The sequence below is a fragment of the Colius striatus genome, chromosome 7, assembly GCF_028858725.1.
Source record: "Colius striatus isolate bColStr4 chromosome 7, bColStr4.1.hap1, whole genome shotgun sequence".
NCBI lineage: Eukaryota > Metazoa > Chordata > Aves > Coliiformes > Coliidae > Colius > Colius striatus.
The window spans coordinates 42,516,660-42,587,974 of record NC_084765.1 but is presented as its reverse complement, the minus strand read 5'-3'; positions in this window follow the sequence as shown (position 1 = coordinate 42,587,974).

Genomic DNA, 71,315 nt, shown 5'->3' with positions numbered 1-71,315 from the left:
ACCCCGGTGGTGACAGACCTGTCTGTGAGCAGCCAGGGCTGTGCTGAGACTGGAACTCGTCATACTGGCAGCCTGCTAATAACGGGCACTTGGCATTGTCACAAAGGGGGCAGGACAGTCAGGGACCAGCTTTGCACATTATTTGGACTAGGATGAGGACTCAGGAGCTGTGACACTCCTCAAAGACCCAGACTTTGGGACACCACCCATCTCCCCTCCTGGGCCAGGCTGGCCTTTGCACACCTGGTCCATGAGATGAAGATCTGGGGGCTCTGCTCAGAGCTGAGATTCGTTTCCATGGTGGGTAGAAACAGGCCCCAGATTTATACCTGTCTACTTTGGCATTGGGAATCTGGTCCCTGCTTTGAAGGAGTTTGAAGTCATCTCTGCTTCTAGGAGCTGCAGAGACTCCATGATACTGCAGATGAAGTTGTGTTTCTCTTGACACATCCTGAGTTCATAAACCAAAAAGGAGATATAGCCTTACCTTAGGTGAGTTACCTCTGGCAGACATAACACGGACAATGGTCTTAATTCAGTTTTGGTGATTGTCGTGGTTTGGCCCAGCTAGCACAACAGCACCACGACAGTTTCTCGCTCGATGCCCCCATTCACCCCCACCCTCGTTAAGATGGCGGAGGACCCAGCGAAATGGGAGTAAAAAGATAAGCAAGATTGTTGTGGATTGAGACAAGGGCAGGGAGGGCTCACTGCCAATTATGGTTCTGGGCAAAACAGACTCTAGTACTCGACTTAGAGAGGAAAGTAGGAAAGTTTATTCTACAAGAAACAGAACAGAATAAAAGCAAAAAGGGAGTAGGATGATGAGAAAATTACAACCAGCACTTTAAGATCTCCCTCCCCCATCCCTCCTTTCTTCCCGGGCCCAGCTCACTGCTCCCGATATCTCTACCTCCTCCCCCCGCAACAGCTCAGGGGGGCAGGGAGTGGGGGATGTGGTCAGTCTCTCACAGATGGGCTTTGCCGCTTCTGTCTTCTCAGATGAGGATGACTCCTGGCATTCTTCCCCTGCTCCAACACGGGGTTCCTCCCCCGGAACACAGTCCTTAACAAACTTCTCTGGTGTGGGTTGTTCCCAGCAGCTGCGGCTTCTGCCGATACAGGTTCCCTCTCTCGGGACACAGTCCTTGGTGAATATCTCTGACGTGGATTCTTCACCGCGGTTGCAGTTTCTGCAGTTGCAAGGTCCCTCTCTTGGGACAAGGCCTCTTCTGGGCATAAGTTTAATGAGCTGCTTTGTCGTGGGTTCCTCCCCACAGTTGCAGCTGTGGATATTGGGTCCCTTCCTCGGGACAGGGCCTGCTCCAGCCATAGTGATAAAGGGCCCCTCCTTCGGGACAAGGCCTCCTCCGGCCAAAATCACTGTCCCTGGCTCGGGGCCTTTAATGAAGTGAATCGCTGCCCCTGGTCCGGGGTCAGCTTTAGCAAAATGAGTTTCTGCCCCTGATGCGGGCTCATTATCAGAATGAGTCTGTACCGCTGATGCGGAGTCTTTAAAGAAATGAAAATAAATCTCAGCTTCACCAGGTCTCTCCATAGAATGCAGGGGAGTCTCTGCTACAGTACACCTCCTCCCTTTCATCACTGACCTTGGAGTCCGCATGGTTGTTTCTCTCACCGTTCCTACTCCTTGCACCACCACCAGCCAGAAGAAGAGAAGAAGGGGCAGAAGAAAAAAAAAGAAGATGGAGGAAGACACCTCCCCTTCCGGCTTCTTCTTAAAAAGTGATCGTGGAGGCGTCTAATTGGCTCAGCCCCAGAAGTGGGTCTGGCTCTGAGCTGGGGAGAGTTGTGAGCAACTTCTTGCAGGAGCCATCTTTGCAGCCCCTTCCCCCTTACCAGAAAAGGCTGTCATGTCAAACCATGACATTCCACCCCTCGCCTTCACGAATTGCTTTTTAAGGAGGTGTTAAAAATCCACCCCTCGTCCCTTCACCAAAGGTAGAACCACTTAAAACCTCAATAGTCAGCAGTACAGTTCATGTTTTGCCCGTTACCACTCCCAATTAGTATCCTTGTCTCAAATTTAATCTGTAATGCTCCAAGTCCCACAGACTCGGGGCCCCACGTTGGGCGCCAATAATGTCGTGGTTTGGCCCAGCTAGCACAACAGCACCACGACAGTTTCTCGCTCGATGCCCCCATTCACCCCCACCCTCGTTAAGATGGCGGAGGACCCAGCGAAATGGGAGTAAAAAGATAAGCAAGATTGTTGTGGATTGAGACAAGGGCAGGGAGGGCTCACTGCCAATTATGGTTCTGGGCAAAACAGACTCTAGTACTCGACTTAGAGAGGAAAGTAGGAAAGTTTATTCTACAAGAAACAGAACAGAATAAAAGCAAAAAGGGAGTAGGATGATGAGAAAATTACAACCAGCACTTTAAGATCTCCCTCCCCCATCCCTCCTTTCTTCCCGGGCCCAGCTCACTGCTCCCGATATCTCTACCTCCTCCCCCCGCAACAGCTCAGGGGGGCAGGGAGTGGGGGATGTGGTCAGTCTCTCACAGATGGGCTTTGCCGCTTCTGTCTTCTCAGATGAGGATGACTCCTGGCATTCTTCCCCTGCTCCAACACGGGGTTCCTCCCCCGGAACACAGTCCTTAACAAACTTCTCTGGTGTGGGTTGTTCCCAGCAGCTGCGGCTTCTGCCGATACAGGTTCCCTCTCTCGGGACACAGTCCTTGGTGAATATCTCTGACGTGGATTCTTCACCGCGGTTGCAGTTTCTGCAGTTGCAAGGTCCCTCTCTTGGGACAAGGCCTCTTCTGGGCATAAGTTTAATGAGCTGCTTTGTCGTGGGTTCCTCCCCACAGTTGCAGCTGTGGATATTGGGTCCCTTCCTCGGGACAGGGCCTGCTCCGGCCATAGTGATAAAGGGCCCCTCCTTCGGGACAAGGCCTCCTCCGGCCAAAATCACTGTCCCTGGCTCGGGGCCTTTAATGAAGTGAATCGCTGCCCCTGGTCCGGGGTCAGCTTTAGCAAAATGAGTTTCTGCCCCTGATGCGGGCTCATTATCAGAATGAGTCTGTACCGCTGATGCGGAGTCTTTAAAGAAATGAAAATAAATCTCAGCTTCACCAGGTCTCTCCATAGAATGCAGGGGAGTCTCTGCTACAGTACACCTCCTCCCTTTCATCACTGACCTTGGAGTCCGCATGGTTGTTTCTCTCACCGTTCCTACTCCTTGCACCACCACCAGCCAGAAGAAGAGAAGAAGGGGCAGAAGAAAAAAAAAGAAGATGGAGGAAGACACCTCCCCTTCCGGCTTCTTCTTAAAAAGTGATCGTGGAGGCGTCTAATTGGCTCAGCCCCAGAAGTGGGTCTGGCTCTGAGCTGGGGAGAGTTGTGAGCAACTTCTTGCAGGAGCCATCTTTGCAGCCCCTTCCCCCTTACCAGAAAAGGCTCTGGAGGACTTAATAGCCCAAGCCTAATTTAGTGTGAGCAGCTACTGAGCACAAGACACAGCTTGTTGGTGAATCCAAGTCATGCTGACCGGCTGCATCGGGCACGTAGGATCCGGGCATGAGTAACCGCCGCAGGAGCATCCAGCCTCCAGCTGCCACGGTGGGGGAACGGGAGGCAGGGGCAGGAGAACACCTCTCTTGCAGGATGTACAGGCCTGTACATGTGGCCACATTCACTGCTTTCCTCTACAGCCCTCTCTCTGCACGTAAAGCTCACGTGAGAGAAATGTTGAGTATCTAGAGGACATTGTGAGCTCAGCGGTGAACCCGCAGTGCTGCTGGAGCATCTCACCTTGTGCAGCACGTTCCCAGGGGCTGCTCCATCAGGACTTCCTGACTCCTCCCTCATTTACCTTGTCCCTAAAGTGTGGGGCCCATCCAAGCACGTGCTGGGGCTCTTTTGAGTAAAGAGCAAGTCTTCAAAGCAAGAGCCCAGCCATAAATTTTCCCTCTAGTGTCCAAATTTCTGTTTGGCCAGAGGCCCAAATGCCAAGGTGTGGCGTTACTAGTTTGGCTCTTCAGCAGCAAATTGCTACTGAGAAATCTCAGCAGGTTCACTTCGAGACAATCTTCCTGGGGCAAAAAGCAGAAGTGGTAGTTCTTTGAGCTGTGTGTTTTTACTGGAATACCATTATGTCAGACTTTACTGCTGCTCTTTGCTGCTTCTTGTAGCTCATTTGGCATGTGGCTTGAATTAGAGGCATCTCCATGGCTTAACAAAGGGGACTGGAGATGCACAGGCACAGGACAGGACCTGTCATTGAGCCACCTCTGTGCACCCATAGCAGGGGTGATGGTAGAGGGAATGTGTCTCTGTTTCCCCTGCTGAGTTTCAAGTTAAAGCCTGAGAGTTTTGGACACGGGTGTTGTGCCTCAGCAACGAGTCCAAGAAGCTGAAGCCAGAGCGGTTCAGGCTGTTACATTTGTGGTACCTATGGAGAATTGGAAGACTTTGCAGGCTTGATAGCAACACACTAGTACTTTCAAACAACAAAAAAGCCTATTTTTCCTATCCTTTAACAGAAATCCCCTGGAAACTGCAGAACTGCCTTATATCTTCTCCCCCCCCCTCCCTTGCACATTCCTGCAAAAAGTAGGATGAAACTCCCTCTGTTGTAGGCAAAATATTTTGCAATTTTCCAATGACCTTGCCAATAAGAAAATTGTTACCCATATATCATGGGAAATGCCTGCTTTCTCACAAGGCTGTAACGTTAAACTATCACCAGTAAAAGACTGCGCTGGCTGCACGTTTGGCAGGAACATGAAGATCTTCTGGTATGGTACATTGCATGAACTATTGACTTGAGAATGCCAAAAACTTCACCCCATTTTAAATGAGCTCCATTTTTAAAAATAAACCAGCAGATGAATCGAATGTGTTTATTCCAGAAAATGAAAGGATCAGCCTCTGCAGGAGTTTACATCATTGCCACTTTTATAAGAGGAATCAGGCTTGAGTTAACGGTTGAATGACTTAATCACCTCATCAAATGGTTTTGTTGTGTTGCACGGTCCAAGGGACTGTACAGTGACCATTTTGCAACTAAGTGTTAATATAGTCTTGACTAAAAGTGTCCCTTTCCCTGGCTAGTTAATGGCATGTGTGTGCCAGGAGCTATTCATTATGGATGAAGAATGGTTTTGTGGTTACAGTGCTGGACCGTGCTGTGGGAGATCTGAGTTCAATCCCAGATTCTTCTTCAATTTCCCTGTGTGACTATGAGCAAGTTGTTTAATCTTTCAGTGCCTCAATTCTCTCTTGGTAAAGTGGGAGTAATCCTATTTCCTTTCTTCCACCCTTCACTTTTAACAGCACTTGTTTTCACTGTCGCCTGCTCATCACATGTGTAGGACACAGAAAACAGCCCAGTAAGAGGAGTGTTAAAGCATTATAAACCGATGAATAATAACTTCACGTTTCACTTCTTTTTTCCATGCTCCTGTTTTAAATTGAGGAAGATAAGGAAAGCTGTCTGTTTATAAGCAATGACCTACTTGTCCCAGAAAGCAGCAGAGCCAAGAAATTGAAACAAGATCTCGTGAAGTGCCATTGCAAATAAATCTGCTCAACTTCCCTCTGTCACGGCATCTTGCACTAGGGAAGGCCACTGGGAGCCATTCCTTGTATAATGGATATGCTTGATTCTTTAAAAGGGCTATTTTCCCAAAGATTAAAGCAATTATGAGCAAAGTGGTTTGAAAAGGGGGAAAGAAACCCCACCACACCCTAAAGCAAACAGAGTGAATGAGAACTGGAAGTGGTTCGGGTAAAGCTTCAGCTGATGCTGTCAAAGTCACAGCCCTGCAGTTCTGGAAGAGAGCTTTGTCCACGTGAACCAAACGGCCCCTTCCCCTCCTTCAGCACAGCATCACAGGGAAATGCAAGCTCCCCTACAAATAGACATATGAGAAGATGCACTTTGATGTGTATGGATGGAAACAGAAGGAGAGTGGGAGGCTGATGATGGGGCTAGAAATTCTTGGTACTTAAAGCTTGCTGATGAAGGAAAATACTTGTTGGAACTTTCTGATGGATGTGGTAGAACTGGCCACAGCAACACAAAAAAGACAGGAGAGTTCCCTAATTAGCTGTTTGTACACTAAACCAGGAGTACTGAAATGGTTTCTACTCCTGCACCTATGAGACGCTGATAGCAAGTGCTACAGTTCCAGCGCTTCTGTCTGGAAGCTCTGCAAGGTTGGCTGAGGAGCTGCTGGAGCCAACGTGGGCAATTAAATAACCTTCAAGTATTGGGTAGGTCCCAGACACTCAGGAGGTAACACAAACCTTGGGTCAGCATTTGCAAAGGGTAAATAGGATGAGATCAGCAGCAGTGCCCTATTTAGTTGGGTATTAATCAGGATAAAATCACGTGAACTTATAAGTGAGATGGCAAATGTTAGAGGCCAGGAGCAGAATTAGTGTTTATCAACGGGGCTCTTAAGGAAGAAGATGTTATCAAAGAAACTTGATACAAAGAATCAAAGGTGCTTGATAGTGAATAGCTTGTTGAAACTCCAAAAGGTGATTTTTGCAAGCTGTAAGATTTCATCTAAAGCTCTGTTTTGCTTGTTGAATCTAAACTCTGTAACATCCAGGTAGTGCTAACTAGAGGTGATAAAACCCCCCTAACTGGTGTCTGTCAGCTTCTCAAAAATAGAGAAACATTATCCTGTAGGAAGAGTTCTCAAAAAGCTGGTGTTTTCCTGCTGCTTTTCCCAAGCTGCTTCTATTCAGCGTCTTGATTTTGTCCTACATCTGGTAGTGTTAACGGCAGATAGTGCTGAATAGAGCAACAGTGACACAGGATCAGTCTCACAAGGTGATGCATTTGAATCTCAGAGGAGTTAAATAAGGTGGATCACATGTGGTGGGCCTTTGTTTAGGCAAACAGATGCAAGTAATTGATCAATCACTTACCAGTCAATAATTACCAGCTGCAGGATTGTTTTGGGGACTTAATATAACTTTTGAAGAGGAGGGGATGCATGCCACTGGGTTTTCAGCACTGCAGGTGTAGAGAGCCACGCTGAAATGTAGCCCTCATGTTTGACCAGTTGTTACAAAGAATTGTCAGGCTGAGGTGAGTTTAATAAGAATGTGGTTTTTGTTCTGGGAAACTCCTCTCAGAGTGAGGAATCACAAAGGTTGAGGCTGTGTAATGTCTCAGACACACTGTGTGAGAGGGACGTGACTTGGTTGATGTAAGGGACACTGGTTGCTAGAAAGAAAAGGAAAGGAAACAATCTGGAGACTAGAAACTGGATGTACTCAGTCTAGCAGTATGGTGCTTTGTGTTTTATTTGGTATTGCTTTATCCCTGAACATATGTAGCCATCAAAACATCTTACAGAGATAGGTGGTTGATGCTTTGCTGCCAAATGCACTGCTTAAAGTTCAGCTTGTGCCTTGACAGAAACTCCTGGGCAGTTACAGAGCTAGAGGCTGGGGTCTAAATTTGCCAATTGCTTGAGGAAACTCTAATTTCTGTATGTGTGGGAGGTCACAGCAGACTATCACAATGACTCCTCTTACCTTAAAATCTGCCAGGCTGGGTGGTGGTCTGTCTGCTGTGTCAAGAGACATTGTAAGTGCTTGTAGATACCAAATGCTGTGCAAGAGCAACAAAAATCCCCTGTGAATGCTGTTCCTCACCAACCACCATAGAACTGACCCCTAACTTAGTAGGAGTCTGCCCTTCCCCAAGAGAAAACGTCCTCCTGCAGCTGAGGTTGTGACAGGGATGTGCTGGAGAGGCATTCCCTGACTTAACCAGGAAACTTCAGAGGTGGCAGCATTAATGCTGGGAGCTGCCTGTTTGGTCCAATGCATTTCCCTGCCTGGCCTGCTTAGGAAGCTTAAACCACAGCATCATTTCTGCCATGGTGACTGTGCTGGGAGAGCTGCTTGCTTCCAGGTTCAGTGCCTGGGTTTATAACTTAGGTAGTGTCTGAGCAACTGAGACTTTTAATTCCCATGCCACGATGCAAGAAGTCACACGCAGGCTCTAGTGCCAGCTTCCAGAGTGCAAAGAAGGCTCCCTCCTCCAGCCTTCATGGCTCACATGCCACCCTTCCCAGCCCTCTGGGATCAAAGGAGCCCCTGGGCTTGCTGTGTTATTTCTTATTATTTCCCCTTCTCTCCCCATCTGAAAGGTGATGGGAGTATGTGGGGTCATAACCTCAGGTAAATGCTGAACTGACTGCTCTGCTCAGGGAGTCCCTTCAGGTATTCATCAGTGTTAATCTTCCCAGGGCTGAATGGACCAGACCATCCTTCACTCAGCAGCTGAGCAACTGTTTCTCTCCTACTCAGGTAGCTCAATGCTGACTGCTATTTAGGTGCTTGTAAGTAGAAGGATTACTTTGTAAGAGCTCTTCCAAGTGAAGAGTGACACAAGGAAGCGATTTTCAAGCAAAAGTCTTTTGAGCTAGGAGCTTAACTTTTAATGACCAGCTCTTCTTTGCCTCCATCCAGTCTCCAGAAACCAGAGAAGAAGGGATTTGTAACTTGTGAGCTTGCATGGCCTCCTTGCCACTTAGTCAACGTTCTGACACTTGAAGAATGCTTTTAGCCAACCTGAAACTGTAACTTGACAGTCAACACAGACTCATAAGAGATATCAGATGAGCTTCAGCTAATACCAAAGTAGATCTCATTCTTGCCTGGAAAATGAATTAAAATCAAAAGAACATCATCACAGAATCTTAAGGGTTGGAAGGGACCTCAAAAGATCATCATCTCAGTTCAAGGGAAAAAATGAGCTTGGAAGTGCAGTGACAGTCGCCTGTGCCCGTGTGTGTTCCCCTGGACATCAGTTCAGTTTGAGAGTTTGCTTTTGTAAATCATTTCTTAATGTTCATTCATCTTAACTTCTCTTATTTAAGGCTGTGTCTTCTGAATCCTGTATCTGTGAATGGCACAGCCTGGGTTCCTGCCATAAAGGAGTGGATACTCCCTTTAGAAGCATAAGAGCACGAAATGCATTTTCTTGAAAGCAAGATCAAGTCCCCTGATAGTATAAGGATATAAAATGACTCTTAACCTGAAGAACCTGTGCCTCTGCACGTGATCTTGTGAGTTCTTTTTTTGAAAGACAGCACAGAAGTTATAATTAGCTTTTGCAAAATGTTTTGAAGGAGCAAAGTCTTTCATCCTGTCTGAATGCCTTGAGAGGCACGGCAGCGAAACTAGGGAGCTCGTGTGAGGAACCTGCAAAGCCAATCTGAGGGTATGTTTATGAAAGAAATCACTACAGCAGCTTAACAACTCTCACATTGTATCTGCACAGTTACATTTCTCTGGCCTAGGTCTGCTGTGTTGCTGAGAAGGGTGGTTCCATCCTCGCAGGCACTGCCTGCTCAGGCTGTTCATCCCAGTTCCTCTCTCGTGCTGACATTACCATTTTATTGGTTCAGTTATTTTTCAGCTGGATCATTTCTCTGATCTGGATCACAGCTCAGCTGCAGAGCTGTAGAGCTGGCGCAGGGCAGACAGCAAGAGCAAGCAGTCATGGAGGAGGATACAGTGCCAGCAGTGACTTATGCTGGGTTTAATGACCCCAGAATTGCATCGTGGTGTTTTCTCCACCCTGTTGTAAAAGTTGAAAACAGGCTGGAAGACAAGAAGTTAGAGAGCAAAAAGGTTGCCTACAGAATTTAGTCAGACCCAGTGATAATGGTTGATGCATAAATACTAACGTACTGTGGCCAGGTTAGGACTGGGGCTGCCCCAGTCATGCTTGAAGAGTTTTCCTTTCTTTTGTGCTTTTGTTTCTGCCTGTTGAATACAAAAAAGTAATAACTGTCATTACATTTTTGTCCTGTAGTCTTTTCATAACCCTCTAAACCCCAGCTGCAGCACTGCAGAGGTGGCAAACCACCTTTCAGTGCTGGTGTTGGTTCCTGTGTACCCTCTGCCATCCGAGGGACCCCCAGGGTACAGGCATGTTTTACACCTCCATGCAGAAGCCATCAAAGAAGGAGAAGAGTTCATCAATCGATAATTCATCAGTCTCAGCTGGCTGCTTCTTTTTCTCTGGCTTCCATGTACAAACCTCCACATCTCAAAGAAAGATGCTCTGTGCTTGTGTGTGCAGAAGCTGTGTGTTAGGGTGCTGCTGGATTTTGTTTCTTCTCAGAGCACTTGCAGCTGGGTGTGACTGTGCAAGTGAATGCTCAGCACACAGACACTCTCTTTTTGTTACACACCAACACGAGCCACCTTGAAAGGAGATGGTTCTTTTTCTGATTCTCTGAAGTGCTTGGATGTTCAGAAACGTCCCAGTTAACCTACAGCTGACCCTTTGGCACATGTATTGTGTTATCTGTCTTTAATGACAGGTTCCTGGGGTTTTTTATTCCTTTGTTTTAACCCTTTTCCTCTGAAGATGCTGAACCATTTGGTTAGGAAATAAATACTCAGTACCTAGCATGGAAAGCTGCAGCAGAGATGGTTCAAGTTTGGCAGGGTTCCAAGCAATAGGAGAGAGGGTTTCTTTTTGGCAATCTTGATAAAAAGAAGGGTTACAACTCCTGTGTGAGCCAATAGCTCCTACACAATTGTCCCTACCCAAATAAAAGCAAGGCTGACACCACTATTTCTTCAATAAACAGGGTACCTTTGATTAACCAGAGAAACAATTTGGCAGTACCATGATTTATGTAAAACCTTATTGAGAGTCCACCACCACTGAAATGATCAAGGACACATCATCACCACGCTGAGTATTTTTCTGTAGCCTAGTTTTGAAAACCATTAGCAGCAATAAACTTTCCTCCCATAAAAGCCTTGCCATTTTAATTTCCAATTAGAACTTGCAAAAGATATATCTGTGGCAGTAAAAGCAAAGAAATGAAGTCTCAGGCCACACTGCAGCCTGACACAGTGATGCCCCAGTGCTCGTAAATCAGTTGCTGTTTGTTGTGAACCTCTTAAATCCACACTGGTAAGAGGTGTAGAGGTATTTGTCTCCCATGAAAACATTCTCCCACACCCTTTGTAATTAAAAGTAATCTTAAATTTCATCTAGTTCCATGAGAAAGAGCTTTCATACAGTAATTTGAGTTGGACTCCAGAAGGATGGAATGCGAGTTGAAAGCTTAATGAATTTACTCTATAAATCTTTTTCTCTGTTTTTCTTGTCAGTTATATCAGGCCATTACACATATTTTTCCTTACATTGCTAGCTGGGGAATTTTTTTAAGAGAAGCTCAGTGCATGTTTTTCTGTGGAACTGGGTCTGCTGAAGTTCATTTTATTAACACTGCAGCTTTCTGGGCTCAGAGCTGAATGCCCTTCTCAGGAACAAGGCTGGGAAAGCTCCTCTTGGTTAAGTGATTTCATGAGCGTTGTTTCAGTGTATTGGCTCTGTAGCATGATAGCACAACAGAGCTTTGGTTCTGCTCTCAGCAGTGTTATTTATGCAGCGGGATTTTCTGAACTCAGGCCTTGAGCACTGCTCTTCCAGCTTCTGGAAGAAGCTTCAGGATGGAAACCAGCAAAGAAGTGGCTGTATATCCTTATTCTTTGTAGTGCCATCGCCCCTGGAAATCGTGGCCTGAACTCTGTTGACCTAATAAGTGAGATCTGTTCAGCACAGAAAGCACACTGAGCTACAAGCAGTGCTCCTTCAGTGCTCAGACTTGCCATCTCCTTTTCTTTGAGGTCTTCATTGCCGTGCTTTCAAGTTGCCACCGTGTGCGTTTCCTTCCAGGGGCACCGGAATGAACAAAGGAGCGACGGGAACGACGACAGAACGGAGTGGGGAAGGGGAGCAGAGGGGTGAGGAGGTTGCCAAAGGAGTTTGGCAGAGAGGGCTTTGGAGTGACCTCACTGTTCTCCCACGCAGAGCAATTTTCTGCAACTAGACAGATTTGTAAGGATTATGGGAAAGTTGATTTTGTGCTACCTGCTCATGTTGTTGTGTGTACATGCAGACACAGAGCTGAGGTGTCCTTACAAAACACGGTGAGGAATTTGTGTAAATAGAAGAAAATGATAAAAGAAAGGGAGATGAGCAGGGAAAGGTGAGGTACTCACTGATTTGGAGAGAGAGGAGGGGGCACTCTTCCCTGTTACCCCAGCAGTCTAACAGGGAGTACATCCAAAGTCAGATCCTCCTTCTCTTGAGGAGAAGGGGAAAGTGAATGAAGGATGAATCAGAGGTTTTCTGTTAGCAGAGCTTGTCCCTGTGCTGTGGTATCCGCAGGTGTGTGAAATCAGGGGAAGAACCCACCATTCTGTTCTGGCAGCAACATGAACCATTTGTGCCAACGCAGGTACCTAACAGTAAGTTAGAGAAGTTGAAGTGAGTTTTCCATAACCTCAAATGCTTCTGGGCATTGCTTTTATGACCAAAATATGAACCAAAGCACATTAAATTCTTACCTGCTGTTGGCTAAAGCAGGTAGAAATGCATCTCTTCTACTGACAGCTTACAGGAGTAACTCTGAGCTTTGCATTATGATCATAAGTGTTAAAAACCTCAAAACACATAATCATAAAAAGCAAACTGTGTGTTTGAAGAGAGGGATTCCCTGCTTTGTGTTGGCCTTTTGAACAAGCACTCACTCCTTTAGCTCTGTTGCTCTGTTGGACACGCAGCAGGGATTGACATCATGATTTTCTCGGTTCATCTTTCAGTGTGGTCTGTCACCTGTCAACGCTGTCTTTATTATTTTGGAGAATCCCAGGAGGAAAAAAGGTGCCTTGTGGTATTTCCATCTTGGTGGATGTTGCAGTGGGGTCTCTGTAGCCAAACCAATGCTGAAACATCACAGGGTTTGCTTGCCTCTACCTTCCGTAGTTCATCGTCAGGCACCTGCCTTTCAGATGGTTCACAACCAGGCAGCACAGGTCTGTCTGCCCCTTCAGACAACGGCCAGGATGAGCACTCTGTGCTGCAGATCCTGGCCCTGCCTCTGCCTGGCCCCACAGGCTCAGTGTAGCACTTGCCACAGGAGTGTTGTTTTGGTGATGGCTTTGCTTTGGGTCTAGGCTCTGCAGAGCTGGCCCACGCAAATAACGAGGCACAATCTTGGATTAGGCAGGTGCTCGAAAGGGAGCTCTTGGGAACAGTCCTGCTTTGGCAGAAAGGTCTTTGAGGTGTTTTGTTGTGGAACCTCCTTCCCAGGAGGTTTCCAAACTCACCTGGACACATTCCTGTGCACCCTGATCAAGGGGAACGTGCCTTAGCAGGGGAATGGGCTGGATGAGCTCTAGAGGTCCCTTTCAACCCCAACCTTCTGTGATTCTGTGTTCTCACCATGCCTAGTCTATCAGTGTTAGCTGAATCTGGTTATGTGGGAGCCCAGATTGCTGTCACTGGGAAAATTGAGATGTGCTTTTGCTTTGTAGACAGGAACTTTACCAGATAACCCGTTCTTTTGAACCTGAAGATCCTGAAACATATAAACCCAGAACTGAGACAAAACACAGTCCTTGAGATCAGCAGCCAGGAGAGCTGCTCCTCCCTGCAGCAGTGACCTGCCAGCCTTGCTTTTGCCAGGTGTTTTGCCCTGTCAAGCCAAATACTCCCCTGTTTTCATCCAAACAGGGTGGCAAATTGCATTCAGGTACTGGTGAGACTGGCCAATCCATTTAGCAGGTTAGAGTAAGCCCACTGACATAGCCAGCAGTTCAATCTATCAGGACACCCATAAATAACTTCAACAGCACTCAGTCCAAACCCAGTGCTCCAATTTCTTTGTGGAAAAGGAAAAAAAAGAGGCAAGTTGTGATGATTAATGTAGACATCACGTGGAAGGCAAAGGGATAAAGGCCTCTTCATTTTTGACAGGTGCATTGTGCATTCTGGGCTCCCAGCCAAGACACATTGTCATCAAATGTTAATCAAATCTGCAAATAATATACAAAGTATTAAATTGTGCTTATTCTTGAAGTAATTTGAGAAGCAAATTTATCAAACTGTGCTATACATTAAGGTTCCTTAAAATGGAAAGAAAACCCTCCAGAAATGTGAGGCAGATAAAAAGATTGGGACAACAAAGGGCATTCAGTGAGGCAGCACCCTGCTCTGGAGGAATTCAGCAGTTCAAGCCTCCTGCTATTTTTGTTCAGAAGTTGCTCTAATGTAAACAGTTAAATCCCCAAGTCAAGGGAAGCAGGCTGGGATGAGAACATGAGAGCTGCACACTTAAGAAAACAGTAGTTTTTCAGTCCTGTGCATGTGGCTGTGCCTTTCCTAAGGACTGAGGCTGCAGGCTGCCACCCCCAGCTGCTTCCCTCTGCGCCTCAGAAGAGCTCATGCATCCTAGCAGGCGGCTCAGTTTTGAGCAGGAGGGTTGTCTGCAGCTCTCCCTTTTGTGCATTTGGCTGCTCAACCCCCTCTCTGCTGGGATGCTTGTGGCAGCTCTGCTGCAGCCCTTTGGAATCCTCCCAATGCTCCCATTTGAGAGCTGTGGTGTCCCAAATGTTTGTGCCTGAGCAAAGGTATTCAGAAAGCTACTGAATCGTTTGACTTTTGCTGCTGTTAGGAACAGGGGACTCAGCTTTAGTAGGCATGAAACATTCTTTAAATGAAATGTCCTTTAAGAAATATTCATAGTTAAATCGAGTGGTAAAATGAAACCCAGAGTGTAAAGATGCTGTAGAAGCAGCCTGGCTGTCACAGAAGTCCTTTACACCCTATTCTCATAAGCAGTTACCGTGCTAGGGAAACATTTTGAGTCCTGAGTAGCACTGTCAGCATAAAGAGAGCACGTCCCAGCTGAGGTGCTGCCCCATTTAGCCTCTGTGACACTAGAGCCTTCCTCCCCATCCTGCTGTAGGGTGATCCAAAAGAGGTGAAGCTGCTCCCTGTCCCTGCTGTGGACAGAGCTCATTTAGGAATGTGTCAAACACAGGACATTTTAGTCTAGGGCAGGAGTCCTTCACTGAGAAGATGGGTTCACAGGATGCAAAGGACCAACTGTCAAATGCAAACGAGGCAGCTCTGTGTTGTCCACGTTAGGATGAGGATGATGCTGGTGCACTGCACCCATCTGGGGATGCTGGTATGCTTTAACACCCTGGGTAACAGGTTGCACAGATCTACCAGCATGTGTGGCTTGAAGGTGTGACCACAAATGTTAGTGCCCAAACACAGCTGCTTCCAGGGCAGAGAGTGTCCCACCAGCGTGTTTCTCAGGTTAGACCCACATGGTGTGGTATTCCCAGACCCCAGAGAGGATCTTCCCTGCCTGGATCCCAGAGGGGAGCTGCAGGGGGGAGAGTGAGACAGCAGAGCCTCACAACACCCTGCCATCCTCCTGTGTCAGGAGCTCTTGCCCTGGGATGTAGGAGTCAGGAAGGGCTCAGCAGTGTGAGCCTGGCCACACTTCACCCATGATGGAGGCAGGATTTTTGTTTGCTTCCAGCACTTGCTGCTGCCTCCCATGAGGCTGTGCCCCAGGAACACACGTTCCCTGCTGAGAGCTGTGCTGCTCTGCCCAAGCCTCAGTCTAAGGATTTTCAATCATGTTTTCCTTCCCTGGCAGAGTAAGCTCCCTTCCCTCTTGTGCCAATGGGATGGGTGGATACTGCAGAAGCCCATCAGTGTGTAAATGCAGGTGAGAGCAAACCTCTCCCACCAGAGCTCAGCAGCGAGGCCAACTGAGCTCCCTAATGAGTCATTTGTGGCTTTTGGAGAATGGAGTTGTTGTCCTGTTTATGTCATGCAGGGAAAGAAAGAGGGGCTGGCAAAGTCCTGAGCCCAGATCCTGCCTCTGCCGGGCTGCAGCCTTGTCCACCCTTCCACCTTCCCTGCTCTGCCACTTCAAACACAGGGCAGCTCTCTCCCAGCCTCGTCTTCTCAAGAATGTAATTGCATTACTGTCAGTCCCCTTAGCAAAGCAGAAATATAGCAACCAAAACTCTTCCTCCTCAAGAATGTGCCTTGCCAATGGCCTTTGTCAGGGCCAGGTTGTTATCTGTATAATGCCTGATGTTTACTTTTCAGTGCCAGTAAATAAATCTCAGTCCTACTTGACCCTTCACTCTCCAGCCTCCCCCAAGCTCAAAACAAAAATGTTGTTCTGGATACAATCAACCAGTTGAGTTCAAGTCCTGCTTTTCAGGATCTGAGTCTGAAACTGGTGGTCTCTGAGTCTCTTAATGCCATTAAAGCTCAGATTTCAAAGATGTGTGCCTTGGAGCTTTTGGGTTTGATTTAAAGATAAGCTACTCAAGCTATGTTGATCAAGGGAGTGTCTTTATGTGATTTTTCCTTTTCAAATAAATCCAGGACAAGATTTATTGGATCCTTCTAAAGGCATGTGTTACTGGAAGACATTCCTGCCTGCTTCCAGCTCTTCTTTCTTTCTTCCTTTAAAGAGAGATCCAGGACTGGCCTTTTCCTTTCTGTCAGTATCAGCAGCTCTGCACTGAACTGCAGGCAGCTCATGTAACAATGACACAGCCTCGTATGCTGGGGGCTTTGTGTGATTTGTGAAGCCTCCCTGACCATTCCTCACTTCCCTACTTCTTCTTTTTCCTTCATTAAAATGTATGGAACCGTTTCTACACTCAGCACAGCCACGAGAACAGCCAGGAAAGCCACAAGTGCTGCTCACTAAGGGCTTGTCACCTGCCAGCCTAAAGGGAGTCAGTGGAGCTGGCTCAACAAAATGCCACTAGCAACACTCCTCCTCCACCTGCACATAAACTGTCACCTCTGAGCCCCTCCGAGCCTTGCTCTGATTCTGTTCAGCGTTCCAGACCTTTCTTGTCATGGTTTTTGGGACAGGTTCTGTCTACAGTTACTCGTGACTTTGACTCTTCTCCACAAATTGCTGCAAAATCAGATTCAGACCTTTCAGGACAGAATCACAGAGCCACAGAACAGGAGCAGATTCTGGCACTTTAGGTAGAAATGATGCTTTCATATAAATCTCTTGGTGACTGCCTTAGTATCTGCTTGTGAGGAAGTCCCAGCTCTTGGGGATAACGAGGTGGGGAGAGGCTCTAACTGCTGGATCTCAAAGCAAGGAGGCTGTTGCTGGGCTGTTGTTGTATGGATAGGCCTGAGCCCATTTCCTTCCCCCTTTCACCCTAGACATTTTTCTTTACATGCCCTGTTTTTGTGCTTGGTTGGCTTTGTGCTGCTGCTTTGCATTCGTTCATATTTCAGACACTTCATAAATCCACAGAAGGGTAATTTCCTTTGCAGTGAATTTGATTGGAAAAACAAAACAGCACTTTGTGGGGTTTTTTTCCTCTCACTTTGCATATTGGCTCAAACAACTGGTTCAAACCCCAGACACAGGGGCCTGGGCTGAATTGGGAGGGTTTGCAGGAGGGCAGTTGGTGTCCAGGTTGATGTAGTGCAACTCCTTCTGCAAGGGCCAGAGTGGTGGCATCCAGGGCTTCTCAGCTCTCTGTTATCCCTTTTCCAGCTGCATCATCAGCATCATTCTCCTGACAGTTGTCCAGCCATCCCTGATCCCTTATAGGAGGGCAGAGTGTATGGCAAATCTTATGTTAGAAACCATAAAAACCCCAAAGCTGCAGCATCTGACTAGGACAGACCAAATGTGAGGCACAAAAGCAAGCACCAATTCTATCCCTAGCCTGTGATGTTCTCAGGTGTGAAGTCTGCTGATGGAAGCTGCCCTGTTTGGTTCTCATCCCTTCCTGCTTTCTGTGCTCACTTTGCTTTAGCTCTGCCCCTACAGAAGTCTTGCCAATAGGAATCCTACTCAAAATCATTTGATGTATGTGGCTGAAGCTGACAAAAAACCTCCCAAACAACTGTCAGTTTAGTGTTTTAAATATTGTATAGGAGTGTGTGGGGGAGAAGCAGCATCTCCATTCAGGAGGGAAAAGCAAGAGGCCAGGGGCTGGGGGATGGTGGCTGTATGTGAAAGCAGCCTGGAGAGATCATGTAACCTGAGCTCAGGCCATTTATGTGGTTTAATGCAGCAGTTCTTTTTGGTAACCACTAAAATGAGTCCAACACATGGCATGTGTGTACCCTGGGGGACCAACTGCCTCCACTGCAAAGCGTGTTCCGTGCTAGATAATTCCAAAACTGTGATTCCTGAGGGTATTTTAAAAAAGAATAACATGTTTCTGATCAGCAGGGATATTTTTATCCCCTCCTGCTTTAACAGGCTCTAACATATATGCACACACACACACGTTGGTGTGTGGGTTCAGGGCCACTGCTGGCCCTGCGTAGCAATGGGCCAGTGCTGCTGCACAGGAGCTACATGGACCCCTCCCAAGTGCATGTGATGTGTTCTCCTCTCTCTGTAGCAGGTTTTTTGCTGTTTTCCCCTGTTCTCTTGCCTGCTTACCATGGAGTGAGATTAGATGGTTACTGACAGCTTGTGCAGCACCTTCCTTGCATATGGAGGAGACAGAGTAAGATGAATGCTTGTACACTGACATAATCTGTCATCGTTGGTGATTCCAGCAGGCACTCAGGGGAGGAGCAGATGTCTTCTCATGCTCTATCCCTGCTTGATCAGAGCATAGCCCTACTCTCCCAGGCACCTTGCACTGGTAACTGCTGCCTATTAACCAACTACTGCTCCTGGACCCTGAGAAGTCAGTGAGTGGGGCTTTGTCTTCTCCGGGCATTCCCTCTGACCCTTAGCCAACACACTAGCTCCTGCTTCAAAAGCAGTGTCATTATGTCAGCACCCTCTGCACAGTCCTTTGGGTATCCCTGATTCCAGACCTGGGTATCCCAAGAGCAGCAGGACCTGTCCTCTAGGCTCACGCAGAGAAGCAAATGGAGGTCAGCTCAAGATCTCATCAGCTGTGATGACAAGTTGCCACTCTGTGCTTCAAGAACTGAGCCTCTCACTGCCAGAAAGACATTGAGGTGCTGGAGTGTATTCAAAGAGCAATGAAGTGTCTGGAGAAAAAGTCCTCTGAGGAGCAGCTGAGGGAACGTGAGTTGTTTAGTCTGGAGAAAAGGAGGCTGTATTGAGGACGAGTGACAGGATGAGAGGAAACGGCCTCAGATCATGTCAGGGCAGGTTTAGACTGGAGATTAGGAAAAGATTCTTCCCCCAAAGGTTTGTGCCAGGCAGTGGTGGAGTCCACGTCCCTGGAGGGATTCCAAAGCTGTTTAGCTGTGCTGCTGAGGGACGTGGGTTAGTGGTGGCCATGGCAGGCACTCAGGGCACTCAGTTGATGGGTTAAAGGTTGGGCTCTGCGTTTGGGATGCATTGGAAGAATGAGATGGGGAACAACTGTGAGAGAGAGGATTAGGGCTCCCCACTTGCTCACCAGCCTGCTGCCTTTCTCACTGCAGCCTCCTGAGCTGGCTGCTCTACTGTGAGTCCATCCCTGTAAGCACCACATGAGTAAACCCTGCAGGTGTGCATTTGGGCCTGGACAGGTCTGCAGGATGCTTCTTTGAGGGGAACAAAGGATATTTTCCATCCCAGAGAAGAAACAGTTATGTGCAATGGCTGCATGTCAGTGCACAATCATTCAGCTGAGCTGCTCAGGCTGCAAATAGAGCTTTGCAAGGAGAACCTCCCAAGGAAGTAGAAGAGCACAGATCTGGCCCTGTTACAGCTCAGCTCTGAGCCCTGTTGCAGTCCTGCTGCTTCCAAGGGAAATGAACTTTGCTGGGAGTACCCAGGAGGCCTCCTCTGCAAACACAGAGCGGGTACATTGCCAGGACAGCTAAAGGACTTGCCAGGATGCAAAAGGACTTCTGTCTTTGGGAGTCTAAAGAGACTTCACATGCAAACAGGCAAAAAGGGGCACTCGGGGTAGACATCCTCTCCTTGAACCTCCCATCAGAGGAAATGCTGCTTTCTGCCTCTTGCTGAAGCTGCAGGAGCACGGGATGGGGTTGCAGAGCACCGGGAGCAACGTGGGCAGTTGTCTTCTCCTCGGGGCCGGGGAAAGACAGCGATCCATGGGCTGATACAGACTTTCCCAGGCCTAAATACCAGATAAACACCCATCTCAATCTCATCCCCTTCCCTTCCGTCTGCTTCCAGCCCCTAGACCTTCACCCAAATGAGACTGTTTTCTAGAAGGGTATCTGATTTCAGTGTAACACTGGTGAGCAATGGTGAGGCTACCTTTCATGAGAAGTATGTCATTACCCTCACAGCTAGAAGATTACATCTCCATTTAAGGTCGAATATGTCTAATTGCAAGTCCCAGTCATTAGATCTCATTAAACAAAGTTAAAAAGTCCCCCACTATCAGATCCCTTTTTGAAGTTCCTCTGTGTAGTAATAAAATAGTCTCTTAATTCTTGGGAGACAGTCTTTGGAGAGAGGCCTAAACATAGCACTGAGCACAATGAAAAGAAGCTGGAATTGGCAGAGAAGCCAAAAACTAAACCAACCCAACAACCCAAGCCCAAAGCCCATCCCCTCCCTCCAAGAACTTTAAGGAACTGAATTAAAAATGAAAGCTGGGAAATTTCAGGTTTGTGGTTGCATCCACCCACCTTGGCTGGCTGTGCTGCAGCTGCAAGAGATACCCACAGGTCTCCCAAGAGGTGGGTTTCAGGTGCACCAAATAAGAAGTGCAGCACTCTTGTGTGGCATGCAATGTGCACTGAGTGATGGTGGGGAGAGCAGGTGGGTTTCAGATGCACCAAATAAGAAGTGCAGCACTCTTGTGTGGCATGCAATGTGCACTGAGTGATGGTGGGGAGAGCAGGTGGGTTTCAGATGCACCAAATAAGAAGTGCAGCACTCTTGTGTGGCATGCAATGTGCACTGAGTGATGGTGGGGAGAGCAGGTGGGGTTTAAATGCACCAAATAAGAAGTGCAGCACTCTTGTGTGGCATGCAGTGTGCACTGAGTGATGGTGGGGAGAGCAGGTGGGTTTCAGATGCACCAAATAAGAAGTGCAGCACTCTTGTGTGGCATGCAGTGTGCACTGAGTGATGGTGGGGAGAGCAGGTGGGTTTCAGATGCACCAAATAAGAAGTGCAGCACTCTTGTGTGGCATGCAGTGTGCACTGAGTGATGGTGGGGAGAGCAGCTCCGGAGCGGTTCCTTGGGTTTGTGGGTTTCAGCTACAACACTAATGTTAATTTAAAATAGATCTTTGTGGTTGAATAGTTCTCCATTTGCGGTGTGGTTATCTGAGGAACACAATTCTATCTCTTCAGGAAGAGAGAGAATGAGAAAACAAAGACTGTTCTGAAAATGTGATACTGAAAGAGCTGCTGCCTTGTCAGACAACGCACAGAGAGCTTTTAGCCGCCCTGCCGTGGCTTTAACGCTCCCATCAGCCTTCACAGCCGGAGCAGGGCTTCTTTGCTCCAGTCCCTTGGTTGAATTCCAGCTCAGATAATTACCCTCTGCCCACTTAAGTTTCTTCCTGCAGTTTCAACTGAGTGTTATTTCTTGCTTCCTCCTTTGAAAAGCACCCGATGGTTAGCATAATTGGCACCGAGCGGCAGCGGTGGGAGAGAGAGGGATCTCTCCATCTACTAGAAGCTATTATTTAACATAATTAACTGGAGCGTGGATCTGCTGCTTCCCTCTGTGGACTCAGCTCCCAGCTCAGACCCAGGCTCCGTGCTCCTCATTTTAAAGCTGGTTCTTCAGGTACTGGAGCAGTTTTCGACCGTACAGGTCTGATCCTGTATCCTGCCCAGCTGCCGCTGAAGTGAATGAGAACTGAGATAGTTCAGCATCTTCCAGAAGGAGGGATTTGAATGTGAGATGAGTTGAGGACGTGGTTTTTGGATCATCGTTTGGTTCATGACTCGGGGTTAAAGGCTTTAAATAATTCTACTATGAACAGGCTGGAGTTTGGCTACCTCAGAGCTAAGTACGTGAAAGCATGTCTTACAGCAGGAGCCGGAGCCTTTGTCAAAGTCTGTTTGTCAAAGGGCTTGGCCACAAGTGGAAGCTGCCTGAAATAACCTCTCAGTAACTGTTCTCCACCTTCCAGCATGGACAGTCACTCTGAAACGAGCAGCAGCAGCACTTCACATCCTGCTTGCTTCCAGAACAAGGCTCCGTCTGCCCAATTAGCCCATCTGGTTTTCCTTTCTCCTTCCATCCTGCCTGATGTGCCAGTTTCACCTGCAGCCAGCAGGGTGAGAGACTCCTGCTAGTGTTTGTAGAGACAATGCTAAACCTTCAGAAAGACAGTTTTAGTTTCCATCCTTTCTTCTTAATAGCTTAGACAGTCTGAACCAGTGACAGCCTCGGGTCTACCGCGGGCTGACAGTGGCTGTTCCTACATTGACCCGTCCATCCAGGGTAACGTGATTGTTCAGTCAGTGGAACGTTCCTTCTAATGACCAAGCTCAAGTAAGAGTCGAGGAGAGCAGCATGAGTGATAGCATTGATGTCCTGGCTCAAACAGCCAGCTCAACAGCAGCCCAGCACGGACCCGCGGAGAGCGATCAGCGAGAGATGCCACCCACAGACCTGCATAGGCTGAGCAAACCCCAGAGGGGGAGGAGGTTCTGTTTTGATATACATCCAAGAGTTGCTCTAGAAACAAGGCTAATAACAGTCCTCTGGGGATGGGCTTTTACTTGTGATGTCTTTGGTTCTCGCTGGCATTTCACGCAGAACCAGGAAATGGAGAAGGGAGCACCAAACATCAAAAAGCTTTCAACTAGGCATTTTTGCCTAATATCCTAAGGAAATGAGCCTTGGATGATCACACTGCCGCTGGGGGTGTATGTGTGTGTCTAATAGCTTTTGAATTCGTTGGCCAATTGCAACCAAACATAGCAGAAGGCTGGAGATCTCAAAGAGGGATGGGTTCCTGCAGGTTTAGGGAAAACAGGGGGCAGGGGAATGAATGGGAGAGCCCCTGTTAGCCCCGTGCTGAGGGAGGAGGCCAAGCAGCTCACCTTTTATTAAACATCAGAGATTCACATGGGGTAAAGGGGGTGGAGAAAGATCAGGAGTCAGACAAGTGGAAGATGAGCCCTTGTTAGTTTTGCTTGTTATGGATGTGTTTGCTGAAATGCCAGAATTGACAAGTTACTTCTGTTTGCTGCACCGTGTGCTTGCCACATGATGGGAGATCTGTGGAGCCGGGCCATGGGACTTCTCTTTTGGTCAACACCTCTGCAGAAAGAGGTTTGGTGCTTTGAGGGGGCTGTGCTCCTTGTGGGAAGCCTACCAATACCCAGACTCCACCTCGTAGACTCATCATACAGAACCATGCATGTGCATGGGACAGCAGAGAACTGTCTTGTCTTCCTGGAGAAGAAGTGGAAGGGGAGCACTGTGATGCCAGAAGTACTTGCAGTCATTAAAGACGTTACCTTTAACTTTGCACCCTCACCAAATGCCAATGCCCAGAGCTGCACTCTTTTCTTCTGCTGTTCCAAGCAGTGGTTGGATGTTTCCTCACATCACAAGCTGAGAACCTGTATTTATTGTTGTATGATGCTGCTCACCTGGAGTTACTTGTTAGTGTCTAGTCCCTCATCTGTGGGGCTTCACAGAGGGATGCCAAAGGTTAAATAAGGATTTCAAATGCTCTACTGTGTCAGTCCTTACTAATGTGGTTGCTGTTCAAAGCAGTCTCCTCCATCCCTAAGCTGGGGAAGAATGAGTTTCATATCATTTCTCAAATGCCATTTGCTCTGCTTCTTATGGGGAGATGCAGCCCGTATTTAAGAGCTATGGAGAGTAGAGAGATCCTTGAGCCAGCTGTGGAATAGCAACACACAGCTGAGGACTCGGCAGACCACCAGGGCCGGCTTGGAGGGTGAGAAATGGATAGGAAATCCCAGGTAGCCATACCTGTTCTTGGAAGCACTCAGATATTTCCTGCTCGGCTTTGTATCCTCTTAGAGCAGAGATCTTTCACACAGACTCACTCTGAAATAGAATCCTGTAGCACATACCTGTTCCCAGTCTGATTGGTTGTGTTGGGAGGAGCAGTTTCGGTCAGTGGCGTAGCGGTGCAGTGCTGCGGTTAAAGGGCTTTGGACACCAAAGTGTGAAGCCCTAGGTTAAAAATACACTAGTGCTGGCAGAGTGACTGGCAAATGCAGTTTGCATTTCACTGGCTCGACTGATCTGGCTGCTCTCCTGAGATCTGCTTTAATGAGCTCCTCTGACTTACTGCTACAATAGGTAGATTCCAGAACCTGCTGTTTCCTGAGCGGAAAAATAGTGGTTGCAGAATATCAGGTTGGCCTGTTCTGATTCAGCTTTCACTAAGTCCTGTGCACAGACATGCTTCAGCTGTGGAGCTCACATCCCAGTGCTTCTGTGGATACACACAGGGACACGTTGGGGTCCATTCATCTCTGTGGCAGCCACGGGGCGGGGGGTTAACAAGATGAGCAGTTAAATCCTGAAAATGATGATTGTGACATAGTGGGTGGGATTCCCTCGGGGGAAATGTAGTAGGCAGGTTGGGTTTCTCCTCTGAGTCCTAACAGATATGGCATTCACACTTGTCAGTGTTTGAAAATCAGTAATGAATGATGTCGATGTGGCTGAACAACCCGGTGTCGGTGGTGTTGGCCACACGCAAGGAAGGAGCTGTGGGAAGCACGGCTGGCTCAGAGCCTGGGGTCTCAAACCTTCAAGCTGCAAAAGAGTTTGGCCTAGATATGCAAAGCACTTAGGTGCATAATTAATGCTAATTATCTTGTATAGTCACTTTTATATCAATGAAGCTACTCGCTAGCTTGAAGTGAAGTGCATACCTCAGTTCTTCCCTGGGTTAAGCGGTGATGTGCAAGGCCCTGGCACTGATGCCTCATTGCCTTCAGTGGCTCGTGCTGTCAGACTCACCACGTTTTATGGAGTAGCATTAATTCACAGAGGTGGGATAAAGTTCTTATTCCATTCAAGTCAAAATCCAGGATTTTACTTCATTGTAAAAAAAGGATAACCAAGGACATAGTGGTGGACAGGGTCTGCCTTTCTCAAGTGAGAAATGAAACAGCAAGCCTCAAAGGGAAAAGGTGCAGAGTTGTCTTTATTCTGCTCCCCACATTTGTAAACAAACTTCACCATTGTTTTCTCTTACAAGTAGTGAACAACTGTGGAAAAGACTGTGGGCAACTTTCATCTACTGGCCTTTCTATTTTCAGTGATCAAATAATTCTAATGAGGGAGATGATTGCAAAAGAAAAAGAGCAAGAGAAACAGTCATAGGGAAGTTATGAAGTTGGCAGTCAGATGTAATAGAAACAATGTCACTTATTTTTATTGAATGCCTTTTCAATAAGAAAACCCTTTTTCTGGGGGGTGTTTCAGCTGTTTGTAACAGGCCAGAGTAATGTCTCACCATAGAAACTCACTTGCAAAAAATTCCTACCTCTGTACAAAACAGTTGATTCCTTCTCATCCAGGAAACAAGGGTGGAGTGTACAGAAAAAGAACATCTATAAATCACATCTCTGGTGCCAGATGAATGAGTTACAAAGCATGTGTTAGGATGAGAGGGCTTTGACTCCCATTATCACAACTGACCGATGCCTTTGTTTGCATTAACTGTTCTCCTTCCATTAACACGTGTTAAATGAAGAAGTCGTGTATCTGAAAATGGCACACTTGGAGGTTTCTTTGCAATACCTGTTACAACAGGTATTTGAGGAAGGACTGAAAGGCTTAGCATGCATCACCCTTTGTGTTAAGGCATTGGTGTTAGTAGTAGATTCAGTCTGTTGGGGTCTAGAGTCTTTTTTGGTTGAGAATGAATGGTTGAAGGAAGGGCAAAGTAAGCAAATCTTTCATTTTTCATACAGGCATGCTTGGAATCCTCCCTCATCAATAGAGGTTTTGCTGGATGTTGGCGATGGCCCTCAGGCAATGAACAAGATTAATACTACTCCCTATCTAATTACAGGTTTACTGACGGATATTACCAAGGCCCCAGCAATGCAAGTTCCTTACATTGCACTTTTCCCCTGTCTAGAGCTTAGAGAAAGAAAAAAGAGTGAAAAAAGTACGTGTAGTAAGGTATGAGTCAAACTCTCCTCCTGCAGAGACACACAGCAGCAGGTATTTTGCTCCTCAAGCAGGACAAGTGTAGAGGTTGCTTGGTTTTAAATCAACCGTCCAGGTTTATGTGAGCCTAGATGGTTTGGGGTCTGGAGGTGATATTACTGACTAACACAAGGAGTTTTCTTCAGCAGTCTGTGCTCAATGGCAAATGGCTTTCATCAGGTAATGTCTAGTCAGGAATGCTTGTAGGCAGGATTTTACCCCTTGCTCTAGGTGGAGCTTTTCTTCTTTTACATCCTGGATAAGGAATTCAGGAATCAAACTTGTCCATAAACAGCAGCAAACAGTCCCTTCCTCCACTTAGATAAGAAAATTCAGGGTATGGACCATTCCTGTTCAGATTTATAGCCGTGGCAGACTCTGGTGGTGAAAGCACGAAGCTTTAACAGGATTTTCAGCCATGGCACTTGCTGAATCCAAGGGGTGTCAGACCCCAGTGGATACAGAATGCACAGCTTTATCATCATTTCATTTTCCCATCCTTAATCACCGTGACCACACTGACTTTCTGAGCTATTATTTCCTCTCTTTCAGAGTCACGTGCAGGCAGTTCCAATGTGGCCGGTTTTGTGGTGGCTTGGGATGCTTTCCCTTCTAGCTGCACCTTGGTTCGAAATGTCAGTACTTCCATTCAGCTACCAAGTCTCTGTAGGTGGTTTTCCTTCTAGGAAACAGCTCCTTTTTTCTGACAATTTGAAGTGAAACAGTGACTCAAGACTCTTCCCACATGAAAAGGGTCCTAGAGGAACTTGTAATTGTTGTGGAGATGCTGATTTAAGGTTCCAGGATCATTTCCACGGGCTGCTTTCATGGAATTCATTTTCATTTTACATATTTTCTTGCATAATTAATTGGACTGAGGCAATTAGTGGAATTTATTGCTGTCTTTTATAAGTACTAGCAGGGTAACAGCAGTTTCAGCTTAGGACAGTGTTTTATTGGACATGGTTGTGCTTTGTGCAAGGTTGCACAAAGAAATGGTGTTTGTGTGTTGAGGATGACTGTGCTGAGGTGTTGTGTTAGGTGGATTACCTGTGCCCAAGAGCTTTCACTGCGAACAGACACAACAGAGGGTGAAAAACATACGTTGTAAGCCAGTGTCAAGCAATTAAAGCTTAGCATTTGGCACCCAGCCCTGCAGTGGCTGCGCTGCATCCCAGCACAGGGAGAAGGTCTGTCCTTCACATCCTGAGAGACTTTCCCGGGGCTTCTTGGGGGTAGTGAGGGGGCAGCCCCCCTGCTCACCCAGCAGGCTCTGCAGGCTCTGCACAAGTGCCCATCTCAGGTGCTCTGCACAGCCTGGTGCAGGCAGGGAGGGAAGCTCTGTGCAGAGGAGACCTGTGCCTCCAGGTGAGAGGGAGGGAGGGAGGGAGATGTGCCAGGGCCAAGCAAGTAGCTGCCTTGGTCCCTTCTTCTGAGACCTTGAAGCCAGTTTCTACCCATATTCTTCCTAATCCTCAATGTGCCTCCTGCCGTGCTGGGAGTGATCCCCAGGAGACACAACCCCCTGTGCTCCTCACTGGGACGGGGACCTTTCCAGCTCAGAGCCACACGTGCTGTCCCAGCTCTGCCTCTCCAATCGCTGTGTCCAAAGAGAGCTTGGAGCACAGCAAAGCCTTGCTCCACTGGACTTCTCACTTACTTTTTTCCTCCTCTTCATGCATGTTGTGTTCTAATAATACCTTCTCTATGAATTCATTGCCTACAGCACAGACATTAGATAAATAAAGCTAGTGTGGGCCCAGAGCCAGACTGGATTGCATAAATATACCGAAATCTTGAGTAGTTGGGCTTTACTTGCTGAGACAGTTTAAGTACTGCTGTTACTGGTGCAGGGTTTCCTGACAACTGGAGGAGACTGGCAGGGTGTGAGGAGCAGGAGGAGGGAGTGGGCTGTGATGGATGGTGCAGTGCTGCTCAGGGCTGTTGGACTCCGTGTCGGTCTTTTCAGCAGCTAAGCGGTGTGTTTGCTTCTCCCAGTGACGTCTGTGCTGTGCTGACATGGATGCAGAGTGACACAATTCTCAGTTCCCAAAAAGACAGAGATGGAAAGTAGCAGGGGGTAATCCACAGCCTGCAAGTTCTGCCCTCTCCTTTCCACGGGCACTCGTGCCACTTCTTTTAGAGGCACGTCAACAGCTGTAGGATTTAAACCGAGGCCAGGGATGAAAGAGTGTGAGGAAAAAATTAAACCGACCCCACAGCCTGTGGCTGTCAGGGCTGAAGATGGAGAAACCTGTCTGTCTGCCTTTGGCTCTCTGAGGAGGAAGGTAAAGAGGTTCAGAGATGCCTCTTCTTTTAGTATGTGCGTGTCACGAGTCCCCCCGATACAGCTCAAGGGTGAGGGCTGAGCGCTGCTTGCTGCAACGCGTGTCGCCTTCCTCCCCTCCCTCCAAGGGCTGCAAGTGAATTCTCTTCCCATTTGTTCCCAGTCACTTCACCTTGTGCATGATGGGGAAACACAGAAGGTGTTGCTCCAGATTTTCTTGGTCTTTCCTGGAGTTAGTGCTCTGATACTTTTTCATTGCAGATGTTAAAGTCTGTGTGTTCTCAGATGTTATTAGGTTAATACATCATCCAGACTGCAGGGCTTTTGATGATATCTATGATGTATTTGTGTCTGAGTTCAGAAACCCTGCTGCTCCAGCAACATCAGCCAGCAGCACACCACCAGTTCAGGTACTGGGGAGCTCGGTTACTGTGGGCCAGCCCTTTGTTTGCTGCAAGCTGGCAAAGCTCCTTTGCACAGGCGATGCAGTGATTTACACCAGGTGAGGATGTGGCCCTCACAGTCCTCTGTTCTGAAACCTGAGAACCTGACTCAAAAGAAAACAAACCAACCTCACTATCTTGCAGCCTGAAACCATTATCCCAGCAGGCAGAGCTTGCTGGGGCTGGGGCTATTCTGGGCAGCTCGCTCGTGTCACTCGTAACTCGCAGCTACGGCGAGGAACCCGCATCTGACCAGACCCACTTGGCCTCAGGCTCCTTTTCAGCCTGTTCTCATCTCCTATGTGTTTGGACAGAAAGTGCAGTTGTTTGGAAACGTTTGACTTGTGCTGAATGCGTGTCCTCCCCAGGAAGGGTATTGATGAGCTGGCACCCTTACAAAGAGCTTTCTGCTGTGTTCCTTCTGCCTGCATTGCCAGCAGGCTGGGATTCTGTAAAACACTGAGCAGTGCCAATACATCCAGAGACACGGCTTGGAAGCTGTCAGCTGGAATTTGCTAGTTGGGTTTCCGCAAGCTGGGCATATCTGCTTACTCCCACTTTATTTGCCTGGGTGTAGTGAGAGCAGTGCAGTTATCCTGGCTGCCTTTGACTGCAGAAGCTGGGGGAAGGTGGGTTTAAAGGAGACACGCTGACTCTGTCTCCCCATCCGCACTGCTAAAACGTTTGGGTCGGTTTATGGTAGATTGGAGGTGGCCCTAAGGACTCTTCTATGTTGCTTGTTGGAAATACCATTCTTCAGACTCACCCAAAAGTGGCCATTGCACTCTTTTTAGTCGTTGATCAGCTTGCAGGTGAAACATAAACCCCAGCTTGTGAGCCCTGGAGGGCATTCAGGATCTCCAGCAGCTTTGTGCAAACCTAAGGGTATTAAACCCAAAAGCTTGGCTACAATCCAAATGAAGGAGGCTTTTTCTGAAGCCTTTAGGTTTCTTCTGTACTCAAGGGACTTTAAGATACTTTTCACATCTTAGATCTCACATGATTATAAGCGACTTGCCCAGGTCACACACAGGCAACCTGCTGGGGAAAAGGACTTATATCTCATCTTTCTGACTTCCAGGAGGGCTTCCAGACTAAGGGATGAGCCGTGTGGGGATGGGCTGAGGTTCATAGCAAGTAATTCCCAGAACACTCACAAGTTCTGGGGTTCTCAGGGGAGCACCTGCACAAGTCTCCAGTGGCAGAAGAGACGTGAGCCCACACTCAGCCTCCACTTCTTCCATGGGAAAACAAAGAAACCCTGTCTTCTTTTTCTGGTGAACTATTTTCATGGGACTTGAGGAACTTAACATCTCTGAGGCCGCTATTAATGCCCCTGAGATTGACCATTACAGAGCATGAGGCTGGGAATGCAACCAGGTTTAAGAGGAAACCCTGGTGCAGCGGGCACAGTGACAGAGGCGGCCTGCTGCTGTGCCCACCAAGCTGAGCAGGAGCCAGATCAGTGACGAGGGTGATTCCCAGCAATGTTTGTGGTAAGCCAGTCCTAAAGGGTGGAATCAGCTCTGTCTGGGGACACTGGCTGAAAGCATCACATCTCTTCCTGGGGCAATGTCACCCATTGGGAGACACTGGTGGGACCTTCTTGAAAGTCCTGATGCTGCTTGAGGTGAGAGCCCCTGGTTATGGCACTGTGACAGGCCCTGCCTTTTCACACTGTCTTGTGTAAAGAAATGTGTGGTTTGGCTAAGGACAAACCCTTAGATGCTTGATGTGAAGCACTGCTGCCTTTGACACCTCTGCTCAGCTGATCCTGCTGCTGTGTTTGAATCTGCAAGCTTTAATGAGCAGGCACTTAGTGCACTCCTTGGCCCTAGAGCAGGGAAGCAGGTACATCTTGGGGGGGTTGGCCAGAGAGCTCCCTGTGGTGTGGGAGTCTGCAGGCAGCATCAGAGAGCATCTGTGGTTACTGTGCTGTCTGTGAGCTTCGTACCTTTGCAAGCTTTGTTAGCAGCCCTGCTAATTGCTTTGATTAGTAAAGTGAGGGGCTCAGGAAAGCATCTAGCAGGAGAAGAAATGTAGATGAAAAACAGACCTTGATGAAGTGTCTCATTAACTAAAAAGGCAGCAATTTCTGGCATTAACCTACACCCCCCCTCCCTTCTGTAAGTCTGGTTGTAATGGCTTGGCAAATATGCAATAAACAGATGATCAGAGCACACCTTGGAGCAGATTCAGGTCTGTGCTACTTGTGCTTTGCAGGGGCTTAATTCCACTGACATCCAGCTGGGCCAGGGCAGCAGGGGATCAGGGCTCTGGCTCTCCTCCCCAGCCACTCTGGACGCTGTGCCTTTTTCTTCCCATGCACTGAGCTCACAGAAAAGGAAACAGAACTAGGACCGGCTTGCAAAACCAGTAGCTGTTTCCAAAGGTAGCAGAGCTCAAGGAGGCAGGATCAATCATCATGCAGATAACAAGTGCTGCCACATAAATCTTTGCTTCCAACTCCACTTTGGTCCTGTAGTAGGACAAATGGAAGCTGATCAGAATGGACCTGTTTGAGTTTGGCAGTGGCAGGGCTGGCTGGGGCTGACACCCAATGACAGGCACCGGGATCCTCTTTGGTTTTTGCTAACAGAAAGGAAAACAGAGCAGCCACATATCATCCATCTGAAAAAGACTGTAATTACCACTCCCAGGAATTATTTCTTGTTTAATGCAGTATCTCTTTAGGCTGAACAAAGGGATTTTCAGAGAGGAGAGCACCGAAGGGCGGGCCGGAGAGAACAGGCAAGAACACAGTTCAATTACAGGGAATGAAATCCTCTTGACATTTTGACGCAGTTTGTGGGAGATCTTAGTGGAAACCTTGCCAGGCCAGAGCAATCTGTGTGTTTTTACACAGATATTCTGTATCTATTTATACTGACCCTACCCACTGTGAACCACTGTCTGTAGTTGGCCAAGAGGCGCGAGGGACACGCAGCTCACTCCTGCAGGCGAGTTGCCAAAGGGATCTGCTTTCTTTTCTACCAGGGAGATGCCACATAAATTCTCGAAGCAAGGATGCTGCCAAGTCTGGGAACACCCTGCACTGGAAGGGAAAATGTCTGTGGATGAGTGGCTCTGGCAGTAGGAAGCTGGAGCAGGGAGCAGTGAGTCTTTAGCAGGATGTCCTAGTGTCCTGTGCCTGCAGGGATGGGGTGCTGTTAACCCAAGAGGAGACAGCCCAGGGATCAGATGGGGGGAGAAAGATGTGCCTTGCCTTTGGCAGTGGCTGCAGGAGGTGGGCAGGAGCCACAGGTACTCGTGGTAGGGGGCCTCGATGCATGATGGAGGTTTATTGCCCATCATAGTAGGGGAGAACCTTTACTCAGCTGTAAGTGAAGCTCCTAGTTTCCCAAGCCTCCCGTCTGTACTGAGAACAAAGCCATTTGGTCATTCTCCAAGCACTTGAAAGTCTGTGACCCATTTGGCACTGGGTAAAGTGTGAGCACCACACAGCCCAACCATTTAATGATGGGCTGGGATGGCTTGTGAGGCAGTGAGGGATCTGCCAGGTCACTTGCAGCATCTCTGGGACCTCATCTCCCCGGCTATACAGATCCAGAATTGCCAGTGGACTCGTACCATTGGGTTTGCTGCAATCCTGAAGGCTTTGCACAGCCTCAGGGGTGGTGAGGCAGCCAGCTGAGCTCTTCCTTCTGAACACTTGGTCAGAGTCTATCTCAGTTGAACAGGACGGTCATTAGCTCCAGAGGATGCCAGTTCTTTCACTGGTTGCCTTTTGAGCAATGAGGCAAGAGTTGTGATTCTCCTTTTGGGGACAGACTGGGCTGGAAAAGAATCCAATTTCTTCTCTTTCTTTGCCTCTTTTTAGTTTATTTATTGTTTTTATTTATGTTCTTCTTTTGGAAAACTGTTTCTGCTCTCTCTTTTTATTGCTTGGGTTAAATGAATACTGTGCACCGTAAAATACAGCAAAGGCTGTGTAGGAAATAACAGTGGATTTAACCTCGAGCACTGCTGTAACAGCAGCCTTAGTACAGTCTGAGGTAAATAATGCAGCTGTGGAAATTACCTTGCTCCAGTTGATGCTGGTGGAGAACAAAAATCTCCTGTAATTAAGTAAGACCCTTAGTCTTTGGTGTTAAGTTTCACAGGCAGGTTCAGAGGTGGAACATGGGATCATTCTGAATGCCTAACGAAAGGGGCTTGTGATCCAAGCAGGCAGTGAAAACAAGAACACGTTATTTCTGGGTCTGTTTGTGCCAGAGACAGTCAGATCAGGTCATAACCAACCGAGTGAGGAAAGAGCAAGAGAAAGGGAGAATCCAGAGCCCAGTCACAAGTCACAGTAAGACAGCAGAGGCACTCTTTGAGGAGGTGAATGCTGGAGAAATGTAGTGTTTGGAGGAGACAGAACATCTCCTGGTCTTGCTGTCTCCTCAAGCACTCCTTTTCCCATTAGCTTGCTCTTCATGGAGCCTTGGCTTCAGTTTGGGCTCCACATCTCCTTGCAGTAGGACAGTTTGGTGACCCTAGGGCTTGGGCCAGTATTCTCTGGCACTTTGGGGATTGTCCCTAATGCTGAAAGGCAGGTTGTGATGACAGACACTGTGCTGAGCTCTGACAGTGAAGAAGCAAGAACACTTCAGAGCTACCACAGCAGTAAATGGCAGCTGTGAGGCTATGTCATCCAAGCTCATAAACAGTGAGGAAAGCAGGCAGCTCCTTGGTCTGTCACAGACCTCATGAGGCTCAGGAAACGTCTGAAATGTATGGCTAGAACTGCAAATGCTCAACTGCCACTACCCTCAGGCCAATCTGAGAAGCTCTTTGCTCTTGGGATTGTTGCAAGCTGGCAGTCACCCCAACATAATTAAGTAGTTTATTCTATCATGTTTTGATAAATTCCAACCTTCACCCGCTGGCTTACCCTGAGAAGGCTTCATCCCTGTGCTGCCTCATGTTTGTGGCAAACAGGGATTTGTTTCTGCTGTTCATTAATTCTTTCAAATTAAATGTACTTGGGAAGGAAAAATATTGATGGCAAAATAAATAGCAGCTTTCTCAGAGAGAGCTGCAGCGTGTTCCCCCGTGAACCCGAGTCAGGCCCAGCCAAGGCTTTCTAGCCTCGTGAAATCAGAGGTTTTCCTGCTACAAATTGATAAAACCTACCTGTTTGCATCTTAAAACTGATACCCAGGTACAGCACATTGCAGTAAAAAAGGCACCACATGACCTCAGCAGCACTCAGCTATGGTTTTGGTAGCATCTCTCTGGCATTTGTTAGCCAAAGCAAATGCAAATAACATGCTGGAATGATTAAGGTGTTCAGTCTTTGCCTTAGCTAACGTTTTGACTCTACATAGTAGGTACAACTTGCACTTGATTCTCAGTCAAAACCAGTTTCTAGTAGCGATTGTGGCTAGAAGAGTGCCAAAAGAGAACTGGATATCCCATTGCTCACAGGCTACGTAGTGGGCGCCAGGCTTTGGGGTGCAGTCGTGGAGGTGACCAAGGGGGGATATTTACTCAACTGTAATTAACTTAATCAGCCACTGGGTATCAGTATTGTCTCACATCAATATATTAAAAAAGGTATTTTTGTGGAGCTAAACAACTTGACTGTTAGAGAGGCATTGCTGGGAACTAAGGCCAGACCCACTTCACAGGTGTGTCAGGGTGATGGTCAGAAGCTGAATTGCCTTTAGCTTTTGGGTACCTCTAAAGTAAACCTGAATGTCCTGAAGCTTCACAAAGCCTTGTGTCGGTGCAGCTGAAGGGGAGGCGAGGGGCAGCACGGGAATGGGGTGCAGGGGACTTGCCAGTGACAGTGCTCCTGTCCCACTGCACACCCAAGAAAGCCGGGCGTGCTGAGGACTGGGCTGAGCCCCACCTGTCAGGACAGAGTTGTGAAGTGCACATGAGCTCTGTGATTGGTGTCAGATGGGATTTGGAGATGTTAAGCTGTGGCCTGGCCTGTGCTGGGAGAATGCATCTTTCCGTGGGCCCTGTATGATGCTGCAATGACCATATGCTGACTCCATGAGCAGATGGAGGAAGAGAGAGGTGTGACCACTTATCCAGCCTAATTCCTTTCTTGTGGTGCCGCTCTGCTCTCTGCCTGACCAAACAGGCAGTTGGGTCGTTGTTTCATGGAGTGCTCACCCCAAGATGAGCAAAAGGCAAACGGAGCTGCCCGGTTCCTCCATGAACACACCTGGAACTGCCCCGTTTGCAGGTTTGGCTCTCAGCCTGCTATGAAGTGGGCTCAGATGCCACCAGCTTGCTCTGTGATGGATGCACAAGGCAATAGATGCTGCCCTGTGTAGAAGCCCACCCGAGCAAGGTGCACTGGCAGGGCCCTGTGTGCGAGGACAGTCCTGGTGCTTCATCAGCAGGGCACGCTGGCAAAGGCTTGGGCACGTTTTTCTCTTGGGCTTCTCTCCTTCTTCACAGGAGATGAGACTCCAGCACACTGGTGGGATTTGTGCCTGAGTTTCCATTTCATTTTGGCTCCAGGTAACAGTTGCTTCCCTTTCTGCTGCCTTACAGGCTCGCCTCCCTTGCCAAAATGCTAATTTAGCCCTTCAGCTATGTTTAAAAATAAAAAATCCTCCCCTTCTCAGGGTAATAAAAGGCCAAAAGGAATATAAAAAGTTCACCAGACTGGTCAGTTCACTCCCTGCTGTGTCTTCCCGGGGCGTTGCAGCAAAACACAGGCACCAAATCCAAAGCAAACAGCTTCCCCTCGGTCCCCCCGGAGCCGCCGGCTCCCAGCTGCTGCCCGTGCCGAGGTGCCCGGCTCCCTCCTCCATCCCCTGCTTCTCTGCTTTGCCTTGGGTAGCTCCAGCCTCTTTCCAGACAGCTTCTGTACCTTTCCAGGTGGACTTAGAGGCTGCTTTTCTCATACCTGAGTCGTTCCCGGTCCTTGTTTTCTCCTGTCTTGAAATTTTCCCACCAACTTCTGGGCTGTTTGGGCACAGGCCCAGCAAAGACCCCCCACAACAAGGATTTATCTCTTCTAGTCCCTTATGGAGCGGGATAATATATCTACATCCTCCCTGCTGTTCCTGCCATTCCCAAGCTACCCCACAAAAGGACTCTGCGAGGCAGCAAGACTGAAGTCCTCTGGTTTAGTACCAGATGTGGCATCTTTGGAAGCTACATAAGGATATAAACAGGATTAGGACAATGCACTGGATTTCACAGAAGCTCTGTGAGGCTGGTAAAACCTGTAGGATCACAATATTTGTATCTATTCCCATCTTGTGTTGTAATACAGGGAACTCAGCTAGAGCAGAAAACGGTGATGTTCATGGCTGAAAGGTTCAGTGCTTGTTGATCTAGAGGGAGGTTAAGGTCTCATTTCAAGCCCATCTAAGAAAAGTAAGAAGCCTTTAACCACACAGCTCCCCTGTTCTGGTTTCTTTCAACCTGTGTTGAGAATGGCTGGCAGGGGCTGCAGATCTCCCCTCCACGTGGCTCTTGCTATTTGTTGTGCCTTATGAGAATAGGGAAAAACACCTCCTGACACATTAGGAATGAAAGAACATCCTGAGTGATTATCCTGTAGCGTGAGAAACCTGCCAGGAACGTATCACTTAAGGCAGGTGAACTTTTCTAGCCACAACTATCCCTAAGAGCTGCTGAGTTTGGAAAGGCAGAAGCACGCCTGTTGGCAATGGCACAGCTCTGCTCGTGGTCTCCCAGCCCTGCAGGCTGAGTCTGTGAGTGACTCTGGAACTGCCAGGCTTGGCCATGTGGCAGCCTAGAGCAATGTGCTGTTTGATGGCCTGTGTTCAAATATTTTAAAGGCACAGGCCATTTGTGAGAAGCAGATTGCCAAAATCATCCGTGTGATGGTTTCCTGACTTCAGCACTGGCCATGACCCTGAATACTGAGGATGCTCTGCTTTGAATTGGGCAGGGATTGGAGTTCCTGAAGATTCTTTTTTTCCCCCAGGTTCTTTCCACTAAGAGCAGCTGTATCTCCCCTAAAAAGGTAAAGAGGTGCCAGTCTGACACAGCCATGCAGAAAGGAGGTCTTGTTTGGATTGCTTTCTGCGTTTGGGGCAGTGGCTGTTTAATTTTAGAGCTGTTCACTGTACAGAGAGAGAAGTAATTTGTTTCCTTCAAAACTGAATGTCACTTCACAGAACTGATTCATCACTAAGACATACAAGCTATGAAGCTGCTGTGTCAATGTATAGCTCCCAAAGGCTGAGTCAGCGAAACACAGTACATGGACACCGTCCCGTTCCTGGGATTAACCCGTGTCTCAGGTTTAAGCACACGCTGCAGTTCGTTGCCATCAGCCTGCTGGACTCTGTGGGAATTTATTAAAGGCCATTGGATTGAATCAGGACCAGAGAGGATCAAAAGCAAGAGCCCCACACAGATGTCAAGGAGTGTGTCAGTGTTTCAGCAGCATGAACCCAACAATAGGAGAGGGAGTAAAACTGGAATGGAATCAAATGCAGCGGGGACGTGGAAACAAGAACGGGGAAACACGACTCCAGCACCCGAGCAAACAGTGTGCAACCAAAGTAAAACCCCAACTTCACATGCTCAGTGACCACGATTCTGCAAAGACTTATTTGTCAGTGTAACTGCTGTTGAGGCATTGAGCCCAACCACTTTTCACTTTAACACATGCCTCTTCTCCCTTAGTGCTTATCCTGTTCACATAGGGTTTGCTGCCTTTTTTTCCTGAGCAAGAAAGACCTTAATCATTTCAGGGTGCATGCCACCTACTATCAGTGGTTATTTTGGGGATAGCTCAGCAAAGCTTTAGAAGGTCTGAACTGCATTAGAATGAATTGTTGGCATTCCAGCCCAAACCTCAGGAGGCAGGAATCTGCCATCAGAGCGTGGAGGGAAGTGCTGCTCTAATAAAGCATACATGTAATGAGGTTTGATGTGCTTGAAATTCAAAGTCTGGTCCACATTACAAAACATTTGCCAGTTTAACTAAATCAGTTGCAAATTGATCTAATTAAGCTCCTAGACAGCCTCAGTGTAGACATCTTCATATCGGTTTTATCCATTCTCGTACCCGTTTGGCTAAGATGTCTTAGGAATGTAAAGTCCAGGAGGTGCTCAGAGGAGGTTGCCACTTGCAGATCTGAGCAGATTTGTTCTCACATATCTTGCCTCTTCAGCATCTTGCAAATGTCATGTTTGACCTCTCGTTGGCTTTGGACACCGTTGGCTGGCCCAGGATCAGAGCACACTGCTCTGTGGAGGAACAGGAGTGGGGTCACCCGAATAACCTAACGTACCACAAGCAGCAAACCAGGAGAGCAAGTGATGTGCTGTGAAACCTGTGGAGATTTTGACCTCTTCTGATAAACATGGGGCTTGAAATTCCCCTCAAGATGGTCAGCACACATGAAGAACTGCAGATCCCTGAGTGGCACAGGACTAGTACAACGTACGTACAGAAGCACTTGTTATCTGCACTGCTCTGCAAAGAATGCCAGTATCTTACTGGTCCCTCTAGGGAGATGGTGTGCTCTCCAAGTGAAGCGCAGCAGCTCATCTCCCAGTCCCAGGAGTCACTTGGTGGCCTTTGGAGAGGCAGCAGCACCACCCTCCCCCTTGGCATGATGCTGTGACAGCCTTCAAATTGCCACTGTGCTGCAGGACTGTACCAGGGGATGCAACTGAAAGAATCCCTTCTAGTGGGAAAGAGAGGCTCAGTGTTGAGCTTGCTTGGGTTTTCTTTGCAGGAGAAGGAGGGATGATGCCAATTCTGAACTCAAGCGTGGACTTTGCAGAGGTTAATGTACCCCTGGAGACTGTGGAACAAAACTGTCTGTCAAACCAAACTGTTTTTTGAGGCAGGGAGGTGGAGTGCATAGGAGCACATTATATTCTGTTGACCATTAATTGTATAAATAACACATTAGTAAGAATGTTTTCATATGCCACTCTGTTTTCTTATAAAACACGGGGATTTCTGAACCTGTGTAGAAATTCCACAGTAAACACAAAACCTGGCAAATGATACCCATCCCATGGAACGTGGACAGATACTTGCAGCTCTCTGTGGAGTAACAGGATGATGAGAGCAGGAGAGGCAGCACAAATGACAAATGACAGGGACAGAAGAGAAAGCTCCTGCAACTCCAACCCCACATGGCCTTCCTGGGAAAAGGAGCTGCAGGTCCCCAGGGGCTAGGGAATCCCTCCTCCCTTTCTAAATCAGGACGGTGCTACTTGGTGAGGATTAGTCATTTGAACATGATGTTCTGGTCTTAAAACCTTCCCATAGGGTGGGAGTGGCTGCAGTTGCTCCTGTGTATTTAGTATGGAGAAATCAGTGCTTTGTTCACGTTCATGGTCTCCAGTATTGCCTGGTGCCCAGCAACTAGGAGGCATCAATATGTTTTGGAAAGCATTTAGGGCACATCTGAGTGATTCTGACAGCGGCTGCCTGCCTGTGGCTAATGAAAGGTTTTCACATTCCTTTCCATGTGCTTTGAAATGCCAGAGGAAATGTCCCAGTGACTCAAATTATAGGTGTTACTTAGGAGCAACTGCTGCATTACTGTTGAACACCTGGAATTGGCAGCAGGCAGGCTGCATGCTGGAAAAACAAGGAATTGGATCCTCTTAGCTGCCCCTTTCTACCTCCTACCACAGGTCTTTAGGCAGCCCTGCCCCTGGGCTTTGTTGAGCTGAGGGGTTGCAGATGGTCATTGACATGAGCCTCATCCCATTGCCACCCTCTGGTCTGGTTCTGTCTTTCAAGTCTTCCTGTTCCCTGCTAAAGCACAAGAGAATTCAGTTTCAGTGCCACAGCATTCATTCCAAGCAGCTCAGCCATGGATGGATTTGGATAGGCATCTTCACAGGTGGCACTGGATGTTCACAGGGGATGAAGCATCCCTGTGTTCCACGGAGAGGGACAGCTGGGGATCTCCTACAGTTCCTCTGCTGTTTACCTCATTTGTTTAACATCTTGACAGTAAAACCATTGGTAGCAGGTTTACCAAAGATACTTCTTCCAACTCATCATCTCCTCTCAACCTGTTAAAGGAAAAGCATTCTTGGCATGGCAGAGGCAGCCCTTTATCCCACTGCTTTACCTTTGATGTTGTGTTCTCCAACACGATTGGTACCTGGCCAGGAAAGAAGAAACAAAGTCTGGTGCTGCCAGTTGGCTGCACATTCATTGCACAGAGGTGGCATTGAAGGTAAAACTTCCACTTCACAGAAGAAGTAGTGGGAGGACAGCATTGTTGTTCCTGTTTACATTACCTGATGCAACACGGAAGCTGCACGCAAGATGAAGGCCCAGGTGTGCTCCCTGCAGACTCCCACTGGCAGCCAGCTCCTGCACTGATGGATTTAATACAACAAACAGATCAGGTTCTGCACTTCTTACCCCAAGGTGACATCTACCATGAGCATACCCTGGCAGTGTTGGCTTCATCAAGGGAACTACCTGCATCTTCTTTCCTGTCTTGGTCAACCTGCTGAATAAGAATGCCCTGAGAGCGATAAGGCCGTTTGTACATGTCAGCTTGCAAAGTACATGTAGTTTGGAGCTGTTTGCTAATATTTATACACCTATAAATGCTTTGTCCATGTTGAATTACTCTTGGTGAATTAGCGTCTGGTAAAATAGTGAGCTCAGAAGTACTGATGTTGTAGTTCAGAAGGATCAAGAAGAGAAAGTTCTAGTTCTAGCCAGGACCCAGAACCATTTACCTTGACAAGGGCTTGGAAACATCCCTCTGTGCTGCTTTTATTGATCAGGAAACAACCAGGGGAATGACTGAAAAAGGGAAAGGAAAATGAAGACATGGATAAGCTCTCTGAGATATCGATGGCACCAGCGTTGCCTTGTCACTGCAAGGGAACAGGGGACATTTGGCTGGTGCCCTGCTGCTCCGTGGCTGTGTTGAGGGAGAGGGACTGGGACATGTGCTCATTCCATTAGGTGGTGCAGGAAGGATTTCTTCTAAGTGCCTTGTCCTGAGCAAGGTCACACCTGCTGCTTGGAAAGCACTCTAAGTGATCTAGTTAGGCTGGTACAAATCTAGTTTCAAGGTAAGACTGAAAAACCCCAATGTTCAGTTCATACAATCTAAGACAAACTTTGGCAAGGCTGTTTTCAGCCATGGGACTCAAACCTTGACAAGATCAACCAGCTTTTTGTTTGTAATGGTGGCAGCCTTTTTGTTCCTTCTCCTCATTTGTGGCAAGGATTCCCATGGGCTTCCACAGTTTGAGGCAGCAAGCTCTGAAGTAATATGTAAGCCAGCCTGTAGCTAAGCTTTGCTCAGTTCTTGACTGGAATGATCCGAGTTTTACTTAAGCCTTGTGTTCTAGATGTTACCTTTACCACTGCACCAAAGTGTTGTAGTTGCAATATTAACAGCCAACAAATCCTTGGTGACCTAAAGCTGTCACTAAAACCGTGTCTTTTGAGGCTTATGATAAAGTTCCTGGACACTTCTGGCCTTTTCTTGGTCTTGATGGCCTTTTTTTGTCTCTCCCCAGCATGAGTAGGATGTTCCCAAGTCACTAACCAAGTAGTACCTTCACTAAGCTTCATCTGCCGTGTGAGATGTTGAAGTTGCTTATTTCATGCAAAGCCACGGCGTGAGTCAGCTGAGATGTTGCATCTAAAACACAGACCTGGAGACCTTGTGTGTCGCCCTCAGTGTTTGGGGAGTGCTTTGTAATAGTGGTGCTGAACGTCAAGCTGGTCCTTCAATTGGTATAGCCAAGTTTGGAGGAACAAACCACTTGTCTGCAAGCTAAAGGAACTGAGTTCTCAGGGAGCTTGCCGTCTATACGAGTCTTTTTTCCACCGATTAGAAAGTGAGCGCTCAAAAACCAGGGAAAAACTTGTTGGAAGCAGTTACTTGTGTTTGCTGGCCACAGACATGAGCTAGGATGCACTTTGGCCTGTCAGAGTGAAGGGAGCTAAAAGGTGGGATATGTGGATAGAGTCTTGGCTGCTGAACTCCTCCTCCCAGCTATGATTTGTCATCAGGCTCCTGAGAACAGGGAACCTAACAAAGATTTTGCAACCTCCCCATTGTCTGTGTCGCAACCCACCCACCCGATAACCCTGCTGCTGGGGCTTGTCCTCCCCACACTCAGCTCTGCTCCTGTGGCGGTGGAGCCCTGTGGAAGCGGCTGCTCTGCTCTCAAGGGGAGGAGGGCTGGCTTTGCATGAGCTATGTGCTGCCAGAGTCTTGAATTTCAACCTTTTTTGGTGCCTTGTTGCACCATTACAGGCAGGCTCTGTGGAAATCAGAAATGCCTGCTGGAGAGAACAGGATCTGTCTGTGTGTGGTGTTATTTAGTGTACTAAGGACTGCGTGATGCAGGAGGTTCACAGGCACAGCAGTGTTGTGGTGCTTGAAAACCCATCTGGGATAAATGCTGCTTTGGATCTGTTGTGGATTCAGACCTTCAGCCCAACGTGAAATATCAGGCCTTGGGGAGAAGTGTCTGGGTGACATTTTGGATTGTGCTCATGAACTAGTGGGGGTAGAAAATCTGTTACAAACCCAAGAGGCTTTCATAGCTTGGATGATGATTTACAGCTGTTTTCTTCAAGGATTTATAGACTGCTCCTTATCACAGAGGCAGAATACAAGCACTGAATTTCATAAAAGCACACCAGTTTCTCTTCTTTCTCAGGAACTTATAGACAGAAAAGCCATCCCATGGTAAACAGCAGCCTCTTCCCATCACGTAACCACCCCCTCACCCAAGGATTTGAGACTACAGAGCACAGCCAGCACTGCCTGGGCATATCTCTTCCCATACAATTTCCATAATGCAGCCCTTTCCTCTGACTCTAGTGCAGGCTGCCCGAGTATACAGCCTGTTACCATAATGCTACATTCCTGCTCCCCTTGTCTACGACAGGCACCTCAAAATAACATACAAAGACTTAGCTCTCCAGAGCCCCAAAGGAAAGGACCAGGCTTTCTCCTGGCAGTGGGTGTTTGGATCTTCATGCACGCTGCAGCTGGCTGGAGCAGACCAAGATGGGGTCATCCTCAGTGGGGCTCTGAAGGACCTGGGGACCTCATGTGTGACCAGGGCTGCTGTGCTCATTCAGAGTCTGTATCCCAAACAGTCAGCAATTGCCTCAACAAACGTAAATGAGTGAGCAAAGTGAGCTCTTGATCAGATGAAGGACACAGCTGAGGTGCTGTGCCTGCTAGGCCATGCTGCTTCCTCACAGCTCACCAAAATCCTCCTTAGGAGCCCTCCTCCCTACCCTGGGAACCATAAGAGAGAACCTAAAGTCTCCCAGTTGTGGTGACTGATGCTAACTGGTTTCTGTGTGCAGGTCTGTCACTATATCTCCACTGGTGTTGGTGATTTGATGGGCTGTGGAGGCTCCTTCTCTGGGGAGATTCCAACCCAGCTGGATGGGTCCTGTGTGCCCTGCTCTAGGTGGTGCTGCTCCGGCAGGGGGGTGGCGCTGGGTGAGCTTTCCAGGTCCCTTCCAGCCCTTCAGATTCTGTGACTGTGTGAATAGCTCAAGCACAAGCTGTGCAGGCATCAGCACCATCTGCTAATAGAAAAAAAAGTGCATTTCCATGTAGTCCCTCACTGCTGGGAAGCCCAAACCAGTGTGTAAACAGGAATGAAACTTGGATCATCCCAGTGCCATGAGTCATTTCTATTAACCCTGTTTTCAGACTTAATACATTTAGCTTCAGAGTTGTTAGACGACTTCTCCAAAGTCAAGGCCAGGAGGAGATGCCCAGGATCCTGATTCTCCCATCCCTGCTGGGAGACATCACTGCCTTGGCCCTGCTCCTGCTCTGCTACAATAGCTATGCTGGTGGCAGCCAAGAGGAGGCAGAGGACTGATTCCTTTCCTAAATATCATTGTTGCTAAGTATTTCCCAAGCATGCTAATCTTTCCAGCTATATTGTGATCCTTTGATTTCTCCTCCTGTCCTCAGTAATTGTTTTCTTGCAAGTAGAAACAGCCTGAGGCAGAACTGGAAAGCAAACAGGATCACACTAAATAAATCCATCTTCACAGTTCTCTCTCTTTTTTTTTGCATACACCTTTATATCAATTAGGTTCAAAGAAGGTGTCTCCTTGCTCTCTCCTTGCTCTGCCTGCACTGTTTAGCATTTCTTATTAACAAAGTCCTCTTGTGGCTGCAGCCCATTGAGGTTCATTAATCAACAATTGCCATGAAGTGAAAAAATTCTCAAACTTTCAAAAATCTTTTTCTTGGAGCGAGTTAATACTAACAATGAAGTTTTCCTTGGCTGACTGTCCCCTGCTTTGATGTGTCTGGGTGAGAAACTAAAAGCCACAAAGGTGTTATAAACTGGGCACCGCTGGCGGATTGGGACAGGCTGGTATGTGCTTTCCAACCAATAAATAGATATAGTATTGCAAGAATTAGTGTTTGTTTTGTGGGACAGAGAATTGTTGGCATTTCTGTGATTTTCTTATCAGTTTTTCATTAGTGGAACTGTTTTCCTTTTTTTTTAGAGAACAGCAAGTTCCCCTCAATGTCCTGAAAACGGCACCAAAGCCCATCACCCCAATCACATCGCTTTACGTTATTTCTGGCAGGAGCAATAATACAGCTCTTCTTAATTTTGGGAGCAGGCTGCTATTCAAACACATGCCTCTGCAGTTTTGAAAGCTTTGGAGTACCTCTGGAAGCCCTGGCACGGTGAGCTGCCTTGGCAACCAGGAGCCGTGACCCTGCTCAAAGGTCCGTTCCTGGGGCCAGGCTGGCAGGAGGTTGTGCTGCTGCCCTTCGAATGGCTTCAGAGCTGATGTGCAGGGCTTTTGCACTCTTATTGCTCAGAGCAGGGAATTTTGTATAGAAGCACGGGCAGAGTTGAAGCTTGGGGGTTGCTTTTGAGAGTGTAAAGCCCCCAAACCCGCTCGAGATTGCTTCCCCAAATAAAGCCTTGCTCCTGAGGCCGGTAAAACAAACGGGAAGGCTGCCATGGCTTGCTGTGGGCCACTGAATGGGGATGAAGGACCTCGGGAGCAATCTGCTTTAGTGCTGTTTCAGGCTGGCCAGATCCTTGCTGCAAAGGTCAGGAGGAGGCAGAGCATTCCATAAACCCAAGACTGCAGAAGCATGAGCGCTGCCCCTCCAGTGCCTACGAACCACAGGCTCCAGCAGCCCTCTGCCTGGCAGCCCAGGAGAGGGAGAAGGTTTGTACTTCACCGGGTTTGCCTTGACTGCTGCAATTGTTCTGACAGCCTCAGGTCATTGCTCAGGTCATCTCTCCACAGCAGTATTGTTATTTTTTAACCCCCTGTAAAAAAGAGAGCAGAAATAAGAGGCAATGCCTCTTTCCTGCATAAATAAGATGGGGTGATCACAGTTGCCAGGGCGCTGCTTCCTCCGGTGAGTGAGAGGGATAAAATCCTCCTCCTTTGTTTCTGTTTTTGTGTTGGTCTATTTTTGTTGCTTCCATTTCAAATGACTGTATTTTTCTAACAGTTAAAGGCTGTGTTTTGCACACATAGCACATTCTGTAAAACCCTTGGAAAGGAAAGTGAACTTGGCAGTGTGAATTCTGTCTGCAGTGGGGCTGGAAGGACTTTTCAAGCCTCACAAGGGAAAGACCATGCCAGCTTTCTGCATACAAATCCTGAAAGCACCAGGAGTGCTCAAGGTCCATATGCACACACACACTCACATACACACACACACAGGGAGTACCAGCTGCCAGAGAAAAGCAAAACTTAGGAGCAAGAGCTCGTTTCTTATCACACATCAGCTCGTGTTTCCTGAGGTGGATGAGAAGGGCTGTGGGCAGTAGGTGCAGAGAGGTTCTGCTCCCCCTTGCTCTGCCCTCAGGAGACCAGGTCTGGGCCCCTCAGTTCCACAAGGACAGGGAGCTGCTGGAGAGAGTTCAGTGCAGGGACACAGAGATGATGGAGTGGAGCATCTGCCTTGTGATGAAAGGCTGAGGGAGCTGGGGCTTGGAGGAGACTGAGAGGTGACTTCATTAATGTTCACAAATGCATAAAGGGTGAGTGTGAGGAGGCTGGAGCCAGGCTGTGCTCAGGGATGGCCAATGACAGGACAAGGGGCAATGGGGACAAGCTGGAACAGAAGAGGTTCCAAAACAACACAAGGCAAAACTTGTTCCCTGTTGAGGTGAGGGAGCCCTGGCAGGGGCTGCCCAGATGGGCTGTGGAGGCTCCTTCTCTGGAGACATCCCAACCCAGCTGGATGAGTCCCTGTGTGCCCTGCTCTGGGTGGTGCTGCTCTGGCAGGGGGGTGGCACTGAATGATGTTTCAAGGTCTGATACCTGTAGGGTGAGGAGCACAGGCTCAGTGTGCTGTAGGGAGGTGTATGGGGTGCATCACTGGGAGGTGGGTTCTCCCTCCAGCTCTGCTGATGCTATTGCATGGAGGTGGGTGAATCTCAGGCCTGGTGGGGACCCCATGGAGATCCACAGGAATGTTGTAGGGAAGCACAGGCAGATTGTGCCTGTCAGTTATGTGTCTTGTTAGGGACAGTTGGAGGAAAAGCAACATGAAATGACAGGGAGTGCCACGGATTTACTGCTGAGGTGGAAGCAGCAGTCGTTTAGTGCTTTGTACTGATTTCATCATCTCAATTCAGTAACATTTAAAATAAATCTAATAGAAAATAGATGTGAATTCTTCCATTGCTGGCAGGGAGGCTCCACCATTGTCCTCATTTTTATACCATTTTAATGAGGCTGTTTTTCCTCCCAGTGTCCACCCTTGTTGATTTGCTTTCCCTGAAGAGAGCAAACAGCTCTATGCAGGAAGGTGATCTGAGTTTCACTGTTAGTAACTGGGGGCTTGACCAAGTGAGAAGTGCTGTTTGCAAAGAAAAATAATAGGTAAATCTAAAAATCAGTAGCTGTGTTTGGCTTTGCAAACAAAAGTAGCCCAAAAACAAACAGGCCTACGGGAGCAGAAAAGAAACTGTGAAGGGAAGTGGGTGCCAGCTGAAGAGGCAGAGGAGATGTAAAGAGCATTTCCTATTTGGTTTAGCAGCTGCAGACTTTTGTCTCCAGCCTGCATGCGTTTCCTCCAGTGATTCATCACAAACGTGCGTTTATAAATAACCCCGCCTTGGCCTGGCACTTTGATGGCAGGCTGGTTACTCAGGGGAAGCAAGACAAGAGGGCCCACTCTTCCTCTCTGACTGATACCTGTGTGGCACTGTGTTTTTATAGAGCTGTTTCCAGGCTCTTTGATTTAGGTTGAGGGATTGTGACTCTGAGAGAGGGGCCTGTGGTTCTGTCACTGCATCCCAGTGACGGTTCATTACAGAGCTTATTTAAGCCAGCCCCATGTTACACTGCCCGTGTTGCACATGACCAGGGACTTGAGTTTGGGAGCTGCTCCCAAGCCTGGGGTTGAGATGATGAGAGGCTGAGAGGCAAAGCTGAGTGCCTTTGGGGGCTGGAGAAAGGTGGCATTTAGAAGCCTGTCTCTTTAGCAGCTTCCCCAAGGAGATGGGGGGCAACGGTGGTTGTCAGGAAGGCAGAGTGAGGGAGGCTGAGCAAACCCACAGTGTTTATCCTCATGCATTAGCAATGTTTGTTCAAACAACAGCCCAGGAAGATTCCCATAGAGGTGATCCCAGCACAAGGCAGCTTGTGGCAAGGCCAAGCTGTGAGTTATTTCTCCTTCCCTTGAACTCCAGCCTTGAACCTGGCCTTGCAGCCTTACCCACATGGGAAGCTGCCACGGAATCACCTAGAAAAGGTGCAGCAAGCATGTTGTGTTTCTCTGGCTCCTGTGCACTCCAGTGCAATTGCACTTGGGCTGTGTCCTTGATGGTTAGAGGCCTGACTTGGCTCCTACCCCTCACAGCTCTGCACAGCTCCTGTCCTGGAAGCCCTTCCTATCTCTGTCTCTTCCTATCCCAGCCCCCACAGACTGACCCAGCCTATCTGCATCTGCCTTGGAGAGCTACCAGCATCCTCAGTTACCTTTCCCTGCCCTGTTCCTGTAGTACCAACAGTACTCCTGTAGTACCCATCCTATGGGATGAATTTGCAAACTGAGCACTGGGGAGGTCAATTTGCACCTAAGAAACGGGGCTGAACTGTGTTTGAGGGGAGGAGCAAGGTTGCTAGAGCTGGAGGAGAGCGCATGGGGTGGCTTAGGCTGAGGTAAGCTAAACCTGGTCAAGTCTTCATCTAGACACATACCCTCGTGCTCCATTTCCATGTCCCTGGGATCAGTTTTTCCCAAGGAATGTGCCCTTTTTTCCAGCCCAGGTGCTATATTGAATACTTGTGCATTGAAGTGTATCGTCCTGCCAGATGTGTGAGGGGCACTGAGGAAACAGGGAACCCTCAAACTCTCCTGCTGGCAATACCAGTGTGGGCAGCGCTTTTGAATCTCTCTCTGTGGGAAGGAAGGTGGAAGAGCAGTTAAATGAATGTAAATGCTTTTTAAGACCAAGAACTAGTCAGCAGTAAATGTTCCAAACTGCTTTTCACGGGTCTAATCCTGAGAGTGTTCAGAGCACTCCTGAACTCTTGCTGACTCGTGAAGCCACAGCAAAGTGTGCAGAGCGAAGGGCTGCTTTCTCTGCAGACACTGTAAAGGTGCAACTCAGAGAAAACAAAGGCAAGGCAGTCTCAGGCTCTGCACAGCACATGATTCTCTAATAAAAAAATGCTTGGCCTCCTCTCAGGAATAACATGGCCATGCTTGCAGCTCCAAAAGAAGCCCTGAATGATATTAATACATTCATTAGAACAAGTTCAAAGAAAATCATCTTAATTAGCTTGCTTGGCTGAAACCGAGGTTCATTAATCTAAAGTAGATTAACCTGATGGTAATGCCATTAAAGCTGGCTGGGATATTAATGAAATATATGCAGTTGCAGAGAGCCCAAATGTCCTCCTGCCAGTCGCAGGCTGATAACACCGCCGGCGTTCTGTGCAGTTGAGGCTGCTGTGAGGAAGAGCTGCCTGTTTCACAGCCACCACCCCGGCTGTGGAGCTCCCCGTGGCATTGCTCTGGGGGCACGTGGAAAGGGGGAGAGCATCCCTCAGAAAAAAACCTGGGGAAAACAGCTCACTTTTGTGTGAAAAGCTTGCTAGAGCACAGCGTGCACGTGCACGTTTGGAACAGGCAGGGGTTTGCCTGTGCAGGGAGCACGAGGCTTTTATAAGGCAAACTGTGGCGCAGGACTCTGAGAGCTGGACCTGCTTTCATGTATACATCAGTGCTCGGGACACAGCAAGGATCTAAAAGCTTCCAGAAACCCAGGGAAGACCCAGAGGGCTTAAAATGGCCTTTTCCTTCTCCCCAGGCTCCAGTATTCTTAATCTCAACTCTTTTTAGTCTTTGACACATCATTAAAGTGACAGTTCAAGAACAGCTCCGAGATCAAAGCCCTGCAGTGCTTCTATCGTGTTGCAACGCTTTGGGCGAGTCTTTCTCCAGGCTTGCTTCTGAACTCCCTCCCTCCAGCTGAAGTAGTGCTGCCCACCTCCCTTCCCTGCCCCTTGGTCTTCTGGGGTCTCTGCTGGGTCACCCTGCATTTACCCTGTAAAGACGGTGTAGTCGCTAGTTTAGGTGTTTGTGTGCTACCAAAACAACTTCAGGTTTGGGCACGGCCCTATACAAATATATACAAATGCAAGATGCAAATAGGGAGGATTTGCAAAATCAGCTCTGCTCCGGAGTGCCAGGAGAAGATGTGGCATGGAGCACTGGGGAAGTGGAGAGATCGACTTTCATGTCTCAGCTCTTCCCTTGGCACGTCGAGCTGCTGCAGGGAAACCTGCAGAGGCTCCAGGGTTTTGCAGTCTCCTGCAGAGGCTCCTGGGTTTCGCCATGGCAATGTCCTGCAGAGGCTCCTGGGTTTCACCATGGCAATGTCCTGCAGAGGCTCCTGGGTTTCGCCATGGCACTGTCCTGCAGAGGCTCCTGGGTTTCACCATGGCAATGTCCTGCAGAGGCTCCTGGGTTTCACCATGGCAATGTCCTGCAGAGGCTCCTGGGTTTCGCCATGGCACTGTCCTGCAGAGGCTCCTGGGTTTCACCATGGCAATGTCCTGCAGAGGCTCCTGGGTTTCACCATGGCAATGTCCTGCAGAGGCTCCTGGGTTTCGCCATGGCAATGTCCTGCAGAGGCTCCTGGGTTTCACCGTGGCACTGTCCTGCAGAGGCTCCTGGGTTTCACCGTGGCAATGTCCTGCAGAGGCTCCTGGGTTTTGCCATGGCACTGTCCTGCAGAGGCTCCTGGGTTTCACCATGGCACTGTCCTGCAGAGGCTCCTGGCTTTAGCCACATCCACCTTCACAGCTGCAGGTGCATGGGAATGTCTGAGTTCAGGCTGTAATGTGCTCAGTGTCCAGCATGAGGTACTGGTGCTGAGCGAAGCCCAGGCATGCTTTATTTGCTCTTTACATACCTTCCACCTCCCCAAGTGTTGAATCAATTTTGCAGCTCTGTTGGTACATATTTGTAGGAAGCTTTTGTGATCCAAAAGTGAAAGGAAATATATATACACACAGCCTTGTCCATAGGACGAGATCTAAGGGCTTTCCTTCCACTGCAGTGGCTCAGATGTGGATTTTCAGAGGCGGAGGACTGAGCTCTGCCAGCCTCATCATATTGCCTCTCCCTAATGCTGAATATTTGGTGACTAAGTGTCTTTCTCTTGTTGCACCATAAAACGCTCGGCTGGGGCACAGCATATTTACAAGGTAACACGGTGTGATGCATCATAAAGACACTTTTGAAGAATTTCTGTTATTAAAAACTGCCCATGGAAAGAATTAGGTCAGGTGTTTACAAGTCAAAGCTTTGGGGATAATTAGGTGGAAGGCAGCAGCTTTAGAGAAGAGGGTTATTTTCAAAGAGGGTTATTTTCCAGCCCTCCAAGAAGCCCGTAGTAATGCATGTGTTAGCAGCAGCCTCCCATCAGTGAGTTTCCCACCTCCTTACAGCAGGATCTGTTACAGCCATTGCTTTGGGGATGGGGAAGAAAGCAGGGCTTAGAAAAGCCTCCCAAAACACAGAACCCCCTGAGTGAACCTGTTGATGTCCAGGCTTTCTATAAACAGCCATCAAAGTCCTCTTAAGGGGGCTTCTTGTAAATACAAGCTTTAGCTTGCTACTGCTGCACAGTGAAGGCGAACTCTGCCCTGCCTTTGAGGGAAGAAAGTGGTTTTCTTTTTGCTTTTTCTATTGTTTTGTCAAAGGCCACTTGTTGCTGGTGGCAGAGCCTGTGTGTGCAGAGGAGAGACGGGACAGGGCGCTGGCTGTTTGTCTGCACTTCAAGCAGAGCGACCTCCTTGAACCCCACCACGCACAATGATGCTTTCCATGGAAAGTCTGGCTGTATTACCTTTGGCAAGGGCTGAGGGAATATTTTTGGAAGCTTTAAAATCCTCTGTGGAACATGCTTCATTTTTGTTCATATACAGTATGGTTGTATTTATTCAACAGAAAAAAGAAAAGGTTTCTTGGGGTGGTTGTTCTTTTGCTACAATTGGCTGCCTGACCCTTCCCTTTCAGCTCTTCTCCAGCCGTGCCCAGGGTGTCAGGAAGGCTGGTTCTCCTGTGACAGGGGAAAGATCAGGCTTAAAACATCAGCCCCTGCCGTATTGTACTGATTAAAACTCAGTTGCTCCCTTCTCCTACAAGTTTGTTTAAAGTGGTAGGAATATAACCTGTTCAAAGTGAGACCAAGGACCTGGTTCCCATTTACATTTAAGCCTTTATGCAGCGCTGGAGCAGGGTAAAGGGGCCCTCTGTCCTGAATGGAAATCAGACTCCACATCTGTGTTTTTCAGTGTCCTCCTTTTCTGCAAGCAAAGCCTAAAATCCTAAAAAACATCATCAAATTGCAAGTCAAGGCTGACAGGGCCTGATGGCAGGTGCCGTGTTACCTGGCAGCCCGTGGCTGTCGGGGCTGGGTCCCTGGTTCTCACCCCGGACTGCCTTGCAGAGAGATGGAGGTGTAAGACACAGGAGGTGTTAAACCCAGGTTTAACTCTGAGGTTGTGTTTGGTAGCTGGAAGGAACAAGCAGGAGCGTGGGAAGATGATTGGGCATTGGAGCAGGAGTGTGGAAAGGTGAATGGGTATTAAAGCATCCTACGAGGACTTTGGATAACTTTATTTCACTAGATGGAGGAAATCAATGCAGCCTCGTGGCTCTTCTTCTCTTGGGTCAGCTGCAAAGGCTGAACTAGAGTGGTGTCAGAAGACACCCAGGTGCCACCAGCCTGAGCATCTCGAAGCAGGATGGGAATGGAGCAGGGTAGGGAGAGAGGCCAGAGGCAGCCGGGCTCCAGCCTGGCTCCTGCTGCTCTGCACCCCGGGCTTGATGACAGCAGACACGGGCAAAGACAGGGCTTCTAGCAACTGCTTCAGAATTAGTTACTCTTTTCTGTTTTAAGTGTGTTTGGCAGGGCTTTAGGAAGCGAGGGAAGCACTTGTATCCCTGTGACACACAGAGCATCGGTGGGACCGGATCGCAGAGCCGGCTGAGTCACGTCCAGGCCCGGGGCAGAACCCGCTGTTCCTGGCTCCAGGGCTGCAGGATGCGTGTGCCTGCGTGCTTCCCTGCTCCCAGGGCTGAGGAGCCACCAGATCCCTCCCCATGTGACAGCCACCAGCCCTCTGAGCTCAGAGCAGGGGCAGGAGGAGGCTCCTGCCTGTGCCCCGTGTGCTTTCCAGCCACGCTCTGGCTGAGATGGGCTGGAGCTGGGGCCTTTCCCTGAGCCACGGGACACCTCGTGCCACGCTGCCCCATTTGTCTAGGCTGAGTGAGAACCTGGCCTCATGCAGAGACTTTACAACCTGGATGATGGGCGAGTCTGGTCTTGACTGTGGCTTGTAGCCCTACGACCAAAGGAGACTGGATGTCTCTTCTGCAGAGACCTGTAATCTCCTGCGGGCTGCTAATGGCCCTTTGCAGACAATAGCATGGGCTGGCTGGTGAGGGGTGATGGGTGGCCAGGTGATGTGACTCTGCTGCTGTCTGCAGGGCAGCACCACAGAGTAATCGAGCTAAAAGTCCACTTGTCCTTTGCCATCACGGGCCAGAATCATTGTCTGACAGATGTGGGTCTGATATTTTCTTGCAAACACCCCAGGATGGAAATTCCACCTGACCCTTACAATCCTTTTTGTAACTGCCCTGACGCCTGTCCTGAATCTTCCTTGCTGTAGCTTTCTATGTCCTGCCTATCCTGGACACAGAGGTGGGAGTAGCCAAATAAGACAAGTACAAACAGCTACTCTGGTGCTGTGTCAATTCAGAGTTTACAAGTTTAACTCACCAGAGTGATGCCTTCATAAAATCTGGGCTTGGTGGCAGATATTTCTTGTGCTTCACCAAGTTTCAGCCCAAAAAGAATGTGTGAGGATGAGTTAAACCCCAGAGAACTGGGATCTCTAGTAAAAACAAACACAAACAGCCTCTTAGCTATTGCAACTCCACTATCAAAACCCCTTTTCAGAAAATGTTTAGTTAAAGATTTAGTTTGGAACAAACATTGTTGAAGCATGACCATGGGGCTGCTTATTGGAGCCAGATGTTGATTATGAAGACATTTGGGTCCATTCAGTGATTTTTGCATGCCCTGATAGGCTGGGGGTGAGCACAAGGATTTGGAAAGCTCTGACTCAGATCTTCAACTTGCCCAAAAATGCACAACCCCACTGAAAAGTGCCTCACCCTGTGCCATTCCAGGGAGACAGTCCATGATGACCAACATCCTTTTCTTGTCTTTAAGGTTTCCTTTGGAGGGGGAGGAGGGATTGCTGGCCTCTCTCAAGTCACCCCTCTTGGTTTTTCTGTTAATCCTTCATACTTGAGCAGTCTTTCAGGAATACTTCTCCCTCAGGGCTGACTTTCTTAACAATTCAAAAAAACATGAGTGTCTGTTGACCTAATCCTGCAAGCTGTCTGGGTGTGACCATCCCACATTAGCCAGTGGAATGGTGCCCTCAGAAGACCTGCAGCAATCTGACCCCTGTTTCTGAAGCAAAGGCCAGCAGAGCCCTGCAAGTTGCGTGGAGCTCTGGCCAAATCCACGTGATGAAAAAAGCCAAACCCAGCAAAAGCTTTGTGAGGCTGACTTTATTACTTCTCTTTAGAACTGCTCCTTCCTTTTTTGCTGCTTGAAGGTTGATCACTGGCTGCTTTGTGGATGGAAAGCTGGACGGGGATGCTCAGTGGGAGAAAAACAAATGTGAGAGAGGGCCAAAAGTGTGCTTCATTGCCTCTGGCCTGAGCTCGTCAGTGCTTTGGGGCTCTGATCCTCCATGGAAGTGAGGTTTGGAGCAGGTCAGGGTGCTGAGGGCTTGGCTGAGCTGTGGGCTGGGAACTAACCACTAGATGGCCATGTGGCTTGTCCCTACCTGTGCCCCCCTGCTCCTGGGCAGGCAGGGGTGTGCCAGCCCCCAGCCTCCAGCCCCATGCAAGGCAAGCTCAAGGGTCTGCAAGCAGGCAGAAAACCTGCCCCAGCCTGGTTTGTTGGACTGTCCTCAGGAACAGATCTTTGTTAGTGGAGGGTGCTTGTGTGGAGGACAGCAGCAGCCTCTGCAGCTGGGGACATGTGTGACACAAAGGAGACCCTGGTGCTTCCAGGGTCTGCATCCCTGGAGAGTTGGCCTGACTCTCAGCTCAGCAGGGCAGGGCTGAGCTGTCCCAAGCTCCATCAGGGCTCTGCAGGGGAGGAGGTAGATGCCAGCAGGCAGTGGAAGTAGGAGCAGGCTTCCTTGGAGCTGGGTGACAGGGCTGAGCTTGGGTCTGTTGCAGGAAGGGTTGTGATGTGCAAAACCACGTATTTTTTCCATCCTAGATGTCCTGGAATGATGACTGAGGTGAAAAGTTACTTGTGATGTGAAAGGGGGGTTTACATTGTCAGGAAAAACCCACGTGTTTCCTTCTGGTAGCATATCAAGTACTGAAATGTTGCTTTCACCCTTTTACATGTCCCCTTTGCCTCTGACCAGGAGTGGTTTAGGGAGCTGCAGAGCTCCAACTGATCCAGCAGACAGTCACCAGTGTCCACCCAGTGGTTGAATGACTGATGCTGTTTACTGTAAGGTTTGGTTCCTTAGAGCTAAGCCTGACAACACAGCGTGCCGAGACAACACGGCAAACTTTGCTCACTGGGACAATTGTCCAAGGCTCATAAGACTTTCCACTGCCTTGAGATTCTGTGACGTGACTCAGAGTTGTAAACATTGGCACCAGCTGCTCTTCTCACTGAAACCATAAACCCATTAAGGGAAATTTGCTTGCTAAAAATAATCTGATCAATGAAAGGACTGTCTCAGTGTCCCCAGCCCCTCTCCCCGCCTCCCTCGCCACGACTGCCTCGTAAATACGGTCGGTCACAGGAGTGTGATGCCTCTTACCAGCCTCCCCACTGACCCACTTGCAACCCTCTAAGTGAAGATATTTAGGAGGTAGTGTAGGGCCTTGTTAAACAGTATTTAGCTGTTTGGAGTGTATCAGGGAGAAGGGATGGAAAGGCATGACTGCAGCACAGTCGTAGGGAGAGGTGGCCGTGGTGCCGGTGCATGGGAGGATTTGTAAGCTGCGTGTTGTATTTGTGATGTTGGTGCCTCCAGATGGACAGTGTTGTGCGGGCTGGAGGCTTGGCAGGTGATTTTAAATGAATCCTGTAGCACTGCACGCCCTGCTTTTGTTTTACTGTGTCACAAAAGGGAGTCTGAAGTCATCCTGCGTGGTTTAAGGGAACCAAAGGATCGTCTCCGTACTGTTTGAGATGTCGATGCAATCTGGATGAAGGCACGTTGAGCTGGGAGTCAGGCAGCTCTGCTTTCTAATCCAGGCTCTTCACTTTGTACTCTGGTCCTCTGTCTGCTCTCTAGCTGTCAAGTGAGGATCAGGCTAATGTGAGGCCATCTGGCAGCCACGGGAGGATTGGTTGGCTCATACCGTGGAATGCCAAATATTACTGTGTGCACGCTAGTCATTTTGGAAAGCCAGCAATAGCCAATCTATAATTTGCTCTTTGCTTAAGTAATACTCCACTCTATGAATGCAGTGTTGCAGAAGGCTCTGTTGAGGTAGTGCTGTGATTGGGCTGTGCAAGGATCTACTAGAAAAAAGGAATGAGCGACTCTGCACCGAGGTGCACGGCACAAAGAGCTGCAAACGCAATCGGGTGTGACTGTGAGTGTCCCTCAGCATGGATGCTGGGCTCAGACGCCTCCACCTTCATGACAGCTTCTGGGGTGATGGGCTGGAATGGAAGAGCGTTTCTGCTCTAGAAAGGCTGTGACTTTGTATGTCTGAAGTGGACCAGAGCCCTTAGCCTCCAGGAAGACTCTGATAGATCACCCACACCACCCAGCTCCACGGCCTTGCAGCTCTGCTCTTCCCTAAAGACACTGTTGCCCTTACTCCTCAAGTTCTGGGTCACAAATCTAATCTCTTACCTTTTGAATGCATTGGTATCGTTTCAGAGTAACACATTTATGGCCTGATCTGCTGTAGGTAGAAGGGCAAGGTGCATTTGGCAGCAGCAGGGCTGGTCAGAGCAGCGTGCTCTGTGTTCAGTAAAGGTGACCTGCACCACTGACCCAACACCTGCCTTGGAGATCCCCCTGTGCCCTGGATGTCAGCTGGCCACGCTCATGCTGCTGCTTGTGCACCAGCAGCATCTTAGTGACCTGTCACAGAGAAAAGCTAAGGAAAAAAATGATGACAAGCTGGTACAAGCCACCGTTGCCTCCCATCTTACTCCTCTTAATGCCTTTTCCCGTCTCTGAATGTGCCCCTAACTTCACCCCTGTATCCTAGAATCAGTTGGAAAAAAACCCACTTTTAAGATCTCAAGTCCAAAATATCCTTTTAATTCCCTTCCAAATATCCTATCAAGATCCTTTTAAACAAATGGAAAGCCATCCCTTCGAGCCAGAGTCCGTGTTGCTGTCTGCCAGGCAGTGCCATGCCATCACTGATTCCTCTGCCACTCGAAGGTCAGCTGGTGCTCTCATTCAGAAAGGACTGAATCTCATTACTTTTGCTGCTGCCCCTGTGATTTGCAAACTGCAAGTGTGAACCTGTTCCATCTGGCTATTAGATGGAGGTTTTGAAATAATACCGAAGAAAAGTGCCAGCTGAGAGGTGCCAGCATTGTATTTATGACCACAATAGAAACCTATCACAGGATTAATGGTGCCATGGGCTGGTTTGTTTTCCAGGGAGGCTTGCAAGAGGGCTCTTTGTTGGGTTTGGCACACACAAGTGACTGGACAGATCTTCTCACCTTTTATCTGATCACACTGCCCTGTACTTTGCTACTTGAGACAGTGGGGTTTATTATTTTAATGAAGCTGCTTGGCTTTGCCTAAGGCCAGCTTTGAAGCAAGCCCTGCCCCTGTAATTGGGGTCTGTGGTGGTTTGGGAGTTTCTCGTGCTATGCTGTTGTTCAGTGAAGGCCTGCAGCTCACTCACATCATGCTGCAGACCTCAGCTGAGCTGGGTTGCAGTTTTGCTGCTCCTGTGCAAGGTCAGGACGGTGACCACACATGGGGTGTCATGCACCTTCCCCTGGGTCCCATCAGCGACCCACGGGCACCATCTCCCACATGAGCACCTTGGGGCTGGCAGAGAGCTGGCACACAGGTGCTGCCCTCTTCAGAGCATGGCCCAGTGACTGGGAGAGGGGGGAGGTTGGTGGGTGAATGAGGCTGTTCCAGGACAGGATGGTGTGGGGAGGAAGAGAGGATCTATCACGGCAGTGTGAGGGCTGTGCTCCTCCTGCATCCTGCCCCATAGATAAAGGGCTGATACAGGGAAGGAAGGTGGTGTCTGCAACTAGAGTAGGAAGGGAGGAAAGAGGGAATATGGAAAGGATATTCCAAGAGAGATGGGAAAGGAAGGGAATATCTTTAGCAGGGGAGAGGAGGAACTGGAAGATATGAGTGTTTGGAGCAGGATGGCCTTAGAGCAGTGGAGATAACCCAGGGATGATGGGAGGAATACAGCACCCCTGAGCTGGGTGGCTGGCTGGCTGGGTAGAGAGACCTCAAAGCAGCGTCAATGAGATGCCCTCAAAACCCTGTTTGTTTTCCTGGAAATCTCCATTGAAGATCCCAGCCAAGTCCCTCCATGGCATCCTTTTGTCAGGGCACAAGCATCACGTGGGAGCGACCTTCACCACCCCCAAACCCATCTCTTGGGGGAGGCAGCGGGCAGGGCGCATCAAAGCCAGGCGCCCGAGCAGCCAGGAGTGGAGCTGCAGTCCTGGCACTTATCCGAAGGGATCATTTCCATGTGAGGTTTACCAGTGCTGTGGCACCGTCTCTGTCCTGATCCCAAGCCTGCCCAAAGATAATTAGTTTGTTTTTAATGAGTGCTGAGATTCTTGCACAATCAAATCAAAGGGACTTTAAGATAAAGGGGAAAAAAAGTTGCTAAATTAAGCAGCTGGGGCTTGTGATCGGTGGAGACCTTTGGAAAGCTGACATAAACACGTGCTGGGGAGTGAGGAACAGAAGAGACATGGAGAATTACTCTATTATCTTGACTTCTTTATGCTGCTGTTGGAAAGAGCCGAAGTTGCAGCGTGAGCATTTTTAACGCGTCCCATGGTTTTGGGGACGGCCTGAAGAGTGATGTCTGACCTTTGTGTGCTGGCAGTGCCGGCCATGCCAGGCCCAGGCTGGCTCCTGGGGAGGCAGGGGCAGGGTGCAGCTCCCAGCAGCGCCTCTGCCTCCCGTTTGATGTGACTGCGAGATGTGAGCGGTGCTTTGCCGTGAGCAGCCGCAGCCCTTTCTTTTCTAAACATGTGTGCTTTGGAAGGGAAAAGCTTGTTGCCAGCATGTCTGACTCCTTCGTCCTGACAACATCCGACCATCCATGTTATCAGGCCTTGCTGGGACCTATCAAGAGACACAGTTAAACAAGCTCGTGTTTATCTGGGGGAAGCTGTATTAATTGCACAGTGGGATAAAGAACTGGCCGGCACCAGGCAAATCTCTCGCTGGCATGGGAAAGGGACAGCGAGCCTCTGCTTAACAATGGGCTGCAGCAAAAGAAAGTCGCTTAGGGCTGCAGCCTGTCTTTCTTTTCAGGCTTCGTATTCCTGCTTTTGAATAGCTCTCACTCCTGTGTTTTGTTTGCCCACAGCCCCGGCTGCGAGGGCTTTGGGCCCAGCGGCTCCTCAGAAGCTCAGCTGCAGGAAACTGCAGCCCAGGGCTGTGGGGCTGGGCTGGGGCTCAGGTGCTGTGACCTTTCCATCCTCTTCCTCAGGCCTGGCGTCTCCCCTCCACCGGCCCTGCCGCGGCTGGCGGCACCGTAAGCCACCTCAGGGGCGTCTGAGGCGGTGAGCTGCTGAGTTCCCAGCCAGGAGTCCTCAAAGCTTGTGACAGCTCTGCTCAGCGAGCCCCTGGGAAAATGGCTCTGGGGCTTGATCCGCAGCAGGGGGCTGGAGGATGGTGCTGAGCGTTGGGTTTCCCATGCGGGTGCTGGTCAGGCTGGGGAGCGGTGGCCACTGCTGGCCATGGGGAAGGCTGGGTGGCCCAAAGGGACCTTCTCAGCAGGCAGTTCTCAGAGAAGAGATTGTGTTTCCAAAGGGAACAAGACTCAACAGCACTGTTGTCACCCCCATCTTATAGAAAAGGATAAAAGGAGGCTTTGAAAAAGCTTTCACTGTGAGGTGAGGGAGCCCTGGCCCAGGCTGCCCAGGGAGCTGTGGAGGCTCCTTCCTTGGGGCGCTTCAAGACCCACCTGGACACATTCCTGTGTGACCTGATCTAGGCTGACCTGCTTCTGCAGGGGGATTGGGCTGGATGATCTCTAAAGGTCCCTTCCAACCCCCACCATGCTGTGATTCTCTGATGAAGCAAGTGCAATAACCAGCGAGGAGTGGATAAGAGCACTGTGGTCTGTGGGCTCATGCTCTTCGTCAGGTACCTAAAAACCGGGATGGAAACATTGCCAAATCCTCTCATTTCACAGGTTTAAACTTGAAAATTGGAACTCAAAATATGTGGTTTACTGTTTAAGGAAAAAGAACCCCAACAAACCAAACCAAAGCCCCACCAAACCCTGAGGCAGCTGGAGAAGTGCAGCAGCCCCGGTGAGCCGATGGGCCGCTCGCCTGCTGTACCGCTGTCCAGGAGCCCTCCAAACAAGCCTCTTGCAAACAGCCAAATGGCACAGCCAGCCCAGGGGAGAACTTCCCTCTGACGGCAGAAACTGGGTCAGTTTGGGCACGATTCACTTATGAGCTAAAGGGAGCCATTAGCTCGCAGAGCCCAGCTGGGCTGTGGAGAGGAGCCTCGGCCCCACCGTGCCGCAGAGGCAGCGAGTGACCGGCACCAGAGAGCACAACAGCCCTGTGCTCCTGTAAAGGAGATTATCATCCATTGCCAGCTTTTGGCTGACCACGCTTCACTCAAAGCAAGATGTAAGAAAGGGGAAACTACCAAATGAATCACATCCCCTTGCTAATCTTATTTTCTCTTGGGGGTGGATTTGGGCACGCTCCAAAGCCACAGCTTAATTTAAATCAGGAGAAAGGTGGCTGTGAAGAGAGGAGAAACGAGAAAGCTGAGCAAATGGATAGAAATGTTTGTCCTCCCATGAATGAACGTCTGTCCTGATGGGAAATGGCCACATCTGGTGATGGAAAGCAGAGGTTTCTTCTAGACGCTAATCGCTTGCTTTTTATCTGGAATTCACGAGCCGTTTGAAATCCTGCGCTGTGATGTGACTGCAGGCTGGAGAGGGGGAATGGTTCCTGGCTTCCCCACGTCTGCTGCCCTTCCTAGGGGATGCTGACAAACGTCTTGGGGAGATAGCGAGCAGCTTGCAGGAAGGAGCCTCTTCAAAGTCTGCTCTCCCTTATCTCCCCGCTGGAGTTGTTTTGACAGCGGCTGGTTAGAGACGGGAGCCCTTGCTGGGATGGAGTCAAGATTGCAAGAAAAAAAACAAACCCAAGAGCCTGCATCGGCAGCACAGGCCATAACTCTAATTTGGAGTGGGCAGATGGAAACTGTGGCCAGGGAAGGCCAGGGAAGCTCAGCCAGTCTAAATAGTGCTAGAGGTAACGTGAAAGGTCACTCCTGGTGCAGCTCAACAGCTCCGTGCTGCAAGCGCTCAAATCCGTGTGTCACCTCTGGATGGGCCTCTGGGTTCATGGTGGCTTTTGTGATGGGGACAACAGCAGCACCCTGCTTTTCCTTGCCCTCCTGTCTCGGTGAACAACTCAGGAATCCCACCTGGTTTCCTTGCTCCATGCCATTTGCAGAGGTGTGTTAGCCAGCCCCCGTGCATGTCCCTGGCTCACCTCTGCACTGTTGAGCTTGCTCAGAGGTCTCACACTGGCTTCTTTCCCCACCTCCTCTGCCAACTAGATGTGCCTGACCCTCCCAGCTTGCTACTGGAATCGCTGACAGCCAGATCCTGTGGACAGAGGCTCTCTCAGGGCTGTGTGTGTGTGTTAGGGGGTGTCTGTGCTTTTGACAAGCTTCATGGTGCTCACCCACAGCCCATCTGTCCTGGGGACAGATGCTGGGGCACAGAGCTGCTCAGTCACTGCTGCAGCCCCTGGGGATGACCCCACTTGGCTGTCCAAAGCACTTGCAGCCATGTAAACATGCCCCTAAATTCTTAGTCTGGCTTTCCATTCAAATTTGGATGACAGAAACCATGCTTGTGAGCAAATCACTGCATGCCAGGCCTGAGCAAATCCAGTTTTGATAAATGGTGTCCAAAAAAGTTGGCTCTGCTGGCTTTGCTGCTCCTCCAGCTCCCATCCCTGCGAGGTCATCAACATGCAGTTGAAAGGCACCCTGGCAAAAGGGACTTGTGTCAGGCAGGAAAGGGGCTTCATCTAGGTTTGCTGTAACCACCTTGGCCCTGCCCTGATGCCCATCTGCCCAGTCTCCATTTATCAACACAGCTAAAAAAACAAAGCCATGCCTCTCTTTTTAAAGCTTCTGGCAATATTTTTAGCCCCTCAAGCTGTGTAATCACAGCTCCACGACACAAAAAGATAAGCTGAGTATTTAGGAACACAGAGGGGATCTGGGATGGGGCCCAGCTAGTCCTGTACCCTCTGTCTGACAGTAGCCAGCAGGAAATGAATCAGAAAGGTTTGCAGAAATGGATGGAAAGATGATAAGCTTCTCTCCCCCTGTCTCGTGGGCTGTTTCACTGTGTGTCTGAGGGCAGCTCCCATCCCTTGCCTCTGCACAAGACAGCAGCTCCAGCTCCTGTGGAGCTCTGAACCTGTGCAAGAAATCTTGTTGACTTCTGGAGGCAGCCAGTTCATTCACCCTGCTGGGTCAGCCAAGCCTAGAGGGGTGGTAGGTGTGCAAGCCCCAGCTCTTGGTACCTTGGAAGCTACCATGGCTCTCACAGTGCTGTTGCTCACTAAGCTCTGTCCCAAGAGGTTTCAAGTGCAAAACTATCAGTGGAAGTAAACCTGTTGTGCAGAGGTGGTTGAAGACCCTTTGTCATGGATAAAAGCATTACCATTTCCAACACCCATGTGATTTTTCACTTGATCCCCAAACATCAGCTGATGGCACTGAATTTATTGTTCCTACTGGAGTGTTTCGTGTCTCCTCACACTTCCATGAGGAAAGAGCCCCTATCAGATGCAATTGCAGACAGAGCTTTGCCTCGTGCCTTCCTTGCCTGATTCACCTGGCCAAAGAAATTCTCCATATCATACAGTTTCTAGGTTCTTCAGTAAGAGCTACAGCCTCTGGAGCCCCTCATTTCAGAGCCCCTCATTTCAGAGCCACATCAGCCACTGCCAGGCCAACACCTCACCTGCACTCTCCCGTTTGCCACAGGGGGCAGTGGGATGGGGCAAAGCTGCTGCAGGCTGAGGGGCTTTGATGGTCTGCTGAGAGCCCAGACCTTGGGGTTCAATGCCTCCAGAGTGCCTTCCAGCAATTAGCACGCATCAGAAAAGCCCAGAGTGCAAACACCAGCTTTGCATTCAGAAAGGAAAAGGCTATTCAAGCTTTGGCTGCTTGGAGCATCCTAGATGTGTCTATAAATAACAAATTATTATTTAAGGGACCCTTTGCATTAGTGGTTACTATGGGAATGAATCATTGGGTCTCTGCTGGTGCCAGATTGAACATTATTGTCTAAGGTTCATCCAAACAATATTCAGTCATGGTGCAGTTAGTTAAAGACTTAGCAGATGTTCTAAAGTAAATTCTGCTCAGAGCTGTGCGTGCTGGCACGAAGCCAGTCTCTATAATATCTGTGCTGGATGTGTACAGACTACTGGATTTCTCTGCTGCAAAAAGAGATGTTTGTTAATTGCCTGTACCCAGCCGGTCTAATGAATTGCACATGGATCCACCCTCATGTGCAGGGAGACGTGGAAGCACAGCCATTCTGCCACTATTTCCAAAAGTATCATAAGTGCATGTAAAAGCTGTAATCACTGGCTGTAATGGCTTCCTACTTGCAGGCTGTTGTGTAGCCTACGAAAATATGCTGTGGAAATAAACCATTTGTGCATTGGGCTCAATTGAAACCAAATGCTTCAACTTCTAATTAAAATTTTTCTTCAAGTCAGGGAAAGGAAAGACTTAATTACCACCAAAGGGTTCTCCTTGTCTCTCTTTCTTTCTCTCTTCTCTCTTTCTTTCTTCTTTCTTTCTTTCTTTCTTTCTTTCTTTCTTTCTTTCTTTCTTTCTTTCTTTCTTTCTTTCTTTCTTTCTTTCTTCCTTTCTTCCTTTCTTCCTTTCTTCCTTTCTTCCTTTCTTCCTTTCCTTCTCTCTCTCTATTTCTCTCTCTTTCTCTCTCTTTCTGTCCTCCTCTCCTCTCCTCTCCTCTCCTCTCCTCTCCTCTCCTCTCCTCTCCTCTCCTCTCCTCTCCTCTCCTCTCCTCTCCTCTCCTCTCCTCTCCTCTCCTCTCCTCTCCTCTCCCTGCTCAGAATGTAGCATCTTGCATGACAGCCCAGGCAGTCCCTGAAAGCCAGGTTAGCTGCCCAGGGTACCTGCCCATGTGGTCCTCATTGGCTCTGCCTTCAGAGTTTACTGCAAACACATGGATTGCTGCCTACATATTCCAGATGCTAAGTAAGCTTTAGGAAAATAAGGGGGGATGGGGGGAACAGAAAAGAGGGAGAAGTGTGTGGGGGGTGGAGGGGAAAAGAAGCAGAGTTAAAGAGAGATACCATTCCTGGCTGAGACAGAGATGCTGACTCCCTGCTCGTGGACGTGGGCCGGTTCTGTTAACGCTCCCTGTCGTGTATGCTGCATGGTAGAAGCCTTGTTTTGAACTTGAACATTTGGACTTCTCGACAGACTTGTCTTTAGTGTGGTTTGGGAAGGACAAAAGAAGACTTTTGTTGATTTGGCATAAATTATACAGTGGGTATTTTTGGCATAAAAGTTGGAGTTTGATGCTTTTTGTTGGTTTGGCAAAATATACCTTGAAATCACAGAAATATGCTTCTAATTACAGAATGTATGTTGCAGTGATGTGGGACACTGAAGTAAGGAACCTTTCAGTATTTATATTAACTGAATCAAAAAATTAACCTCTTCCTGTTGAATGTTTACAGCTGGAACCCAGTCAAAGAATCTGAGGCTGGAGCTAGTAGTGCCTCAGCAGCAAAGATAAGTAATTCATTATTCAGATGCTAAGCATTCTGCAGGCCAGTCCCAGCAATTAGGGTTTAGAGTTGCTTGAGAGGAGGACTGGCAGGTACTGTGGGCCCCAAATTTAAGCTGTGTGGTGATGTTTTATGAAACCCTACGTGAACAGAAACCTTGCAGGGAAATAAAAGGGTGAAAATGCAATGAAAACGGGTTCCTGTCCGGCTGAAACCTCCTCCTGCCACGTTTGTCACTCAAGCATTTCAGCAGCCTGCTGGAGCCTGAGAGGCAGGGGAAAAAGCAGGATGAAGTGTTTTACCAACTCAACCAGGAGCTGGGCATCCAGTATTGCCCAGCCCAGCTGGGTCTGGCTGTGCCAGCCATCCCCTGCGCTCTTCCTCTGGGCAGGGTGGCAGAGCTCTGCCTCTGCCTCCCAGTCCTTGATAAGGATCATTCCACAGAGGAGTCAATGACCCTAATTAACAGCCTATGTAATGTTTTGCCTGAAGAGCTTCCTGTGAGTGGCTCTCCCAACATGTCTGTCTTGTTCAGAGATGCTCTTTCTGGAATTACCGTTAAATTGCAGCGCTGTGTAATTGGGCTTGTAAATCTCATTTAACCCTTCTGGCTCCACAGCTATGGAACGTGAGTGCTGCATTTCCAAGGCATTGCAGCTGAGTGCACTCTTTATATACCAAGAAAGACTGTTCTGTGGGCAGCTTTTTTCAGTGTGTGTATATATATATATATATTTCTCCTGAAGGGCTTTTTATTAAGCCAGGCAAAAAGCACTTGAGCAGAAGTGCAAGAACAACTAACTAATTTAGTGCACCCTAGACAGCTCTGAAGGAGATTGCAAAGGTCTACTTGACAAAACAGGCATCAAACATGTCAACATTGGGGAATGTTACAGAGAGACTATTATGGTTTCAGGCCCTTCAAACACCTTGCCCTGCAGCGTATAGGCAGCAAAAGGCAAAGACAATGAGTGTGAAACCCACTCTGGCTGGGTATGTGCAGCCTCAGCTTCAGCAAATCACATCAGCTCTCACGTCATAAACTATAGAAAGGAATAAATGCTTTCCCCTTCCCGTTTCTTTAGGGCTGGTGATACAATTCTTGTGGTGAAATCTGCTTTGCTCTGCTGGTTGCTAAGATAATATGATGGTGTTTTGAACGGAGGGGGAAGCAGTCTTTTTATTGCTCTATATAATGGCTTTTCCTGTTTTGTGGCCATTGTAGCTGTTCTTTTTCTTTGCTTTCCCCCCTCCCCTCCCCCAGTTTCTCAGTCCTTCTGAGAGACATCAGGGAAATGCAAAGTTTTTCAAGGTACTTGATGACAGTAAGAACAGGAGGCTGTGGAAGGTCAGTGGGATGCATGTCAGTGAATGACTGCTGCTCTGGGAATCTAAACACCTGAGAGCTTGGTGGTAGTGGCCAGTTGTCTGTTGTTGTTGTCTGATTCTTAAAAACTATAAGGAAGCACTACAAGGAGCAAGGGAATGTGGGCCAGAAGTGCCAGTTCTGCCCGTGTTTGTTGGGGATGATTGGGTTGGAGAGGTTGGGTTCTGCCAGAAGCACCAACTCCCCGTTCTCAGGCAGCTCTTTGTGTGATGGTGGGCAGAGGATGGCATCTCTTTGGGCCTCTCTTTCCCTACCTACAGTGTAGGGATAAGGCAATTACAGGATACTGAAAGAACTCAATCACCTGGTGGTTTAAAGTGCTGTGTATGGGGCAAGGACTCTACTCCTCATAGCCGACCGGTCCCGAGTTCGTTTTCCCCTTATGGTTCTTCCTGGGTATTCTTAATTGTATTCTCAAGTTCGTATGAGGAACAGTCTGGCAGGGAAGGCAAAGCTGGGAGATGGAGAACGTGTCAGCTGTCAGAGGACCAGGGAGCAGGGGTTTCTGAGGAGACCTTTGCTTGGCAACCACCAGCCAAGCCTTTGCCATGCCAAGAGCAGGTTGCCCACCGCTCCCTGTGCTGGGGCACAGCCCTGTTTTGCTGGGGTGGGGTGTCTGGGCACACCACAGCATCCTCTGTGCATGGGTAATGCAGCTCTCCAGTTGGACAGCTGAAGTTTCAGGCTTTGGCTTCGCGTGGTTGACGTCAGTGTGTGGAACTAATAACTCTCCAAACCCCTGGTACAGGAGAGAGGGACCTCAGCTTCCCGGTGGTTTCTCCACTTGGGATGATTTCTCACAGAGATCTGAAGAGAGATCTCCTTTGAAGAGAGACCTTTAACTTCTGTGGAGAAAATAATGTGTAAAACAACGTTTGGGAAAAGTTCCAGGGGGCTGGTTTGGGCTTTACAAAGGAACCCTCTGCATCTGAATCCTGATGGGAAGATAAGAGAATTCGCCAGCACTGTTTAGTTATCACATGTGGGATAAACAGCCATCCTCTCTTCATCTCCTGAGAATGCAGTGCTGTTTGGGAACTAGTGTTAGAACAGTGAGTGTAACTGGAATAAACTCCACATTCCCCAGGAGATGGTGGACTCTGTCCCCATCTCTGCTGCATGGCTGACAGCAGGGCTGTGGATCTGAAGGTCTCTAGTCATATCTTCAGGGCAATCTGCTGAGGTCTCTAGATGAGTTTAGTCTTTTAAAGTAACCTAAACTTTAATTATATGGGCAATCATTGCCATTAGATCTTTTCTTGGCTTCTGTCAGTTCCACAGAATGCTGTGAGTGCCGTTGCTGTCCCGTGCTGGGAGAAGAGCTGGGGGGTCTGTTTAACACGCCAGGATAATTCATTGCACGCTGGGATGGAGGAGAAGGAGCACTTAGGAGGCAGGAAAAGCCACAGGGGAGACAGGCTGTGCTTGCTGCCCAGTCCACAGCAGTGAGGTAGCCTCAACAGCCACCTTGGCAGAAGCAGCTGAGGTCTGTGCGTGGCTTGACCCTTCCAGCACGTGCTGTCAGAAGCTGCTGGTAGGGCAGCATGACAGGAGCAAGGATGTGGCTGTGGCTGTTTCTCCTTCCTGGGATGGAGGGGAGGAGAGGAGAGGGAGTGCTGCTAGTCTACAGAGCAGCTGCTGCATTCTGCTTTACCATAGCACCAAGCCAGGGAGGAATGAATCATCTGATTGGTTTGCAGCACATTTGGGACGTGATTTTCGAGGGAGAACCTTGCTGTGTGGAAGCAGCACAGTCAGCAGTAACAGATGTGCCCTGCCCCTTATCTAGAACTTATTAGTAAAAAGTTTTCAAGTACTTCAGGGAGAGGTCAGAAGCATTATCCTCATTTAATGAGAGGGGAGCTATTATTCATTTTGCTCTTGACATTTCTGTCTCATCGCTCTTTTGTTACCAAGCTCCTGTACCAGCAGTGATCCCTTCCACTCCAGTTTATCTGCAGGGAAGGATGTTGGAGCAGTGACAAACTGACAGTCGCTGCTTGGAGACCTGTGCCTGTAGCAGAGTGGTGGTGAAGTCAGCCAGGGGAATGTTTTGCCAGTTTGTCTCTGTGCTGTGTTGTTTGTTTGTGTGTTCAGCAGAGCTCTGTGTTATCTTCCTCCCGGCCTGACGCCGTGCCTTTCCTGTTTAAAATTCCTACTTCACATTTTCCCTTTGGGGTTTTTTTTTTCCTTTTTTTCTTTTTTGCTTCCCCAATTGTTCTGGTTTTATGCTCCCAGCACCAATGGCCAAATGATACCTAATGAAAGCATTTGGACAGAAGCATTTGGTGCCTCCCTCTAACGTATATTCCCCAAGCGAGTCTTGTTTCACCTCTCTCGCTTGTAACACTGACCAAGTCTTTCTCTGTCTCATTGACTGAATTTTACCTTTAATTCCTCTTTGTAATGGGACCTCATAATGCAAACACACTGTCAGAAGGTTGGTGTCACTAATGATACCCTGCACTAGGCAATATAACCAAGGGATGAAGCACAAGTCCCATTCTCAGGTGCCTGATGGACAGACACTTGTCATGCCTTGGATAGTGAGCGATGTGCTGCAAGCAGCTTGGCTCAGGGGTGGGCTGTGCTTCAGACCCTGCAGCTGTGTGGGGATGGGCCAACATGCTTTAAAGTTGTCAGGAGGCTCCTCTGATACAGGCTTGCAGAAAACTGCATGACTCTGGTTGCTGTTGAGTGCATTGAATGGTGTCGAAGGCGCTTGCAAGCCCACTTGCAACCTCTGCTAACGAAGCGAGTATTGTACAGTTATATAGTATAATGTATTATGCAGTTGATGCTTTTCAGGGCTAATCCTTGTATCACTTGTTGCACAGAAAAGTGGAAACTGTCAAGGGCCAAAACATCAAAAAATGTCCAATGCTGAAGGCTTTGCAGCACCTTTAGAGCGTGAGAACATCATGTAGAAGGCACATGAGAGACATGAGCAGGGCAGAGAGCTGCTGGGTTTGTGTCACATGTATCTCTAGAATAACCCACAAAAACTGTCTGCCAGAATGTGAAGTTCTGCCTCCATCAGTGTTCAGGGGTACCTGAGTTTCTAGCCTGGAAGGACAGAGGAGAAGCTGCTGTGGTTGTGGAGCTGTAGATGTTGACGACAGCCCATCATGGGAAGGCTGTTACTGCATATGGTCTCTGCACAGATGGCACAGGGGGTAAAGAAGGGCACTTTCAGTGTTTCCTCAGGTGCTAAATCTTCATGTTTCACCAATCAGCCTATGGCTCATCCCACACATCATTCTTGTTTCGTAGAGAATAAAGTTCCATGGAGGAAATGTTCAATAAATGTATTTCAAGAGATGCTGGATGATGCCTGTGACAGATTGGGGCTATTTTGTGGGGAACAGTAGGACAGAGCTACAAGACAGTGTGAAAGGATTGAGCAATCATCTGTCTGCAAACGAGGCAAGGCAGGAGCAATATTGCTTTGTTGAGGACTGAACTGATCTGTGCTCATCAGAAAGACGAGTTACCGTGGTTTGGATCTCTGTGCTATGAATACCAGCAGGAATGCTAAGGAAGCAGTTCTGGGCCTCTCTCACACACACACAAATACACTCAGTATTTTATAAAGATGTTCTTTTGTCCCTCTCTGCATGGGAAAATGTGCTTTCCACCCAAACATAAATTACAGTGCAGGCTGCAGCTTACCATTCAGGAGTCTGCGTTTTTAGTGGCACACTGTGCACGTCCCTTTGGCAAAGGCTCTGAGCAAACACACCAGAGAAAAAAAGCACTTTGGGTGAGTGGTGAAGAAGCAAACAACCCCAAATTCACTGCAATGAACGCTTTTGGAAGTCCTGAAGAACATTTTCATGGCAGGGACTATTTTAAAATACATTCTGGGAATACAGAACTTGGAAAGAACAAGAGAAAAACCCACCCAAGCACCCAGCAAAAGCCAACCCCAACCCCCTCAACAAGAGCAGAAATCCAGAACCTGCTCCTGCTTCTTCTCAGATCAGGAATTAATGCCAGGGAGGAACAATCCAAAGGAATCACAATCCCCTCCCCCAGAAGGTCTCAGATTCTGCAGGTTCCTTTCAAGTCTCCTGTTGCACTGTCGGCCCTGGTTTGTGGCATTCAGCTTATTTTAGTTTTGCTTATCCCAGCACTTAAGGTGTTTCCAAACTTTCATACACTTCAATTTGTTCCATTTGGAATGAGATGCTGGGTTTAGCAGGTTAAAAGGGTGTTTTCGTTGGAGATGTGATGAACAGTTCAGTGAGGAGGGACTTCTGAGCATGGCAAGCTGCCATCCCACAGGTAGAGCAAAGCACGTGGAACAGCAGTCCCACCAAAAGGCTCAGAGAGCTGAGCCCTCTCTGCCAAAAAGCTCCCATCTGCCCAGTCTCTGGGAGCCACTGAACTGGGAAGGGTCTCCAGTTGGGTTCAGGAGAGCTCATCACTCAGCTGGATCTCATCTGTTCCTTGCTGAGCTGCACAGAACGGAGGAGGAAGCCCAAAGATCTTCTTGCAGGGTAAATCTAGCAAAAGATCAAGTTCAGAGCACGTTGCATTGGGAGAATGGCTGACCTCAGCCAAGGACAGGTGCTGACTGAACCAGGGACGTGCAGCTGAGGTGATGCAAAGCAAGGTGGGGATGGTGTTTGATGTCCTGCACCCATCACTGAAGGACCTGGCACCCACAGGCCCTGCAACATGGACTTTGCAGAGAGGGACAATTAATGTGGGAGCACCATTTTACTCCCTCTGCCATGGGGTGTCACATGCTGCAGTGCCTCTGTCCTGCTGAGAGAATGGCCACAGAAAGTTCAACAGTGAGGAGGGAGTTTGCTGCAGGGAATGAGTCCAAACTTGGGCAATCAACAAAATTCATTGCACAGTTCTGCACTTCTGGGGCTTCATCCCACACTTTCATTGCACAGGGTGCCTGAAGTAGAAGTATAGTTGCTCTTGGCTCCCTCTGTAGTGGAGGAATGCAGGTGAACACCTCCAGGGATTAATTAAGATCTTAGGGAGTAATTAAGGCCTCAGGCAGTGCCCACTGGAGGTGCATACAGCTCTCCACCTTCTGTGGAGGGACCCTAAGGTGGCCAGACTCAGAGGCTTGTGTAATGTCTGGGTAAGGTGAGTTGAATCTTGGCTTGAGACTCACTCACACACTCTTTCTGAGTTGTGCATCATCATAAAAATGAAGGTGCAAGTTTGTGTATTTGTGTAACTCTCCTTTTCAAGCAGATCACGGCAAATACACAAACAAGTCTCTGTTGGAGAGCCAGGCCTGAGCCAGACCTTTCCATGCTCTCTCAAGGGTTATTCTGCAGTGACCGTTTTCCCCCTCTGCACGTTGAGCTGTAACAGCCAACTTTGAGGAGCCACTTTGCTTGTGTCTCACCAGCCCTTGTGGTCATGCCCCAAGGATTTGCCAGCAGCACACAGCCCAGGGCTTCCTGGACAGGCTTCTGGATCTTTTGCAAGAACACAAAGTGACAGCTTCAGCCTGAGCTGGAACTGGAGTTGGGCTGCCTACAGGATGGGATGGATGAGAGATGGCAGGTGTCAAGGTGGTCCTGAGCTCCAGGACATCTCCAGTGCCTGCATTGAGATGTCAGCACAAGTGTTTGAATCCTCTGGGGGACGATCCCTGCAAATAATCTGGTGCTTGAAACCAAACAGAAGGCAAGGCAGGTGTGTGCAGAATGCTGAAGCTGCAGCGCTTAGATGAGTGCTGCCCTTTAGCTG